The sequence below is a fragment of the Xenopus laevis genome, chromosome 1S, assembly GCF_017654675.1.
Source record: "Xenopus laevis strain J_2021 chromosome 1S, Xenopus_laevis_v10.1, whole genome shotgun sequence".
NCBI classification, from domain to species: domain Eukaryota; kingdom Metazoa; phylum Chordata; class Amphibia; order Anura; family Pipidae; genus Xenopus; species Xenopus laevis.
In genome coordinates, this window is record NC_054372.1 from 57,068,909 (window position 1) to 57,140,997 (window position 72,089).

At 39.4% G+C, this 72,089-nt stretch overlaps 2 protein-coding genes across 7 annotated transcripts; one reads left to right on the forward strand and one right to left on the reverse strand.

Moving 5' to 3' along the window:
• Nucleotides 1-1,960: 1,960 nt before the first annotated feature.
• ap1ar.S (adaptor related protein complex 1 associated regulatory protein S homeolog) lies at nt 1,961-18,712 on the forward strand. 5 transcript variants are annotated; one of them, NM_001097691.1, is given in 11 exon segments: nt 2,052-2,232; nt 7,039-7,087; nt 8,139-8,165; nt 8,861-8,886; nt 10,304-10,400; nt 11,796-11,894; nt 16,068-16,129; nt 16,484-16,554; nt 17,403-17,528; nt 18,169-18,417; nt 18,452-18,712. In NM_001097691.1, coding segments are annotated over 10 exon segments (873 nt in total). In that variant the 5' UTR covers nt 2,052-2,158; the 3' UTR covers nt 18,411-18,417; nt 18,452-18,712.
• A 4,352-nt stretch (nt 18,713-23,064) lies between these two features.
• tifa.S (TRAF-interacting protein with forkhead-associated domain S homeolog) lies at nt 23,065-33,854 on the reverse strand. Of its 2 annotated transcripts, XM_018239204.2 has the most exons (2): nt 33,485-33,854; nt 23,065-24,733 (listed from the first exon to the last, which is right to left on the reverse strand). In XM_018239204.2, the coding sequence occupies exon 2, from the start codon at nt 24,729-24,731 to the stop codon at nt 24,195-24,197; it is 537 nt and encodes a 178-aa protein (XP_018094693.1). In that variant the 5' UTR covers nt 24,732-24,733; nt 33,485-33,854; the 3' UTR covers nt 23,065-24,194. The 2 variants fall into 2 exon arrangements, with proteins under 2 accessions (XP_018094693.1, NP_001089151.1); NM_001095682.1 differs by lacking the exon at nt 33,485-33,854 and having other exon boundaries at nt 24,195-24,731.
• Between the last annotated feature and the right edge of the window lie 38,235 nt (nt 33,855-72,089).

The following is a 72,089-nucleotide window of genomic DNA, read 5'->3' on the forward strand; positions in this document are numbered from 1 at the left end:
GCAACGGATGGCCAAGGACTCGCCAGTCCCCCCAGAAACGCACACAAGCACAAAGGCTCGGTCCTGGAGCTTCAGCGCAGGAGATGTTTACCACGCTAGTACTTGTTGGGGGAGTGCAGGAAGAAAAAAGATGGCGGCGCGGGGGAAGGGAGGTTAATTTATTCATTAGGAAGTTCCTGTTCCGTCTGCGACAGGAGGGATTAACCCTACAGTGCCCACTGCCATGTGTAAGTAACAGTAACATCACCCCAACAGTTTTCCCCATCACATCCCATCGATTCCATAAAAGAAGAGAGGAAACTCCACAACCTACTGGAAGAAAAGGGACTGACAGTAGAAATAGCTATACAATCTGTAAGTGACTGTCATAGCCTGAAACAGGACTATCCCCATAAACCATACCTACCAACTGTCCCGTTTTTCGCGGAACAGTCCCGCATTTGACAGCTCATGCATTTGCACTGAAATTTCCCAACTTTCTCTTTCTTCTCCTGCACTAAACAGCCAGAAAAAGATACAAAGTTTCTAACTGTAGAAACTCTCCTTCCCGCGCTGTCTTTGGATGCCTCGCACGGCCGCCTCAGAGAGGATGGAGGGCTGTAGCCAAAGAGCAGCTAGTGAATGAAGAGAAAGCCTTGCAGATCTTGGGGAGATCTGCATATCAGGGCTGACTGTCAAATTAGGGGCAGCATGTGTCCATTCTATTTCACAGTTATTATCTACAATGGCCCCAGCCATATTGGGCTTCCCAGGGCAAAGGGTGTTGGAAGGGCCACGGGCTGGATATTGCAGATCTAGTTAATGGGTGTAGTATATATAACTGCTTGTATGTTGGGCTACACTGAAACAATCTTTGTTGGAAACTCTATCTTTGGACAGGAACAGCCAGCAAGTGACTGCAGTGCAAAGAAAGAGAAGCAGAACTGCTGTAGAGCCTGGTGAAGTTTGCTGGCACTGATGTTTGGCATTGTATGTACTATACAGTATATAGGAGCCAGGGGTTTCAATTGTGGAAAAAACACCTGCTGGTAAAACACCTGCCAGGGCTGGGGCCGGTATTACAAATTTACCGGCAATGTAGCTGCCGGTAATTTATAATACCATTTCCAAAAGCCCTTGCCCGCTGGCAAAAACGTACATTTTCTTTGGCTTCTGGCGATGTGGCCCGCCCCTTTTGCATTACTACCCCCCGTCGCTCCGCCCTTTTTGTGTCACAGTCTGCCCCTTTAGTTCCCCTTCTGCCTCCACCACTGGCCGGAAATTTTTTTTTAAGGCTGTACTCACACAGACGCATGTAAGCGCCAAACGCAAGTTGAGACACAGCATGTTGCATTTTACCTGCGTTCGGCGCTTACATGCGTCTGTGTGAGTACAGCCCTACTGGCAATAATTCAGTGCGTTTACTCCTGCGCTCCCCTGTGGCTGAACGGAAGACAGTGCAACGCAGGGGAGCGCAGGTAAAAACGCTTGAGTGTAAGGGCCATTAGATAAGCAGGTCTCTTGGGAGAACTGACTCACATCTTAAAGGGCAATTCGCCTTCATTAGCAAAACTGTAGTAACATAAAAACCACAGAAATGTGTTCAAACTTTCACAACCTGCCAAATTTTGTAAAATGGAAATGGTAATTAGGGGGTGTGGTCACAAAAATGGGCGTGGTCAAAAATGTACATCTGTTTCAAAAATATTGGGAGGTATGCCATAAACTAACCTAACGACACTCATTACATCCCCCTGAGTTGGCAATACTATACGTATTTAACCTCGCAATAAAGCTCTTTGACTTGATTTAAATGGTGCTGAGGTATATTGCAGTAAAACGGCGTTTTCCCACTTGTTAAATGTTGCAAGTCATGACTACATTGCTCATTGCCTTTAAAATCATACGGCACTAGGTCCTATGCTCCAATTGGAAAGGGTGGGGGAGGGTATACGACGCCAATGTACTGGCGGTCGCCTTATGATGACGTCAGTATGCGTTGGCTTCCACGTTTGATAATGGCAATGAGGATCTTTCTACTGCCATTCTTGCTGTCACCTGATAGGGGTTTACAGAAATGAAGGCCAAAGGTGCAAGCGCGTTCTTTGGGGACTGAGCCAGGGCGCGCCCCTTATGTCCTGTGGGCCGGTGCATTTTGCGCGCTTCGGTTCAGTATGCGATGGGGATCTGCTGGACTCGGTGCTGCAGCATCTTCAGAAGAGAGAGTAGCCGGATACAGAGAGCTGGCGGCGGGTAAGAGGACAGGGCGACGGGGCATTGTGGAGAACTGTGGTGCAGAAACGTTGTATGTGCAGAGGAGGTGGATATACATAATATAGTGATGGTCTGGCCTGTGATACAAGTGACACGTTTCGGTGGTCTGTCCGGTGACTGTCGCGTGTTCTTTTGTCCCTGGAATGTCGGGAACCACCCCTGTGCCAATACAGGTGCCACTTAGGCATTCTTTGCCGGAGAGGCACCTCATGTAATACAGGAGCTTTCGCTTATTGTGAATTCCAGTCTCCATGTTATAATAGTGTGAGCTGCCTAGTACAGAGCCTCCACTATCCCCATGTTTCAACTACAGACTTACAATAGTCTGACTCTGTTTGTTTCACCTGAGTGCTAAAGACTGGAAACACTGCAGTCAGGCATGATTGTGTGGGATCTGACCCAGCCAGCACAGCTTATAAAGTGCAGAAATATAATTCATTTAATGTAAAATGATCACATTTTCTCATAATTCGTTTAGTATATGCTGCATTGTAGGATACTTTATTATTTCGACAGACACCATCAGGACAGCTAGTGATACAAGGAAGGAGCTTTGCTTTACTGTCACTCACAATTGGCCCATAGTTCTCTTTTTACTTTGGTCGGCCTTCTCAGATGTCAAAACTCGCTGTACTTGCAGATTGAACCAGAAAATTAAGATAAGGATGAGTTGACAACATTGTTGTGCTTGAAAAATTCCAGACCCTCCCAAGCCTGAACACTGGCCAAACCTGCCCAACTTGCTCACCCCTACTTTATTTCATTCAAATGTGACATACATGTGGTTTGGTTACTGTTCCTTTAAAAGAGAAACAAACCCTTAATTAAAAAAAAAAAAAACCCTACCCCCGAACCTAGCTTCCCCCCCCTGGGCAAATGACCGTATGTCTTTACTTACCCCTCCGTGCAGATTCAGTCCAGCAGAGTTCATGGGCGGCATTTTCAGCCGCTTCGTTAATCTTCGGAATGAGACCGGCGCTTCGGCAATTTTCATACATTTCGACGCATGCACAGCTGTCACGAAGCAGAACATTCCAGTCTCATTCCGTAGATTACAGAACAGAAGAAGATGGCTGCCGTGAACTACGCTGGACAGAATCTGCACGGAGGGGTAAGTAAATAGTTGGGGGCATTTGCCGGGGGGGGGAGGGGGGGGTCTATGTAGAGAGGGTAGGTAGGGTTTTTTTTATTAAGGGTCTGTTTCTCCTTTAAGGCAGTGATCCCCAACCAATGGCTCTTGAGCAACATGTTGCTCTCCAACCCTTTGGATGTTGCTCCCAGTGGCCTCTAAGCAGGTTCTTATTTTTGATTTGGAGGCAAGTTTTAGTTGTATAAACACCTAGTATACTGCCAAACAGAGTCTGCTGTAGGCTGCAAGTCCACATAGGGGCTACCAAATATCCATTCACAGCCCTTAAAGGAACAGTAACGTAAAAAAATAAGTGTTTTAAAAGTAATGAAAATATAATGCAGTGTTGCCCGGCACTGGTAAAACTGCTGTGTTTGCTTAAGAAACACTACTATTGTTTATATAAATAAGCTGCTGTGTAGCAATGGGGGCAGCTATTCAAAGGAGAAAAAGCTCACGTTACACAGCAAATAGCAGATAAGCTCTGTCTGTCTAATGGTGTTATCTGTTATCCATTAGTTAACCTGTGCCATATAGACGTTTTTCAATTTCCGCGATTGCTCCACAGCAGCTTGTTTATATGAACTATAGTAGTGTTTCTGAAGCAAACACATCAGTTTTACCAGTGCAGGGCAACACTACATGATATTTTCATCACTTTAAAACACTTCCATTTTTTGGTGTTACTGTTCCTTTAATTGGTACCTACCAGGAACATTATTCATGCTTTTGTGTTGCTCCCGAACTCCTTTTAAAGGTAAAAAAACATTGGGGATCCCTGACTTAAGGTATGAAGATCTAAATTATGCAAAAGTCTGTTATCCAGAAAACCCAGGTTTTGAACATTCTGAATAACAGGTTCCATACCTGTATTAGGCTTCATCTACAGTGCATGTTTATTTTCATAAAGCACAAGTAAAAAGGAATGTGAATCCACAACAGAACCAGTTGTACCACAAATTTATACACCCATAGGACCAGCAGGACCAGTGTACATTTTTGAGAACCGTAAATCTGTAATTACATGCAACTTGGTTCATGGTATCTGTCCACCCTGAACCTCATTTACCATTTTCTTTTTTTTAATGTCTGCTATTTGGATAAAGTGGGCCAAAACAACAGCTACCATGACAGATATGTAGTCAGAGCTGGACCACCTCACCCATATAGCTCTTCTAATTTATTTAATTCTTCTTTTAGTTTGTAAAACAGGTACCTAAAACAGCTTGTCATGAAACTCTAGCTATCATGTCTGAAAGACGTCTTGACATTGGAATACAGCTGATATTATTTCCTTCAGTCTGTTTCTAGGTATTAAAAGAAACTGGCAAGCATTTCAGTTATTAGATGTTATTTACTATGCAAAAGAACACATTTTTGTAGATCTAATTAGTTGAAAATGCTAAATTGTCACTATCCTTTCTCAACTTAAAGGCAACAGAGAAGTAAACACTTTCTAGTAAGCGTAGGGCCCCTGCACAGGTCCCCTTCACAAATGCACCGGCCAGATCCCAACTAAACGGTACTTTCCTTCGTACCCAATCAGAAACGACAGAGCTGTACAGTACAGGTATGGGATATGTTATCGAATAAACTCCGAATTACTGAAAGGCTGTTTCCCATAGACTCCCATTTTGTCCAAATTATCCACATTTATATATATATATATATATATATATATATATATATATATATATATATATATATATATATATATATATATATATATATATATATATATATATATATATATATATATATATATAAAAATTATTTGTAGTAATAAAATAGCACCTTGTACTTGACCCAAACTAAGATATAATTAATCCTTACAGGAAACAAAACCAGACTATTGAGATTATTTAATGTTTACATTATTTTCTAGTAGACTTAAAATATGAAGATCCAAATTACAGAAAGATTCGTTATCTGAAAAAAGCCAGGCCAGAGCATTGTGGATAACAGGTTCCATACCAGTATGTCAGTCTACCCACTTCATTGCTATTTTTAATCTGACCTTAATTTATATACTTTAAAGGAGAATGAAAGGCTAAAATTAAGTAAGTTTTATTAGAAAGGTCTATATAAATACACCAGTAAACCCTCAAAGTAATGTTGCTCTGGGTCTTCTGTTAAAAGAAACCCCACATTTCTTTCCTTCTATTGTGTACACATGGGCTTCTGTATCAGACTTCCTGTTTTCAGCTTAAACCTCCAGGACAGGGCTTGAGCATGCTCAGTTCGCTCCTCTCCCTCCTCCTTCCCTGCTGTAATCTGAGCCCAGAGCTATGAGTGAGCAGAGAAACTCAGGCAGGAATTGATGTCACACCAAGAAAATATGGCAGCTGCTATCCTAAACAAATAGAGAGCTTCTAGAGCCGTTTACTTTGGTATGGTAATGCATTCTACAGAATAAATAGTGTTATTGCTTGCACTATTGTGGCTAATCTACTGGCAATAAACTGCTTTGCTACCTTTCCTTCTCCTTTAAGTCAACACTACCTATGTGGAAAGTTCCAGTTTGTCATTTCCCTCACTCCAGACCCTTAAAACAATTGCATGATAATGGAATTCTCTCCTCTGATAAACATTACAGCATCAATTCAAAATAGGTGTGTGTATTAACACTAATTTATATCTGAGCTAAAATAACCATGGGCTGCTTAAAAGAGAAGGAAAGTCTTCTTCCACTTCGGGTTGCCAAAAGTTAGGCACCCCCAAGTGATTGTATTAATTTACCTGAAACCCCCGGGCTGGTGCTCCTATCAGCCGAAAACTTCACCGGTACGGGGTCATTTCAGTGAGCACCACAGAGCGATCCTCTCCCGGCTTCTTCTTTCTTCTCGTGGCAGTGCATGCGCAGTAGAGCAAAAAGCTGAACTTTAACTAAAAAGTTGGCTAATGCGTTCTACTGTGCATGCGTCTTCCGCGGGAATTTTGAAGAAAGAAGAAGCCGGAAGATGATTGCTCCGTGGTGCTCGCTGGAAAAACCCCGGGGTGGTGCCGTTTTCTGCTGATAGGAGCATCGGCCCGGGGGTTTCAGGTAAGTAAATACAATCACTTGTGGGTGCCTAACTTTACATAAACCCAATAAAAGTGTTTTGCCACCAATATGGATTAATGCAGCTTAGTTGCCATCATGTACTAGGTACTGTTTTATTATTACAGAGAAACGGGAATTTTTTTAAAAAAAAATAGAATTTTTTCTATCCATTATTATTATTTGTATGGAAGGTAACTATTGACTGATTCTATGTGTGGGGGCATTGCCAACTGTATGGATCAGTTCTTGAAATGTTTTATCCAACTATTATCATTGACACCAAAGAGAAATATTTTGATTTGTCCCATCCTATTGCTCTGTCCAGACCACAAGCATTATTAGTTCATGTGTTAACAGCATTAATGTGGACTCTAAATAGAACAGATTTTTTTTTTTTTTTTTTTTTTTTTTTTAAATGCACATTTTATTGCAATATACAATTTGTAATTTTAACTAGATTAATGGAAATATATGTATTGAGTTCTGCATGTAACGACAAATAGTTTATTTATTAGCAGAACTGGATTGCTAAGGAAAGTGTTGGTCTATAAAAAGTAGTTTTAGTTGGTCTGGGGATTCTAAAACATTGTAAACATAATTTTTCTTCTTACAGATCAAAGTATTTTAAAACTACAACCAGAGGAGAGCATTTTACAATTGAGGTTGGTATCTATATGGTGATATATTATGAAAGGGCAACAAAGCCTCACTACCTATTTATAACCACGAAACCACTGCCTTTCCTGAAATGCATCCATGGAGAGCTTCTGATATATATTCCCTGTGCCCCATATCCCTTTAGCAAATACAGAGCAGCAGGGTTTGAGGCCACCATGTTTGGGTACATCACATTCAGTGCCTAGGTACCCTGTCTGCTAACCAGGAGCATGTGTACTGGAGGCCAGGAATCAGAGCTGTGGGCAAAAGGTTAAAATACTGGGAACCCTCATTTTTGTTTTTTTTTTGCCACTTAAGCATGACCTTTTGTCAGTTTATCTATGCCAGCCATGCCTGGCTTAGTTGGTGCGATTTAAACAGAAAGATCAACAGAAATACGTTTCTTAGATGATAAAGGGGCCTTTTGTGTTTTAATACAGGTATGTTATTCAGAATGCTCTGGACCTGGGAGTTTCCAGATAACAAATTCTGTAATTTGGATCTTTATCCATTAAGTCTACTAGAAAATCATTTGAACATTAAATAAACCCAATAGGCTGGTTTTGCTTCCAATACCTATTCATTATATCATAGTTGGGTCAAGTACAAGTTACTGTTTTTTATTACAGAGAAAAAGGAAATCATTTTTAAAAATTTGCATTATTTGGATAAATCTATGGGAGACAGCCTTTTCATAAGTCAGAGATTTCTGGATAATGGGTTTCCAGATAACATATCCCATACCTGTATTTTTAAAAACTTTAATTTACAGAAAATAGTACGGTATATCAGTAAGATTCAGATTATTTGGGTTCAAGCCAACACACTAATGGGGAAATTTAATCCAAGTCACAAAGTTTGGACCAGATTGAGTAACTCATAGCAGCCATCCAGCAAGCAGCATTTACTGGTCACCTGTCTTTTATTACATTATCCTATAAGAACTTACTCTGTGGAGATTGTATATATGGGAAACACTAGCTGTAAATGCAAATCTTCAAATGTAATTTAAATGTGAAAATGTTCCATTAATTAAAATGTTTTCCCCTCTTGCAGTTTGAAAACCTTGTTGAAAGTGATGAGGTGAGTGTTTTGAGTTTATTGGCAGAATACATCTTTTTCTGTGCAGTACACAATATGTAGAGTTGTTTAGTGATTTAATTTCCTTTTTCAGTGAGACTATGCTTCTTATCAATAAGGTTGATAATGCAGGTCCCTTCATTAGAGTCTCTTTGTCACAGCCATAATAAAAAACAAAATAGAGCTTGTGCTGAAAACAGATTTTTCCTATTTTCATAAAAAGCATATATCTAGTTTATTTTAAAGAAATAACAGAGCATTATTTGGTGCTTGCACTGAAATAATGAACTCTGTACAAACAACCCCTCCCTTCACCCTTGTAAGTATTGTGACAAGATATTGTTTAGAATCTTCTTTTGGTTATTACATATAACAGGAGATCATTAGAATGTATTTCAGGGGATATCGTTGGCCCTCGTGTTTTTAATAATCTGTATTCCATATTCTTGCCAAATATAAGCAAATTACCATGGCAATGGTGACTGACAATACTGTGTGAAATTATGTAACCCTGGGGCAACTCTTATGCACTCTAAAATATTTAAAAGGTTTCCTGCTGTGTTCAGCTGTCTGCAATGATTTTGCAGCTTGATGATATGAATTTTAGCTGAGGCACATGCTGGGTAATGCTGGCTGCACTTAAATGTTTCATTTCGGTACATGAGGCCATTAATACATTTATTTACATTTATTAACAGGGAGAAAGTCCTGGCAGTAGTATAAGGTAAGTCACCTTTTGTAGACTTTATTTTTTCTTTCTCTCTAATCCAACAAGGTTCTTATAATGTGTATTTTCATAATATTTTAACTTTGACATGATGTACTGTGCCATATTTCTTGTGCTTAATAATGTCATTCGAATTGTTCACCTACACTTTTACCAAAGTGTTCTTTAAGGTGGGCTTCTAAAAATATCTGGAGAGCAAAGAACCGTTCTCTCTAAATCCGCCCATAAAGCCTAGTTTGGCAAGATGAAGTAGAGAAATCATCACTAAAGAAATAGTACCAGTTATCCAGAATGCTCCGGACCTGGGGCTTTCTGGATAGCGGATCTTTCCATAATTTGGATCTTCATACCTTAAGTGTACTAGAAAATCATGTAAACATTAAATAAAACCCAATAGGCTGGTTTTGTTTCCAATAAGAATTAATTATATCTTAGTTTGGATCAAGTACAATATACTGTTTTATTATTACAGTGAAAAAGGAAATCAATTTAAAAAAAAAAAATATTATTTTGATAAAATGGAGTCTGTGAGATACATAATTCTGAGCTTTCTGGATAACTGGGTTTCCGGATAATGGACCTATACCAGTGAAGTAGTTTAATTTGCTTATTTCTGCCATAATAATAAAAAAAAAACTGACACACTCACTCAACTGCTATTTATGAGTATACAATTGTCATTTAAATAAATATTAAAAAGTACCTGACGTGGAAATAATGTAATTACAATGTATCTAAATCTGAGATATTTTAGTGCAAAATAAGTGTGTGTGTTTAGAGAAAGAGAAAGCTTAATCCGTTCTCAAATGAGTTATTTCAGTATTGTTACCAAACACAAGGTTATGTGCGTAATAACCTTGGAATTTAGCCCAAAGGACACACACATGTTCTTTCAGGGATGTTTAAAAAGTTTGGCACTGATTTCAATTAATTGTAATTGCAGGCACCATATAAAACAGTGTTGCCTTAAAGTGTTATCAGAAAGAAAAAGATAGTTCTGCTTTTGCAATGTTTAGGAAAGACCTAAGAAACTTTCTCATGTCTTCACTAAGCAGAACAACAGCAGAACAGAACACATTATTTATTTTTTATAATCGTTTTTATTGCTTTTCAAAACAAAATACAAATAAAAAAAAGAAAGGTTGGTTAAGAAACATGTCACAGTACTTGACATTCAGTGCTGTACATATGCATATCCGTACACATGACCAGGTACACAATTGCGCATTACACCACATACAATATAACAATGATACGGAGACAAATCTTACAGGTACAATGTCTCAGGTAGGATCAGGTCCATATAGTATTTTATTAGCCCTATAACAGCCTTCCATGGTTTAAACTGCAGCCTTTGGAATAAATAAGAATAATCATTATTTAGCACCTTTCTAAAACTATATTATATTATCAGACCCTTGAGTGAGGAAGAATTGTGTGATCTAAAGGAAAAACAGTATGATTCTATTACGGAACGCCAGAGAGCTGATGATATCAAGATACAAAATGAGGTAATAACTGTAAAGTCTTTTTATTTAAGTGGGCTATGTGTTAAAGTTTAAAGATTTCCCCTATAATTTAAAATATGCTTAAACTGCTTCTGTAATTTTCTTTTTACTGGAATTTAACTTTTTTTTACTTTCAGTTCAGCTACTTAACCATTCTGCCTCCAAGTTCAGCTCAGATCAGCTCGTGCATGCAGCACACCGATCTTTAATTCTAAGCAAATGCAACCTTTTACTTATATTGCCACAGGTCCTGTCTGGAGACTTGTCACCATAAAGGTGGGCATACACTTGCCAACTTGGCATTAGGAATGGATGCAGAGTGCCATGCATATTACGGCAGAACAGCAGGCAGTAAAGGGAAACTGCAATAAACGTATCCAAGCTCGGGCATGGAGGGTACCTTTACATGTTGCCTGCTGTTGATTTCAATAGCAAGCAACTCATTCTGCAGTGTGTACCTCTGGTTTCTTTTATTGAGTCAGCTGTCAAGAGCCAGAAGTGCAGAAAATTGAAACGGCTGGACAGTTACAGCTTTCAGTATAAATTACATTTACAAATTACTTCAAAACCTGAACAACAGTAGTTAATGTATTTTGGAAAATTACTTAGGATCATTTTCTCAGTCTCATTAGTGCAAGGTTGGTTTCACTGCTACTCTCCAGGTCCTACCTACTCAGAAGCCATGTTTCAATATCTTGCACTGATGAGATCTAACAAGATCACAACAGACTCTCTGCAAGTTTGGATATGGCTCTGAATTATTCGGCTGTATCTGTTATATAAAACCAGCAGTTTTGGATGAATAGTTGGCCACAGGGACAGAAAGGAGTGGTTTGCATGTCTCTGCTCATAATGCCTTATGTAAGAGTTAAACTTAAATATTTTGGTATTAAGGCAGTGCTAAGTATATGGCATGAGGCAAGTAAATACATTCTGTTTTCAGAAAGCTTTATGCTGAATGTCTTGCATTGTGAAGTGCTTTTTGGCTTATTTTAGCCCGTCTCATCCTAACCAGGTTCAGTTTCTCTGCCTCATAGGAATGGAAATTTCCTTCTTGACTACAAAATTGCATTTGTACCAGTCCCTGGATCAACTTATACTAAGACTTAATTCATTTTCTCACCTGTTAAAAAAGCCATCCAAATGCAATTATTATATGTCGGTAGAGCTGTATCAATCTAGTCTTCTTTGCTCAAGGTATTCTTGGACCACAAATCAGATCTGCATTCCTTCAAATGAAAATGCTTGCTGTTAAAGCAATTGCCATGTCTTGTGTGTTTTCATTTCATGTTTGTGTTAATTTTTTTCCTTTTTATTTAACCCTGTTTCCATTCTTATTCCAAGATCAGCTAGAGAGGTTCTGATTTTGTTAACCATTATTGTTTTGTTTATATGCAGTTAGCCTTACAAGAGAAGAAGTTAAAACTAGAAGAGGAGTCTTTATATGCTGCACAACGGGAAGCAGCGAGGGCAGCCAAGCAAACAAAGATTTTGGAGGTGAGGGAATGAGGACTCGATTGAAAAACCCTATTGTAGCAATAGGACTATAAATATTATAGGTTGATCTAGCTTTTGGGGATATTTAGCTCCTGAGTCTTAAATTTGACACTTTTGTATTAAAAGTAGGGATGCACTGAATCCCAGATTTATTTTGAAGTGTCCTAGCCTTTTTTTTTTTTATGGATTCTGACAAATCCTAGCTGTGGTTGAATTAAGAAAAAGTGGCTTTGGAGCATACCAAAAGTAAGAAACACCTCTGAAATTGTTTTCATTGGCTGTCAGTCTATTTAAAGATGCCATTTGACGATCGAGAAGACCAATATTAAAGGGATCCTGTCATCGATAGCATGTTTTTTTCAAAACACATCTGTTAATAGTGCTACTCCAGCAGAATTCTGCACTGAAATCCATTACTCAAAAGAGCAAACAGATTTTTTTATATTCAATTTTGAAATCTGACATGGGGCTAGACATTTTGTCAATTTCCCAGCTGTCTCTAGTCATGTGACTTGTGCCTGCACTTTAGGAGAGAAATGCTTTCTGGCAGGCTGCTGTTTTTCCGTCTCAATGTAATTGAAGGAGTCTCAGTGGGACATGGGTTTTTACTGTTGAGTGCTGTTCTTAGATCTACCAGGCAGCTGTTATCTTGTGTTAGGGAGCTGCTATCTGGTTACCTTCCCATTGTTCTTTTGTTTGGCTGCTGGGGGGAAAAATGGAGGGGGGTGATATCACTCCAACTTGCAGTAAAGAGTGATTGAAGTTTATCAGAGCAAAAGTCACATGACTTGGGGCAGCTGGAAAATTGACAATATGTCTAGCCCCATGTCAGATTTCAAAATTGAATATAAAAAAATCTGCTTGCTCTTTTGAGAAATGGGTTCAGTGCAGAAATCTGCTGGAGCAGCACTATTAACTGATTCATTTAAAAAAAAAATGACAGTATCCCTTTAAAGTTCTTGCCAATTCTTGCTTCCAAACAACAATTGTGAGGATTCTACTTGGTCTGTGTAATCTATACAATTGTGGAGCAGTTGTCAGGAAATATTCCATGCTTATTCATGCTGGCTTACATTGAAATATGTATTTTGTTTACATTATTAGTAGTAGGAACAACATTTTCAAAATATTTCCCAAAATCTAGTTTGCAGCGGAGTCTATTTTTACAAGTTATCAAGACAAGTAGTTTAGTTAACATCATTCCATTAGGGCCATCCCTTATCACAATGAAGAACAATCCGATCTGCACTCATAGAAGAGTTACAGTATATAAAATGTTTTTATCCATCTGTCTGTTTTGGCTGTCACAGTTTTAAGATTAACTTACTGTAGTAGTACCATGAAATCTGCAATTATACTTAGAACATTTTTGAAGAAGAAATACATAGGAAATACATGAATAATTATTAATAATATAGGTTGGACTGGCTATTTTTGGGGGGAATATTTCAAATAGATCTGCAATCTGAGGACCAGTGAAGAGTAGTGTGAAGTGTTTCTTTCATCCAACAATGTTTGGCTGTCTGTCAAGATTACCTTACTGTATTAATTCCACTTAGACCCCTTTTAAAAAACCATGGGAGTATCATCGAAATTGCAGGGACTGAGGTTATCAAATGTTATCTGTGAGTAAATTTTAAAAAAACTCGAACGAGGTTTCAGTAAGCCCCAAAGAATATAAATAGGCAAAGCAACTGGTTTAAACGTACCATTGACCAAGAATAGATTTCCCCTGCAGAACAAATGACACAATCAAGTTTGCAATAAAACTACCTTAATGCTTAATGTTCAACAAGTTGATTAATGGGAAGGGTTTGTGACTATAAAGTACGTTCTGCTTTTGTTTTGAATGATCGGAACAGAAGACCACTTCAGGTAAACTAATACCTAATAAAAGTGTTATAAAATTTAGAGTAACTGTCCCTCTGACACAAAGGTTTTCAAGCTTTTTTTCAGTAAAGCTCGTCTGTGGTGCATGAGATTTTGGCAGCAACAAATCAAAAACCTACATTACTTTTTGTTTATATCCAGAAGTGCATTCAGTTCCAAGACTACTTCTTTCCATAGAAAGGGAAGAAGCACACAATCTGTTGGTGAAGTCTATGGCCTTACAACATACAAGGCTAACTCAGGGATTTTCAGGGGAAAACACCTACTTCAGGCTTGTGCTGTGCGTTCAGCTAATGCTGTATAACCATAGCCTACACTAATAGATTCTGTGTTTTTCCCCTTTCCATGAATTTAAATTGTTTTATGATGGTGTGTGCATAACAAATGTAGCCACACTTTTAAAGTAACGTGCACAATATCAAAGGATGAAGGGGCTTCATTTCATAATGAAGTAGCCAATCTGCATACTGGTATGCCTCTTAAGAGGAAAACTACCCACTCCCCCAAAGAAACTGTTTCTATTAACTACCCCCCTGATGGGTAGGAATACCAAAATGGCTCCAACTGCACATGTGTGAATAAGCTCAGTGTCCGCAGTCCTTTAACGAAGGAGGCGGAAGCAGGAGGGAGGTGAAAGGGGGGCAGTGGATTGGGACTTTCTCTTTGGGGGGAGGTTTAGTTCTCCTTTAAAGGACCAGTAACATAAAAAAAAAATTTAAAAATTTATTCGAATACATGAAAAAAAAACACCAGCAAAAATTAAGCTTTAAAATCGCAAACTCTTTATTAAGAAATAACTTACCGAAACTCCAGTTGTGCTCCTCTTGAGAAAAGGCGCCAGGTGACGAGCCATCGTGCGACACTCTATTCCTCCTCCCTGGCTATCTCCTATAAGGTAGGCAGGAAGGAGAAATCAAGCGGCGCACAATGGATCACCAGATCGCTTTCTGAAGAGGTGCGCAAGTGGAGTTTCGGTAAGTTATTTCTTAATAAAGACTTTGTGATTTTTTTTTTTTTTTTAGACTTTGTGATTTTCAAGTTTAAACTGTCTTGAGGGGTTTTTTTGTTCGATATATACTGAAAATTTTTTTTAAATGTTTTTTGAATGTTACTGGTCCTTTAAAGGCATTGATCAGTGTAAAAATAAACATTGGATAAATAGATAGGCTGTGCAAAATAAAAAATATTTCTAATATACTTAGTTAGCCAAAAATGTAATGTATAAAGGCTGGAGCCCCAAAATTTAGTAGCCAGATCACTCAGATTTGTTTATTTTAACAGTCATTTAAATTGTTATCTGAGCAATTTAGTTTACTTGTTGGGTCTCTAGTATGACTAGCTTTACAAAAGGGTTAAATGCAGTAAAAAAAAAAGGATAACTAGGAAGTCACATCCCAACCCCAAACTGTTTGCCATCTAACTGAAAGCAACAAAACCTTTCATGGCATTAAGGAATTAATGTATGTGCAAATGCTACACAGTTAGTTGCTACAGTAACTAATGAAAGAAATCCTGTTGAAAGTGGGATTTGTTTTTAGGGAGCCTTTGAAATGTACAATGCTTGGCAACATGCTGACCGCGTATTTTGCAGGAGTCTATAGAAGTAGAGAGAAGTCATTGTGAGTGTATTGTGTATTTATGAAGGCTAATTAAACTGTTGCTGTTGGAAATAACATTATGGATTTGTGTTCATCTTTGAAGCTATGGGAAGTCAGCTTGTGCATTCCTCTTTTAGAGTGGTGTCAGACGGGGAGATAAGTCACCCAGCAACAAATCTTCTCTACTGCGGGCGACTAATCTCCTCAAATGCCTTCCTGCCCACAATAGGAATCGCCAGCGGGATGGCATATGAATCGCTTTTTCAGAAGTCGTCTCACGAGGAAACTTCGGCGACTTTGGAATGCTGAAGCGATACGTATGCCATCCTGCCGGCGATTCGTATTCTTGCCAGCAGGAAGGCATTTGGAGAGATAAGTCACCCGCAGTAGAGAAGATTTGTTGCTGAGCGACTAATCTCCCTGTCTGCCACCACCCTTAAAGGGAATCTAAACTAAAAAAGTCAAAAATCAATGTCAACTTGCCCAGAGGATATAGAGGTAAATAAGTGAGAGTACTGAGACCGTCCAATAGCATTATGCAGCCCCGCTATTATTATTGTGTGTTTGGATTGAGTGATTTACACATTAACATTTGTTGGATGATCCCCAAAGAATCAATGTTTGTATCTAATCTATTTTAGTCATCTGTCTTTACTGCAGTATTTATCTTTTATTTTGTCTTTAGCAACACCGGTTGCAGTGGATAAAGCAAAGAGCACTAGCAGCTAATAATGGAGAAGATCCAAGGTATGGGTATGTGGCACTGCTGAGTAGTTCATTTAGCAGAATCTGAAAGCCCAACTTAATGTCAGCCTTTCCCAATTCCCTCATAAACACAGGTACTGTCCGTTCTGCTTTTGTGATGCAGTGCAAAGTGCAGCTGTAGGCCTAATGCAAAAAATCTTTATCATTTTAGAGACATCCACTAACCCTATGTCAGATTAATTATAATCCAATTGGGGCATATTTGAGATTATATTTCATGTTACCAATTACTGTGAATAACAATAAGGTTTAAAGAAAACATTCAGAAGTGGATTATTATAACCCTAATATAGGATTAGCTGATCTATCTCCGCTAACGTAATGTTTTCCTTACAGCTCTGTACCAGAAGATTTTGAAACCTACTTGCAGAATTTGAAGTTACAATATGGAGCTGTTAGGAGCAGCAGTAAGTCCACCATAGTTGCATATCTGTATAGTCTGTTGCTTCTGTATCTTTATTTAGTTTGTTTAAACATTTTTAGTGACCAAACCTGTATAAGAATTGTGTGTTTATAAACAAAATAGGTATTGACCAGTATGATTCCTGTAGTTGTCCAAAATTACTTTTTATAATCACAAATGCAAAGAAGCATTTTGATTCCAGAATGTTATTATTGTATTGTTGCTGATTTTAGTAATTACTGTAAGGGCATATTTGTTTTGCTGTGTAAAAAAACAGTGTAGTAAAATGGCATTCATTTTTATAAGCATTTTTTCTTAGAGTGACTTACGCCAGAAGCAGTGTAAAATAACAGTGACAAATCTATCGCTCGCATACCATAAAATTACTATTTCACTAATATTCACTAAATATTTCACCAATTTTTCACTTTCGGTGCTTACTTTTATGTTGATCGGTGGCCGCTCCATTTTTTGGAGATGTAATAAAGATGGCTGCCACAACTGCGCAAGATAAAATCGTGTGCGCTACTGCTCAGAGGATTCAAAGCGTATTCCTGAAGTTCTTTTGTGCACATGCGCTGCCTCCTAATACCGTATTGTGTGCATGCTCCTGGTCTTGGTGAAGGAGCATTGCATGATGGAATTTTTTTTAATTCAAGTCAGTGCTTCCAGTTGCACAGTTAAATATCAATATACTTTTGCAAAGAAGAACCAGCAACCACAGGATATTATCAAATCAAAAAGCTTGTATTAGGTATAGCCATATATATATATAAAAGTGTAAATATTTGTTCTGAAATGTAAAATGAAATCATATATACATTTACCAATTATGTGTTTCACATCATTCAGGATTGTCTTCTGAAGCAAACGTATTGACACCCAACACAGAAAGTAGCTGTGATTTAACTACAAAAACAAAGTCAACAAGTGGGAATGATAACACATCTCTTGACCTTGAGTGGGAAGATGAAGAAGGTAGGTGGTACTACTGCTTGTGAGTGTATTCATTGTATAATAGACTACGCGTCCTGTATACTGCACATATCCGTTTTGTTCTCTGCTTCTGACTCTTGAAATAATGTAGCAGAATTCAATTTTCCTCTAGGACCTTTAATCAGCTGGTTCCTGCTACACTGTTTCAGCAGTCAAGCATGTGCAAAGTATGAAAACAGCAAACTACAAAGGTTGCTTTAAAAAAAAAAAAAAAAATGCTTTGTTAAATTTATAGTGGATAATATGCCTACTCAGCAATGTTCTCTCTATGGCGTGTGCTCAAATTTTGAGGCCAGCTCATACAACTAATTGTTGTGCGCACAAAGAATTTTGTGTGAAAACATTTACAATTAATTATATTAATTCTGACCTTAGCACACAGTTTTTAAAAACTGCACACATGTTTCAAATTTTCACACAAAAGTTTCAAATTTGCACATAAAAGAACTTTTTGGTGTGCATGTCAGAGAAGGAATTAGAGGGAACATTTATACTCCGCGCTACGCAATATGTTGGCGCTATATAAATACATGATAATAATACTCATTTTATAGGGCTTCCTATTGCTATATGGGACTTAGAGTTTTCCTACTGCATATTGATTTTCCTCATATTTATTAAGGAATGAACAGGATGATTCCTATGAAAGAGCGCTCAAAGACAGAAGAGGACATCTTACAAGCAGCCTTAAAATATAGTGGCAAAAAGCCTGGAAGTCATGGAGCCTCTGCTTCTGATGACTCAACTGGGCTAGAGTGGGAAAATGACTTTGTGAGTGCCGAAATGGATGATAATGGGAACTCTGAGTATGCAGGGTTTGTAAATCCAGTCACAGAACTGTCTGCTCAGCAACAGAATAGGTAAAGACACTTATATATATATATATATATATATACACACACACACACACATACTGATGACCAAACAGATGAAGATTCTTCTCCTTCCTTATGGATTGAAATGAATGTACACTTTTTCTTGGAGCCTTTGTTTTTTTTTTAATGCTAAAAAGGGGGAACAGTAAAAAAGTGTTAACTGGAATATTTTAAAAAGAACAAGTGCAATTTTCACTGTTTTTACTTTCCTTTTATTGTCACGGGTCCATGTAGTTAGTATTTGCTGCATTTGTCTAGGATCACTAATAAATTATCTGCACTAAGTGAAAACTTGATATTTTGTTAAACAGTTTGCACTTTAATTCCAAGGGATTGCATTGTACGGGAGTGGGTTGTGCTCATTGTTGCTGCTCATATAGAATTAAAAAAAAATATATATGGTTACAAAATAACCTTCGGTTACACTGTAAGTGAATGTTGAAATGATAATTAAAGGGATTGTTCACCTTTGAGTTTACTTTTAGTACGATTTATAGAGTGATATTCTGAGATAATTTGCAGTTTTCATTTTTTTAGTATGTGTGGTTTTTGAATTATTTAAATTTCTATTCAGCAGCTCTCCAGTTCCAGCAATCTTTTTGCTAGGGCCAAATTACCCTAGCAGCCATGCATTGATTTGAATAAGAGACTGGTATATGAATAGGCTGGGGCCTGAGTAGAAAAATGAGTAATATAAGATCGCAATAACAATAAATGTGTAGCAGTGCAGATTATTTGTTTTTGAGATGGGGTCAGTGAAAGCTGGAAAGAGTCAGAAGAAGAAGGCAAATGATTAAAAAATTTTTTTTAAAATAAATAAATAATGAAGACCAATTTAAAAGTTGCTTAGAATTGGCCATTCTATAACATACTAAAATTTAACTTAAAGGTGAACCACCCCTTTAATTCTATCTGCAGTGGGATGGGGATTCCAAAAGTTACTCTCCTTGGGGATCATGGAATTGATGTTTAGTGATAGCAAGCTGCTCCCCTCCCCCCTGTTGAAGATCCCTTCTCCTCCAATAATGTAGAACTTTCTATGGTATGAAACCAGATCTAACCAATTGTAATTAGCTCTCATGGTTTAGTCTTTCTTGTTCTCGAGTCTGTGCTTTACTATGTTGTGCATATTGGAAAGGAGAAATGCAAACACTTGTGTCATAAACAAATAATCATCTGCCAATGTGCTTTAATTATGCAAACATCGTGTACCTATAGATATGTTACAAGGACCAGCAGAATGGCATTTAATAAAGACTTTGCTGTGTTAAGGCTACAGTCACACTAGAGTGATGCAAGCCAAGAATCCGCCCTAATGCTTGAATCTGTGCTATTCTGTGTCTGCACTCCGCAAAATGGATGCAGATTTTGATTCCAGAAATTCATGCTTGCATGTTTCAGCATCAAAATCCACTCTGTGTGCCGACACAGAAGAGCATGGATTTGAGTGTAGGGGCTAAATCAGCTGAGTATGTGCCATAGCTTTAATGCAAACAAACCCTTCGTTAATACGTTGGAATTGTATCTGTGTATAAGGGTAGGACTACACAGACTATTTCCTCGCTATCTGACGCGCTGTGAAAAAACGCAGGCGTCCCGTCGGATTTGACAGAAATAAGGTAAGTAATAGCATTATCGGATGGTGTTGCAGCGTTGATCCGACGCGACATGACTGTTGGATACAGACGCTGCACACTGTGTCGTGTCGGATCAACGCTGCGACTTCATCCGACATTTCCATTACTTGCCTAATTTCTGTCGCATCCGACGCGACACCTGTGTTTTTGCACAGTGCGTCGGATCAGGTGGAAATTGGCAGTGTAGTCCTACCCAAAGGAGGGAATTCACAAACCTGATGTCATTATTTCAGTGCAAGAACTTACAGCAACTCTTTTTCTTGGAACAACTCCAGTAAGTTAAGTTCAAATGATTGCTTTGCTGTTACTGCTCTGTTGTTAAATGGACACCTGCTTTTGAATTTCCTCCAACTTGTGGGGGTTTTACCATGTCTAATTTACCTGTTGTTTAACTTGCAGAATCAAACTCCTGACCCCAGTAGCATTGACTCTACAATAATTAGTCAATAATTTTGAAGGGCAGAGAAAATCTTTGCCTATATCCAACTATAAAGGGGCTGTTGTATTCCGTGTTGTCTGGGTATTCATATGGGACACTACCAAACACTTCCAGTAGGTGGATTTTGCACAGAGTACATTCTGTTCACACAAGCTGTGACCTTATATAGTTACTTATTTACTGGAAAAAAAAACTGTCCGCTGCCAATGGAAAATTATCACATTGTTCTATGCACTGCATTCTTCCCACAATTTTTAGAACACAAATATAAAATACTGATAGAGATAACCTAGCTCTTTTCACACAAAATGTCTTGTTGTATCAGGACCATTTTCTCCAATAAATGGAATTAAAATTTTCACTCTCCATAGCAGTTTATATTTTTCCTTAACTGTTCAATATCTCCAAATTGCAGAAAAACTGTTTGGAAACTCTTAAAGTTGCATGTCGCTTTAAGCAACAGCAAAGGGAAGTGGTGTTATGGTAAAATAAATGAAGTCCTTCGTGACTACCATTCATCCTTTTGTGGATTTTAACTTACCTTTTGATATACAGTATAACCCTAGTGCAGGGCCAGCAGGGGGTGACAGGGGGTAACGGTCATCCTGGGCCCAAAGGATTTCTGTTTTCGGGGGGCCCGGCTGTTCTGCAGAAGAGGCTGCACCAGATGAACAATGAAGCTATAGCCGGAGAAGAACGAAGACCAATTGCTGAGGAGGACACCTGCCAAACTTTAAAGGTAAGTTTCACTCAACACCATTGTTCTTATTTTATCTTAAAACCATGGCCACCAATTAACTCAACAGGTTCTGGCACTGGCCACCAATGTAATTTATTAGGTATCTCTTGGCCCTGACCACCATTTTCTTTTTAACTTGTAGGGGGCCCTGGCACCAATGTTTTTTTGAATTTGAAGGGGGCCCTTGCCACCAATTTTTTTCTTAACTGTAGGGGGGCACTGATCACCAATGGTCCTTATTCAAATTGGTTATTTGACCACATCTGTGTGGCCTTTATAATATGGGGGGGGGGCAGAAAATTGTGTAGGGCCCTGTAGTTTCTGATGGCAGCCCTGCGTGTTTTTGTTTTGTTTTTTTTAGCACACACCAGTTCTGTTGTTGGGTTGGCAGACATCTGAGAAATTAGTTATCTAGGATACACTTTTTTTTCTTTTTCTTACAAGTAAAAAGGTGCTATGTTAGAGAGAAGTCATTTTCAAAATATGTTTGGAATGAGCAAACAAAGGGTGCACCAGCGGCAACAAAATAAACGAAACTGTTGGGTTTGACATCAGCACCCTCCTCCAACTACCATTTGGCAACAGGATGTACCACTTAAAGGAATAGTAACATAAAAAATGAAAGTGTTTTAAAGTAACAAAAATATAATGTAGTGTTGCCCTACGCTTGTTAAATGGTGTGTTTGCTTCAGAAACACTTCTATAGTTTATATAAATAAGCTGCTGTGTAGCAATAGGGGCAGCCATTCAAAGGAGAAAAAGCTCTGTAGAACATAATGGTGTTATCTGTTATGTATCCTGTGCCATATAGCCTTTTTTCAATTTCCAAAAATTTCAATGGAGCAGGCAATCTTCCACCAAAAAATAATAAAAAAAAAAAGAGTAGAAAAATGTTGTGTCCTCAGCCTTACACGTTTCCTGTTTACAAACACTTAGTCATAGGCCTGGTACCAATACCTATATGAAAAACCAGCTGTGCTCCTGGTGTGGGTACATACAGTATATGAAGGTTGTCCAGTGCTTCCAGTTTTAATTGCAGAAAGAACATGGAGTAAAATGTACACATTTGATGTGATTCCAGTTTTGGAGAGCAATATTGTCTATAATAATACAACCCTGATATTGCTGAACTACAGCTTCCAGCATGATTTATTTTCTAAAGAATGCTTGTTTTTTTAGTTTAGGATCTATAGATTGAACAGCAGTGTTTAGATTACCTTTACTTCTGAACCAGTACTCCTCTCTATGTCCTATACTCCCAGTAATAAATATGTGGATCTAAATTCAAATATTACGTCTGCTAAAAATCTAAATGTTGAATAAACCCAATAGGATTGTTTCGCCTCCAATACTGGTTTGTGCAGCATATTTACCAGTTATTACAAGCTACTGTTTTTCTACGACAGGAAAAAAATATTAAAAAAAAAAAAAAATAGAATTATATGCTTAAAGGACTCTGTGAGAGGGGGCCTTCCAGTAACTCTCGGAGTGTCTTTTTTCCGGATAAGGGATCGCATGCATGTACACGAAGCTATGGTTTTTTTTTTTTAAAAAAAAAGTGGAGTAGCAACATGGGGTAACAGGTACGTGATGACAAGCACTGGTGCCTGCCTCACAACTTAGCATTAATGAAAAGTTGGTAGCAAATGGGCCACTGAAGGAAGGGGTAACTGGAAACTACTAGGATACAATATGAAAAGGGAGAATTGTGGCCACAATATAGTTATGGGAAAAGTGCATATTAAGAGGTACATCATGATGCAAGGTAAAGCAATAACTAAGGATGGTAGACTCCCAAATACAACATACGCTGTAAGAAACAGTCATGTTAATTTGCACAGCAATCTTTATATGTTTACTTATTCAACATGTAATACAAATATCTTCCTGCAGACTATATACACACACAGATACACACTGTTTTGTTCAGAAGAAAAGATGTTTTGCTAACAGAAACGTTCCCTTACTCCATATAAATCATTCCTTCAGGTTATAGTGATTCTGTACAATGCTAGCAGAAGAGTATTGGTGATTACTGGGCATGTATGCTGCATGGAAAATGATTTGACATGAGTGTAAAAAGTTTTTATATACATATTTAAAAAAAACCCAAAAAAAAACTGTATGGCAGAAAATTTTCCCAGGAGCGTTATGACACAATGTCCCATACATTTATAAAAACTGCATTTGGAGCTAATACACAAATACCACATATTAATTATAGTAGGCAGTAGTTCCAGATGCCTTTTCAGTTACTTGAATGTAAGCTCAATCTGACTCCAGCAGCTCATAACAATGAGATTCTTGGTGTCTGCAGTGTTACATGTGATTATCCCAAGTTGTGTTACAAATAGAGGACCTATAGAGGAAATAGCCCCTGCAACTCCTGGGGGGTCCCTTGGGGTTCCAACTGATAAATATCATTATACATTTACAAAATAACTTTGTACTTAAAGGGGCTGTTCACCTTTGAGTTAACTTTTAGTATGATATAGAGAGTGATATTCATTTTTTAATATTTGTGGTTTTTGAGTTATTTAGCTTTTTATTCAGCAGCTCTCCAGTTTGCAGTGTCAGCAATCTGGTTGCTAGGGTCCAAATTACCCTAGCAACCATGCATTGAATGAGAATATGGAATATTAATAGGGGAGGGTCGGAACAGAAAGGTTAGTAATAAAAACTAGCAATAACAATAAATGTTTAGCTTTACAGAGTTTTTGTTTTAGAGGAGGTCAGTGAACCCCTTTTGAAATCTAGAAAGAGTCGGGAGAAGAAGGCAAATAATTAAAAAAAACTATAAAAATAAAAAAATGAAGACCAATTGAAAAGTTGCTTAGAATTGGCCATTCTATCACATACTAAAAGTTAACCTGAAGGTGAACCACCCCTTTACAATAAATTTGCCCAGGAGATTTTATACTTTTACCACTGTCTGTTATATAATTTTAAGTTAGAAATTTAACATTCATTTTCGTCAATTTCAACAGCATTTAGGGTTCCACATTCTGGAATTGGCTGCATAGTTGGTATGAAACTGTCCTGAACAAGGGAGACATGGGATTTTTCACAGCATATTTCAAACTTCTCATCGGAGTCCCCTTCATCTATTTCTGCTAATATCTGGAAATCTCCAAAGCGGATCATACACTTTTTTGGCAGCTCAATCTTGTTGAGATAATCTAATTCCAGGTTGTCCACATAAAGTTTATTCTTTTTGCTCAAGTTTTTTATCTCAAAGGTGCTAGTGGAGCAGTTGAAATGCTTGAACAATTGCAAGTTGAACTGAATGCGGGAGACTCTGTTACTAAGCAAAGGATAGCGGCAAACATTGTAGTCGCGCCCAAAGGCCACTACCGCATCCGCCTTTATTTCTTCTTTTCGGCTAAAATTGATGCCTCTGAAGAGTTTTTGATCTTGGTGATTTGGATGATACAGAGTGAGGGTTAAACAACTTATAGTCTGCTCTGTGTCCACATCAATTAATTCTTTATCCATTTCTAAATGGGGGAAAAAAAAGCAAACACAATTAGATATTCAATGCAATAAAATCATGTGTCTGTGACATGCTTGAAGATAAGCATTCAAGATGGCATTCGCGTCGCTTCGGTTTTCTGAAGTGGTCAAGGAAACTTTGGGCAGTTTCGGAAAACAAAGTGACACGAATGCCATCCCACCAGCTACGGCATTCCAGGGAGAATAGTCGCCCGCAGTCCTGAAGATTTATTGATTGGCGATTAATCTCCCCGTGTGCCACCACCCTTACGCATCATATGCTTCCGTAGTAGCCCAAACTTGCCTCGCAACGTTCCAGTATTTGTATTGTCCATTACTACAACACATCTGAACACATGTGAAATAATAACACAAAAATGAAAGTGTTTTAAAGAAATGGAAATAAAATGTACTGTTGTGCTGCACTGGTACAACTGGTGTATTTGCTTCAGAAACTCAACTTCAGTTTATATATACAAAAGCTGACAAATTAGAAAAGGCAAAGGATACTCGGCTGATACCAGATAAGCTCTGTAGTATGCAATTGGATGCTTCAGAACTTGTCTGCTATCTACTGTATATACTGTGCTTGAATGGCTGGCCCCATGGCTACAAAGCAGCTTGTTTATATAGACTATAGTTGTGTTTCTGAAGCAAATACACCAGTTGTACCAGTGCATGGCAACACTACATTATATTAAACAACTTTCATTTTCTGGTGTTACTGTTCTTTTAAAGGAGAACCAAACCCCCCAACTAATGAAAACCCCTACAGCCCCCCCACACAGGTGTTGATATCTATAAATGCCCCTAAGTCTTTAATTACCCCTCGATGCAGAGTTAGTGGAGCTCATGGGGGCCATCTTCCCGAAGTGTCTTAAGATGGTGCCCGTGAGCTCCGCTGCCTTGACTCTGCAACAATGGGAAATTAAAGACTATGAGGCATTTACAGGTATTTACTCCTGTGTGGGGGGGGGGCTATGGAGGGTAGGGGGTTTTATTAGTTGGGGGTTTGGTTCTCCTTTAAGCATCAAAATCAGATTTAGGACTGAGAAACAATGCTGTGATATTAGTGAAGAATTCTGGAAATTCCCCAGCCCCTTCATTCAGGAAAACCAGACCAGTTCCTTTGAATTCATTGCGAAATCATTTGGCACCTCTGGGATATTCACACACAGCACTTCTTGTATTATTATCTCTAACAGACTTGTGTCATATTCCAAAGCATGATACAATGAAAGGGCAAATATATATATATTAATGGGATCCTGTCACCATACATACAAATCTCAAATCCCGTTTTATTGTGTTAGTTGAGCAAATTGAACTTTACTTGCACAATATAAACTATTTAAATCTTGTTTCTTTCATTCTTTTGAAGTCCACAATTACAGCATACGGGCCGGTGCCATTTTGTGGAAACTGTTATAAAGGCAAACTTTGCATCATCCAAAATGTCATGTATGCACCAGAAGGGTGGACTTGATGCCCATGGAACCTGGCGTATATAGACCCGCAGGGGTATGGGAAAGTGACAGCTGACCAAGGGTTAACTGCTTGTGCTGGGCAGAAGCAGGAGAGGGCTAGTGCAGTAGTTCATCCAGAGGCAAGTAGCAATATGGTTGTCAGGCAAGTTAAAAAGTTAGACTAGCACCAGGAAAAGCCCATGAATCGAAGGGTATGCAAAGAGGTGATTGGAGTAATACCAATCATTCAGCATTGGATCATGAAGAGTTTATTTATGATTGAAATAAATGAATTATTCATTAAAAAGAAAATGAGCAAAAGGTAATATTGTCAAAAATTCAAAAGTATTGGGCATTCTTTGTGCTTTGTGTAGAGGCAGAGCTTATGGTAATAAGGGGCCTGTTGGGTATTGGTCATCAGGGGCTGGCTTTTGGCGAGTTAACAAGTTGCATTGTGTTCGGTTTGCATAATGTTGTTGAGCAGTTATCCTAATAAATCAGCAGTGGCCTTTTATCCCCAACAAGAAGTTGTGCCAATTTCTTCAATATCTATACAAAGTGCTGTCTATGCTTCCCATGCACAGGCTATATAGTTACACACAGTTATACACAGTGAGGATGTTAGTGACACGTAGAAGTACAGAAATGAAAGTGGAAATAATTGCTGTGCTTGAGGCATGGAGACGGCGCAGGCAATTTATGATTGGGAGCAGAGATATAAATGTATAAGCAGTGCAGTGGTTAGCACCAATATTCTAGGTTTGATTCCAATCTCTCTGGTTTCCTGAGGGTATTCTGGTTTCCAAAATGTATTTATATAAATATCACAGTAGCTTCAAGCCGAGTGGAGTCGCTGGGTGGAAGATAGTCCTAAAGAATGAAATATGTGATCACCCTTTAACACACACACACAAAAAAAAAACAACAAGCAGTGTCGCTCCATGTCATAGTTGTTGGCCCGGTTCTAATTTTTATTGTGGATAGAACAAAAGTTTTCAGTGTGACTCGCATGCTATGTACTGAACTGTAACCCCCTCTCCAAATCATCTACTGAAGAACCTGTCCTATGTAAACACAAAGTGAAACAGAAAATCTGTCTGCACCACTCCTTTTCTGGTACAGATACAGTAACTAACTACCTGCCCTTCAATGCCTTGGTTTCTTTGCACTGTACCCAATAAGCAGCAACAATGTGTTTTAGGGCTGGAAAAACTAAATGCTGCTCAAAAATTTCTTATACCTTATCCTATCTATTTGGAATTTGTAGAAATGATCTTATCAAACAGACTAAAGGCTCCATTTTGTCTTAATGTGGCTAAAATATGCCAAAAATACCCTTCCATAAGCAATACTAAAAATTGCCTCTCCTAAAACACACTTAGCGTCTTAGCAAAGCCAATTATACCTATTGGGGAGGCAAAACCATTTTGAGCTAAGCCTTCCCAAACCTGCCTGACCGAAAAAAAATCCAATGTTTTCGAGCAAAGAAAGTGCCTCAGGGACTATATATACATCAATGAAAAAAAGTTTGCAATGACAAAAGACCTTCAAGTTGGTGAAGGGGGTTAATGTAAGGCTCTTTTCTTATTAATTATTGTTTGGGGCCATAAAGCTGCAGTGAACCAAACATATAGCCCTCCTTTACCCTAAACCTCCTAGCAAAAATATACTGAAATAGTAATAATAATTATTATTAATAATAATAAATATACATAAATCCACTTTATAATTGTAATGTTAGGAGTGACTTGCCAACTGCTCCTAATTTTACAGGTTTATCCGGACTTCATGCAATGCTCATTATCCATTTTCGTCAAAAATCGTACTGGCATGTATGGGGTTAATTCAGTGCTCTGAAATTATTTTGCCCGTGAACTTACTGTCATGTCTGGGGTTAATGCATTGCTAATTTACCATTATCTTACTGATGTGTAAGTTGTGTGCATGCAGTGACAGGTGAATTACACTTTTTTTCAATGCCACAGAATCAAAATGGTGGGGGAGGGGGGCAAATCAGCTATTTCAGCAATGATGGAAAAATGCAGGTGGAGATATCACAGTGTGTGTGACCTTAGCCTCTCCAGACATATAGTCCTCCTCCTGCCTCAGATTATGGATCAACTGAAATCATATGTTACGTACCAATCATTTGTGTTTCTGCCCGCTAACTTTAATAGCACACTGAAAGACTTTTAATATGATAAAGGGCTCATGTACACAACAAGCATTTGGTCTTTGGCTCCCCTGTTCTGGATATTTCACGTAGGAGAATGCAGGAGGTGTTCCAACTGTGTTCAGTGCTTGCCTGTGCCAAGTACAGGGATGGGACCTGGGGCCTTCCGGATAATGGGTCTTTACATAATTTGGATCTTTATACCTTAAGTCTACTAGTAAATCATGTAAAAATGAAAATTTAAAATGAGGGAAATGCATTATTCTATATATATATATATATCTATATATCTATATATATCTATATATCTATATATATCTATATCTATATCTATATATATATATATATAGTGGGACCACAAAAATGGTGTAGAATCATGGAAAACTTAAAATGCTCGGGACCTGGGTGTTTTCCGGATAACGGGGCTTTCCATAATTTGGATCTTCATTCACTGAATCTACTAGAAAATCATGTAAACCCAATAGTTTGGTTTTGCTTCCAATAAGGATCTTTGTTTGGATGACGTACAAGGTACAGTTTTATTATTACAAAGAAGGGAATCATTTTTTAACATTTGGATTATTTGGATAAAATGGAGTCTATGGGAGACAGCCCTGTAATCTGGAGCTTTCTGGATAATGGGTTTCCGGATAACGGATCCTGTACCAACCAATAAGAAATACAGCACTGAGTTACTTTCTGGTTTCCCCAGGGCTGGAACACATGAAAGTTCCACAGTAGCACACTTGTGTGCAAGTAAATGGGTAAGAACCAAAAACAGTGGCTCCCCATGATCCTATGTAATAATATTAAGTTTAGTATAGTATTTAAAGTACAGTATAGTATTTATAATAAAACATATGACTGGTTCTATACCAATTTCTGTGTCACAAAGCTGAATTCCAACTCCTGCCTGGTTGCTAAGCTACTGTGTGCATGACCATAAAATATTCTTTAAAAAGAAAAAAATCCCTAGATAAAACTGGTTAAGTGACATGAGCACATCCTTTTTTTATCCTTTATTTATTTTACAGAAAAAGTATCAGTTTAAAAACTAATAACCCTAAGGGTAGGACTACACAGACTTTTGTGGCGCAATCTGAAGCACTGTGACAAAACGCATGCGACAAATCTCATGCGACGGAAATAAGGTCAGAATGAAGTCGGATGAAGTTGCAGCGTAGATCCGACGGGCCACGACTGTCGGATGCAGACGCTGCACCTGCATCCGACAGTCATGTCGCGTCGGATCAATGCTGTGACTTCATACGACATTTCCATTACTTACCTTATTTCCGTCGCATGAGATTTGTCGCATTCGTTTTGTTGCAGCATGTCGGATCGCGCCAAAAACGTCCGTGTAGTCTGTACCCAAATCAAACATAAAACTGCCACTAATAAGTCACACATACAACATCAGCAATGTGGCAGCATTTAAGTGCTCAAAACTAAATCATATTATAATGATTTCTATGCAATAGTCACTCATAATCTGGTGCACAGTTTTTAGTGACTCATGAAAATCACATGTTTTCACAGTGTGTTTTTAGCTGATTGGTGGCTTTTTTTTGCATGAAAATGCATACTAACAGGTGTCTGCACTGAGAAGGCAGTACATTTAAATGGGTAGTTTAACTTTACATGAAATATGATGCAAACACTGATAATCTTAGACAATTAGAATTTTTTTAAAAAGTGATTTAATTCTTTTTTCCCCAACAGTTCTCCAGTTTGGCATTTCAGCAGCTGTCTGGTTACTACAGTCTAATTTACTCAACAAGTTAGTGACTGGAATATACAATCATATGAAAATGTTTGGAAACCCCTCCCAGCCTGTATTATAATTTACTCCACTTTCAACAAAAAAGATAACAGATAAAAGTATGTCTTTCATTTCCCAGGAACAAAGTACTGGGGTGTTTTCTGAACAAAGATTTTTAGTGAAGTAGTATTTAGTTGTATGAAATTAAATCAAATGTGAAAAACTGTCTGTGTAAAAATTCGAGTACCCTTGTAATTTTGCTAATTTGAATGCATGTAACTGTTCAATACCGATTACTGGCAAAACCAAATTGGTTGGATTAGCTCATTGAGCCTTGAACTTCATAGGCAGGTGTCATAAGAAAAGGTATTTAAAGTGGCCAATTGCAAGTTGATGGGATCCTCAAAGCAACTCTCAAAAGATCTGAAAACAAAGATTGTTCAGTATCATGGTTTAGGGGAAGGCTAAAAAAAGCTATCGCAGAGATTTAAACTGTCAGTTTCAACTGTAAGGAATGTAATCAGGAAATGGAAGGCCACAGGCACAGTTGCTGTAAAACCCAGGTCTGGCAGGCCAAGAAAAATACAGGAGGACTGTGAGAATGGTTACAGACAACCCAAAGTTCACCTCTAAAGACCTGCAAGAACATCTTGCTGCAGATGATGTATCTGTACATCGTTCTACAATTCAGCGCAATTTGCACAAACAACATCTGTATGGCAGGGTGATGAGAAAGAAGCCCTTTCTGCACTCACGCCACAGAGTCGCTTGTTGTATGCAAAAGTTCAATTAGACAAGTCACAGTCATTTTGTATGGACGAATGGTCAAAAATACCTCCATCCAGAATCCAGACACTCATCAAAGCTATAGGAGGCGTCTAGAGGCTGTTACATTTGCAAAAGGAGGCTCAACTAAGTATTGATGTAATATCTCTGTTGAGGTGCCCAAATTTATGCACCTGTCTAATTTTGTTATGATGCATATTGCATATTTTCTGTTAATCCAATAAACTTTATGTCACTGCTGAAATACTACTGTTTCCATAAGGCATGTTATATATTAAAAGGAAGTTGCTATTTTGAAAGCTCAGCCAATGATAAACAAAAGTTCCCAAACTTTTTCAACTGACTGTAAATGGGAGAGAGCAAGATATGCAAGTATAAATATAAGAATACAATTGTACAATTTTAAGAGGTGCCTTGAGTGCACAGCCACCCCGACCTGCCCCCCGCTTCCAGGGAGGGGAGATTTCCATGTGACCATAGAGGAAGCAGACACCCCCCCCCCCCCCCCCCGTGACAGTGAGATTTACTTCCTCTATAGTTAAACCACTGAAATTGTAACCTCACAGGGCAAGGTCAATTGAACACTTACTAAGAACAGTGCATTCTGTAACAAACAAAATATTCCAGCAGGAGACTATGTTTCTGGAGTATGGGAAGAAGCAGAGTTCCCAAAGTAAACAAATGCAGACACAGTATATGGAGCTCAGGGCTGTTAGGCAATAGAACTGTAAAAAGATCCCTAGTGATGCTACAGAGAGTTAAGGTGCCCATACACTGACAGATCCGCTCGTTTGGCAATGTCGCCAAACGAGCGGATCTCCCTCCGATATGCCCACCTTGAGGTGGGCAATATCGGGCAGATCCTAACGATGCCAGATCGCGGGACTGCATCAACGAATAGATGCGGCCGCGATCCGACAGGATTTTCTGTCCCATCCGATCGAGATCTGGCCGACTTTCGGCCAGATCTCGATCAGTGAAGCCCGTCGGGGGGGGCCCCATACACGGGCCAATAAGCTGCCGACACGGTCTGTCGGCAGCTTTTATCGGCCCGTGTATGGCCACCTTAAATATGGCTCACGATAACAACAGCATAATATCCAACCTCTGAATGATGGAAGAGCCCAGAAGCTGTGGATAGTCACCTGATGGGATAATTTCAGGGTATTTTTTTACCAGCAGAGATCCAAAGATAATAAATACACACTGCTTTTGTGTGGCTATGTTGCAATAATGCAGCTTTTTCCATGAGCCCAATAGTTGTCATCTCTATGAAAGGGAAAAAAAGGACAACTCTAGCCAAGTAAATCCCCTGTATATACTGTAGGAATTTGGGTTCAAGCCCTCTTTAAGCTGAATCATCATATGATCGGACTTTCCCATATCCCGACCTGCCACTAACCATTCCGATCAAATAAAGTACAAAAGAATAATCAGCCGATGTTCTGTCCCTGACAGCAATCGTACGAAAGTTATGTCCGACAAAAGCTACGGACAGTCTCCCTCTGAAAATCGCCAGATCGGTAATACATGCAGAGATATTACCTGCAGCCGACAGAAATCTTTTAACCTGTCCGATCAACCAATCTCCACCGGACGAAAAATGTCGGGACTGTCCACACACGGTCCGTAAATCATACGAATCCTCGATTCGTATGATCAGATCTTTGCGTCTATGGCCAACTTAACTTGTGACCTTAAGGGCAGAGACACACTGCGATCCCGCTGGCTAGAATGTAAATCGCCAGCGGGATGGCACTCGGATCGATTCGCTTTCCGAATGTCGCCGGTTTCCTTGTGAGGCAACTTCAGGCGACTTCGGAAAAAGAAGCGCCTCGAGTAACTTACATTCTAGCCGGCAGGAAGGCAGTTCGGGGAGCTTAAGTCGCCCCGAAATAGCAGCGTTGGTCTCTGCCCTAAAGTAAAACAAAGTAACAACTAGAGCATTGACAATAGAATCACCCTGCTAAAATTCCAGGTCTATTCAACATAGCAAGCGATTGGATGCAGCTCTTGGGGGACAGATTAATCCCAAACTCCCATTTGAGCACCAGCAAGAGGGGCACATCCCATAGTCTCAGAAGCTCTACAGAAACTGAATCAAGGTTGTTATAATAATAGAGGGAGCAGACCCTGTGGCTGCTGCATAACCTCTACTGCAGGGAATCCATGACATCTGTCATCTTCCCAGGGTAATTGGGGGCTTTAAAAACATTTGATTGTGGGTCACTCCATGAAGAACAGTTTCCATAAATGAGATTGTAATCATATTTTTGGGGGAGAGGGAGGATGTATTCACCATGGGGATATTTAGTCATTTGGCCTCCAGCACAAACACGCATGCGAGTGGCTCATTTTGGATACGGAGACTATATGTAGCCCCAAATAACACGTGACAGGCTGAGCTCCCAGCAGCCAGTGTGGAAGATGTTGTAGTTGTAGTTCAGCGGCAAAAACGTTTCACCACACTGTTACTATTGCTCGTGCATTTCCTATGCAAATCCAGCAGCGTTCCTTCTAATCAGTATGGGAATGGCATGCAATATAACGCGCTCGATAACAACCTTACCTTGTATTTGCAGCTTCTAGCAGTCAGCTGATAGCACGGGTTTATTTGCTGACACAAAGCAAGGCGCAATGTTATCAGCCAGCTCTGAGACACTGCTGTATTGACACTGTACGACTGCCTCTTCACTCCCTCGCTCCGCCCACCATCGCCCACACCCTGCTCTTCTCCAGCTCTTGTCCTCCCCTCATCTCTTTTAGCGAATTGCTGTATCGTATTAACTCTACTATTTGTAGCCGGTTGGCAATTTTCTGTTTGCGTCTTTCACATTGCTTGTGTAGAATTATTGCGCATGTGTAGAAATCGGAAGCTCACAGCGCGTATGTTTATGTAGTCAGTAGGAATTTCCCAGCCTCACAGTCCGCTTGTGTTACTTAATGTTAGATGTGCGGAGGGCGGGGCGGGAAGGGGGTTGCCTGAACTTTTTTTTTAGCGAGACTCAAAACTGCAGAATGGTCAGCTGAGTGGAACTGGGATTGGGCGGTTGCTAAACAATCTCTTTATAGTTCCAGTGAATTACACTATCACATGGTTGTGTTTTGTCTTCAACACTAAATTGACTCTCTTGGGGTCTCTTGGCCATTGTGGCATGAAATAATAGCAACACTGAGACGTATATTGCTGGGACCACTGACCAGGTCTGGACTGAGAATTAAAATAGGCCCTGGCATTTCAGGTACACAGAGGCACAAACAGCTCACACCAGCAGACTAAATACTGATTTTCTATGACACCTTATAGCAGCCCCTCTGGCATTTGCCAGAACCCACAGATTGCCAGTCCGGGCTCGCCACTGACTGAGTGGGCTAGTCATGAGACACTGCACTTGGAGCTTGGGCACTGTTTATAAAACACTTTAATTTTACTCTACTTTAAAGGAGAACTAAACCCCTTCGGCGCTAAAATCCTTCCCCCCTCCCCTGTGTTGCCCTCCTCCCCCTGGCCTACCTCCCCCCCAGGCAAATGCCCCTAAATTGCTACTTACCCCTCGGTGCAGGTCCTGTCCACAGAGTTCACATGCACCATCTTATCCTGTGCGGTCTTCTTCCTGGATTGCCCGGTGTTTGCCGGCGCATGCGCAGTAGGAGCATTTGCCCGGGGGGGGGAGGTAGGCCAGGAGGGAGGGGGCAACACATGGGAGGGATTTTAGGGGTTGACTTCTCTTTTAAAGGTGCTGGCAGACGAGGCTACTGAGGGAGATTAGCGAGAAATCACCTTTCCTTCGGGCAACTAATCTCTCCTTAATGCCTTCCCGCCGGCTAGAATGTAAATCGATTCGCTCTCTGAAGTCTCACAAAGTTGCCTCACCAGGAAACTTCGGCTGCCGATTTACATTCTAGGCATTTAGGGTAGATTAGTCACCCCAAGCCTCATCTACTACCACCTTAATGCCAGTGTTTCACAGTTTACCACAGATTAGAGTTTACCACAGAAAAACTTACCCAATTTGACTAAAATATTTATGGTTCTGAGATGAGGAGATATCGTAATAGTTGGTTTACACAATACAAAGCAAAAATAACATATAACGGGTAATTTGTGGCAATGACTTACTGGGCTAGTTCAGGCATTTTGATTTCCATGTTGTTAAGTAGCCCAAGAACATGGGGCCACATCTCTCAATTAGTCACCAACTGACTTGCATTTAATCGTCATGCTTACCATGTGCGCCCTGGCTCTTCTCCCATTCTCCACCCCTGATCCTACTCCCTGCTTCTGTGACCTCACCACCCTCATGTATTTATGTTAGTATACATATACTTAAATAACATGGATAAGCAAACTAATACATGTCCTAACAACGGGACATATTTATATCTCAAATAATAAAATAAAGCTTGCCAGAGGAAATGCCATGGTTCTTTATGAACTTTTTTGGGGCATTTTTACCAAATGGGGAATTTTTATTTCTACCCTGTGGTAAATATGTATACAGGTATGGGATCTGTTATCTGAAAGCCATTATCCTGAAAGCTCTGAATGACGGAAAGTCCATCTCCAGTAGACTCCTTTTTATCAAAATAATCCAATTTTTTTAAAGTTGTTTCCTTTGTCTCTGTAATAATAAACAGTACCTGTAATTTATACTTGATCCCAACTAAAATATAATTAACCCTTATTGGGAGCAGAACCAGCCTATTGGACTTATTTAATGCTTACCTGATTTTCTACCAGACACTTCCAGGGCAACACATACAGTACATGAAAAGGTAGGAAATAGGTATAGCATATTGAATATATTTGTGTGTGTATAGTTACAGGTTGTTGTATGAAATGTATGATGTATGAAATATATTTTAAGGACATAGTATGGGGGACACAATCGATTCAGTGCAATGCACTTTTAGATTCAGGGATAAACAGTTTTGAGGACATGAGATAATGGGATGTTATGAGGCACCAGAAGAAGTGTTGAAGGAGCCCACAGGCCTTGTATTCAGCAATGACTCCTTAGTACTAAAACGTTTTTAGGAGTCATTTGACATTACATTTACAGTGAAAAAAAGAATATAAAGTTCTTTGAACATGTTCATAAGTTTTCCAAAAGCTGAGGGTTTGGGGGTAAATAAATCTAACCTGAAAAACTGGTTGCTCTGCCAATTTTGCACAGCTGTCTGGTTTTAACAAAGAAAAGTGCTGACACTTCTCTTGGACACTGGTTTTCTGTAGGACTAAAAGACAAGTCAAGAGGCAAATCTCTTACTTATGCAGAACCTTCCTTTATTAAATTCTGTTCCATATTTGCTAAGAAAAAGGAGTTATTTGCATGTCTCCACCCATAATGCCTCATGTGAGAGTTAACCTCTCATTTGTGGTAATAAGGCAGTGTTATGTATATGGCACGAGGCAAGTAAATACTTTCTGTTTTCAAAAGGCTCTATGTTGCATGTCTTGCACATGAAGGCCTATTTGGCTCCTTTTAGCCTGTCTCACCCGAACCAGGCTAGGTTCTCTGCTTCGCATTCTCCATTCAGATGCTTTCTCTTTTCTGAGGTACACACCCAAAGGAATGGCTGAGACAAACTACACTGCACAGCAGCTACACAAGCAAACACTTGTAGGCATATTCCCTTACATCTTGAATTTAAAATTACTACTTTAATCCTGGATGATTGGCTGTCTTACTTTCTCTCTCCTTGTGGGTTTTGGAGCTGGAAGCTCATGTTTTACTTTAAAAACGCATCATGCAAGTCCCATTGCGGCTCCTCCTGTTACATTGAGTAGGATAAACAATATCTTATCTGAAAGCAGTTCCATTGTGAAGTGCTAGCTCTTTCTGAAAGCACATGAGCAAGAAAAATGACCTGAGATGGCTGCCTACACACCAACATTACAGCTAGAAGAAATACACTTGTTGATTCCGGAATAACATTTTATATGTTAGAGTGAATTATTTGCAATTTAATTTAGAAATAAATACTACACCATAAAAATCATGACAGCATCCCTTTAATACCTTTTGACCTAACTAAGTTAGGGCTTATATCATCTAGTCATATAAGTAAGCTGCATATTTATTTCAAATCCTAAATGCATAACCTTGCGTTTATCAAAATTGATTTCATCTGTCAGCATGCTGCTTGGACTGTTTTTGTCCCTGTTTTGACCTTCCCTGAATTAATGAAATTGTCCTACATAGATTTTTATCAGCAAACAAAGATAAATTAAATTGCTTTCGACACCCACCCCCAAATTATTAATTATTAAATTATTAAATATAAATGGGCTTCACCAGAATCTGCCAGCTCACTACTTAGACATCTACCTCCATTAGATAATGTTCCACTGGCAGTTACTTTTTGTACACAATTTTGTAACCAGTTTTATATCTGTTTACATACAATATCAACAAAACAACAGACCTTAGTTAAAAAAGCAAACATTATGCGGCAGTGTTTTACAAGTTTTGGTAAAGTTCATATAGATCACACCTTATAAATTTAGAAGGGAAGAAAGAAACCTTGTGAGTTAAGAAACCAATTTATATTAAAAACTTGGATAATTTCTTCCTTTAGACCAGGGATCCCCAACCTTTAGAACCCGTGAGCAACATTCAGAAGTAAAAGGAGTTGGGGAGCAACACAAGCATGAGCAATGTTCCTGGGATGCCAAATAAAGGCTGTGATTGGCCATTTAGTAGTCCCTATGTGGCTAGGCAACCTACATTGAGGCTCTGTTTGGCAGCACACTTGGTTTTTATACAACTAAAACTTTCCTCCAAGCCAGAAATTCGAAATAAGCACCCGCATTGAGGCCACTGGGAGCAACATCCAAGGGGTTGGAAAGCAACATGTTGCTCACGGGCTACTGGTTGGGGATCACTGCTTTAGACCATCAATACCACACCAAATCCAGGTTATAATAGGCCGCCACTTGATCAACTTTCTACTTTTATAAATGATGCAATTAATTTGGCAATTAAATAATGAAATGATTGTTTCTGTGATTAATTACAAAAAATCAATACACCCAACCAATAAATTATTTTAACGGCTTAATTAATTCTTATCACTTGTGTATTATTGTATAGTGTTTATCAAATGATTAAATTATCTGTCTCACTCCATGAAAACCTTGTATTCCATTAGTACATTTACATAAATAATTAAAAAGGAAAGAATTACTTTATTACTGTGAATAACTTATAAAGTACCAGTGCTTTTCAATTCATAGACTGTTCTATCATTGCAAATAACTTGTAAAGTGCCAATATGAATCAATTCATTATTCCAAATTTCTCTCTCCATATCCCACCGTAATCAATTGTACAAGTTAATTGTTTAAAGTGACCAGTGCCAATAATCCAAAAATTAATCTGTTAAAAATGGGTCTCTTAATTAATTATCCCAATTTATTCCTTGATTACAGACAGGAAAATGAATAGTTTGGTGGAGTCGCTCCCATAGAATATAGCTCAATTTTGTCTTGTCCCTAGGAGCACCACAAAGTGAAGAGAAGGAAGAGACTGAAGGGCTTTTGTATTTTACCTTTCCTATCTTGTTTGGAAAACTGCAAAGCCATCAGCCTTTAGAAAGAAAAGAGATTTATGTAATAGTCAAGGAAAGTTTACACGCTAAAATATTACTTCCGCAATCTCGATTCACCGGAGAGTGAAAAACAGTTTAAAACAGTGAGTCAAGTCTTGCTCTGATGCACGTTTCGACACAGCTTTTTCAAAAGACAATTGCCTTTTGAAAAAGCTGTGGCGAAATGCACGTCAGAATTAATTAAGCCGTAAAGAGAATTGATTTGTTGGGTGTATTGATTTTAAGGATGCACCGAATCCACTATTTTGGATTCGGGCAAATCCCTGAATCCTTTGTGAAAGATTTGGCCGAATGCCGAACCGAATCCGAATACTAATTTTCATATGCAAATTAGGGGCGGGAAAGGAAAAAGTGTGAACATTTTTTTCACTTCCTTGTTTTGTGATGAAAAGTCACGTGATTTCCCTACATCCCATAATTTACATATGCAAATTAGAATTCGGTTCGGCCAGACACAAGGATTCATCCGAATCCTGCTGAAAAAGGCAGAATCCTGGCCGAATCACAAACCGAATCCTGCATCCTTAATCTCTAATTGATTTTATGCAATTAATCACTGAAATACTCATTTCATTATTTAATTGCCAAATTGTATAATTTCTAAAACTAGAAAGTTGATCAAGAGGAGGCTGATTATAACCCAGATTTGGTGTGGTATTGATGATCTAAACGAGGAAATTATGCAAGTTTTTAATACAAATTGGTTTCTTAAGTGGGTTTTAGTAACTCAGAGTAACACAGTCACAAACAAGGTTTCTTTCTTCTCTTCTTAATTGTTATTTGTGTAATAATCCTTGTTTTGTGTCTGTTTGTGTCTGAAAGTCAGAAAATAATTAAGTAAGAAGAGTTAGTAAATACTGCCCCAGGGCCCCCCTCCGACCACAACCCTGCCGCGCCGGCGTTTGTACGCATGCGAGCGCCGATGTGGTTGTGCACTTGCGCATGCACAGAGTCTGCACAACCTTTTTTTTTGCCGCGACCTCCGACAAAGGGCGTCGCGGCATTCAGGGGCAGATGTGGGTACGGACCTGGGCCAGCGGGGCCCACAAGAGCCGGGGGCCCACTGGGTTTTTTCCCGTTGTCCCTCTGGCCCACTCCAACACTGAGTAAATTGATCTTTCAATATAGATCACACCTATAGCAACTTAATTGTCCAACTTCCTTCTTATTACACCATATTAAACAAATGTATTTCTTATCATCCACCCATCATCAGCAATACAAGAAACAATCTCTTGAACAGAGCAAGCATGCACAGGCTTTAAGAACATCTAACTGCACATGTACTAACATTGTAGAATAATTTTACGACCCAAGAGTAAAAGGGGTGCTTTGGCATAAGACAGGATTTCACAGAAAGAAGATTTCTTGATGTAGATATTCTGAGGCGATTTGCAGTTGGTCTTAGTTTTTAAATTTTTCAGGTATTAGTTCAGCAGGTCTCCACTTTTGAATTTCAGCAGCTATCTGGTTGCTATAGTCCAAATTACCCTACAAATTAAGCAGTGGTCTAAATAAGAGACTGAAATATGAATAGGAGAGGCCTGAATAGAAAGATAAGTATGAAAATGTAGCAATACCTATACAATTGTAGCCTCACAGATCAATAGTTTTTTGGCTTCCAAGGTCAGTGACCCCAATTTGGAACTTGGAAAAATATCATTCAAAAACTATTAAAAAAAAATGGAACAGGGGAAACGTTGGTAAGATTTGCTCATTGTAAAACATACTAAAAGTAAACTTTAAGGTGAATGGAATCTCTCATCCCACATTGTTTTACTATTGAAATTATTAAAATGTTGGGGGGGAAATAGCAATGCTACCTCTGTGCTGTGCCTTTTGTGTATATCCTAAAGTGTAAGCCATAGACACACAGACATTCTGGTGTACACAGAGAATTTTGTGTGAAAACACGTAATTTCTTACCTTTTAAAACCAACACTGTTCTGCAGACACAGCTTTTTTTTTAAAATTGCACACATAAGAATGATCTTGCTCACATGGCAGAAAGGAAACATGGTTTCAAGTGTAGCAATCAGTTCCTCATTTTCTATTTTTGCCTTCTTGGTTGCTGCTTCAAAACACTTTTTCTAGTATTTATAAATGCCTGTCCCACTGACTTGTCCCACAGTTTGGTCAGGGCAATGACACCCAGCCACAGGCAACAAAATACCTAAACACCTAAAATTCCTTGTGATTGCCTACAAAGTGATTTACTTTATGCCTTGTGAGGCAATTTTGCAGGATTAAACAATAGGAGTAATTTATCATTAACGATTTACATTGAGATTTAACTTGTGTTGCCACAGGAAATTTGAAGAAAGAAGAAGAAGGAAGTCAATCACTCCATGGTGCTCGCTGGAAGAACCCCCACACTGGTGCATTTTTCTGCTGACAGAAGCAAATAAGTATATACAATACTGCTTTATTGATACAGAGAAAAAGGAAATTATTTTTTAAAAATCTTGATTATTTGAGTCTTAGGAAGACATCCTATTTGGAACTTTCTGGATAATGAGTTTCCAGATAATGGATACATGTACTGTATACAGTAGCTACAGTCCTGTTCCAAGTTTCTGTTCTAATAGATTCCCTTGCCATTGGCTTTCTGATTGACAACTCTTTCTCATGCAGAACCTTTTATTTAGTTTTAGTGTTCTAGAAAGGATTTGCATTGATACTTTTCACTGCTTAATCAGGATTCAGATTGAACTTCTCTAAAAATGTTCCTTATATGTATTCCAAGTGTCGTGCCAAGTTGGCCGGGCACCCTTGGTAACCCTGGCGACTACATTGCCCCTCCTTGTGCACGTGCACGAACAATTGTGTGCGTCGTTAATGCAAGTGTTCATGCGCGAAAGAGCGCACACATGGGCTATACCTGCCCCGGGTGGGGGACACTGGGTACGCATGACAGGGGGCCTGGTTGTGCTGCACTTTTCGAAAGAGCTGGACCGCCCTTGACAGCACCGAAGTCGTGCCGCCCTTCCGAAGTCCCAAACAGCCGAAGTCCCAAAGCGTTGATAAGACCAGAAGTCATGAAAACTGCCAAAATTGATGTCCTGAAGCGGCGAAAAGACCTGAAGTCACGAAAACAGCCGAAATTGAAGTCCTGAAGCAGCGAAATGACCCGAAGTCACGAAAGGAGGCGAAGTTGAAGTACTGAAGCCACAAATTATACTGAACACCAATGTGTATTTTTTTTATTTATTTTTTTAATCCCCTGGCCACAAATGTATTATTTTAATACTCTATAGGCCCCTACCACCAATGTTTTTTAAAAAATATTTTCAGGTTTTCAGAAAATAGTGAGAACATTTCAGGTTTTGATAAATAACCCCCTAAGTGTGATGTGTGGGCAAATTAAAGAGCCATTATACCTGCTTGATCAAAATAAGTTTAATGAATAGAGCTTGTGCTCAGGCCTAGACAGGGATTCAAAATAGGCACTGGCATTAGGCCCGGATTTGTGGAAAGGCCACCAAGGCCCTGGCCTAGGGTGCCAGGATTTTAGGGGCGGCATGACATCCAACCACATCCACATTGGTTTGGAAGATCATGGGCTGCTCATGAGATACAATACTTTTTACATTACCCATGCTCCAATCCCCAGTGCTCCCGACCTGATGATGAAAATTTATGCATGTCCACAAATGAAGGGTAGGGCACAGGGGTGACAAACAGCAGCAGGCCTAGGGGCACCCACTGTGTAAATCCGACCCTGCCTGGCATTTCAAGTACAAGTACCTAGAGGGCCAAACATCCCCCACCAACCTACTATATAGTGACTGTCTATGGCAAATTACAGTAGCCCCTCTGGCAGTATGCCAGTATGGGCCTGCTTGTGCTAAATATACATTTTGCATATTACTTTAATCATAAAAATCTATGTTTTTTGTTATTTCTCAAACTAAATAGGGCTAATAAAGAAACTGAATTGATTTTAATTAATTTTTTTGTTCTTGTGAGGCAAGAGCCCATCTCAACAACCCCCTATCCTAAGGTTTGGGTCGTCTTCCAGTCCGGTTGTTAGAGTCATGCGAGTCACATGCTCACTGGAGAGGAGGTGGTACTTGCACTCAGGGCCGCCATCAGGGGGGGACAGGGGGTAGAGGTGTAGGGGGCCCGGCCACGACACTTACTTGATTAGCCGCGCCCCCCTGCTTTCTGAGAGCTGCCGACTTCGGGAAGACAGGGGGAAGTACCTTTTGTCCATTACTTTCCCTTATTGGTCACAGAGTTGTCCCAGTTGAACTGCTCAGGGATTGGATAGCTGAGGTTTGAACTTCCCCTCCAGCTCATCCAATCACCATGCATGTCCTTTACCGGGACTTGATTACAATGTAATTATCCTACCGCACACCTGTTCACCAATCCTGCAAGCTGGTGGTGCGTTCCTTCCGTTGACCCGGCCGGGTCCCTTAGCAACCAATGTGTAAAAGAAACGGATCCGCACACACACCGATTAGTGCAGTTGGGGATTATCCCCTTTTATTCAGCCACCAAACATCAACGTTTCGGGGGGGAACACCCACCCTTCATCAGGATGATGAAGGGTGGGTGTTCCCCCCCGAAACGTTGATGTTTGGTGGCTGAATAAAAGGGGATAATCCCCAACTGCACTAATCGGTGTGTGTGCGGATCCGTTTCTTTTACACATTCTTTACCGGGACTTGTAATTCTGTGACCAATAAGGGAAGAAAATGTTATCACTGGAAGAAGATGCAGCCAACTGTGCTCCCCTCCTCCCTTCTGTAGTTGGCAGCTCACTTACAGTAGGTGGGCCAAGCTAATGAAGTAAGTACAGCATGGCAAGGCCCCCCTAAAAGTAACCCATTGTGGACCCTGTTGTGTGGTGGGGCACCAATTTTTTTTAAAACTTCTGGGGGAGTCAAGTTTTTTACATGGACGTTTAAGGGGGGCCCTGGCCACTAATTTTCTTATAACGTGGTGGAACCTTCTCCACCAATTTTTTTTCTAACCATGTGAGGTCCTAGCCACCAATATTTTTTAATGGGGGGCCCTGACCACAAATGTTTTTTATGGGGGCCCTGACCACAAATGTTTGTTTTTTTAGGGGGCCCTGACCACCAATATTTTTTTATTAACATGTGAGAACCCTAGCCACCAATGTTTGCGGTGGGCGCAGCTCAGGAGGCCCAGGAAATTTTGTCGTATGGGGCCCTGCAATTTCTGATGGCGGTCCTGCTTGCACTCACTGCAAATCACTGCAACCGAGAGACAGCCCATAAATAGACGGTAGGCACACTGTAAGGATTTATGCTTTAGGGTTATGCTATGCAAAGCAGTTCTAGGACTGATATGTCCCTATTTGGTCCTTTGCAACTTAGAAGTGTCATTTTCCAATACTTCATAATCCTGTTTCTTTGAACAATATTGATTTTTTTATGGTTATGGTAAGAATCATATTCAGGATGTACCTGATACATATCATATATTCTGAATATGTTCTTTCTCTAAGCTGTAGGTCTGGGGCATGTGCAACTGGACTCCATGTTTCTACATAGGCTAATATTCAACCAACATATGTTGTTCCCATTAGAGCTGCAAAAGTCAGTAATCTATTTTCTTTTGGGTTAATAAAAAGGAAGCTGAGTTTCGCAAATATCAGAAACCACAGGCATATACAAGAGAATACATGGAACAAACTCTTGCTTTTCTTCACCGAAATCAGGGGTGTGTGCCTGCACCCAATATGACACAGTGATTCTGGGTGCAGGCAGGAGAGGAGGCTAATACCCGTGTAGGGGCTGATTTTCAGCTTGCGTACTTAAGCAGGACAATTTCAGTCCCCTTGTGGCATTAGCCTAAAGCATTTTTAGATGTCAGGACCTACTAAGCAGTGTAAAACTGTAACAAAAGAATGAATTTTGAGTGGACAGTGAAGGGGAAAAAATGGACAAGAGGAAAGTGCTTGGGAGTACTTGGCAGTAGAGAGAACTGAGATGTGGGGAGCTGATAGCAGATGTCATCTCAACCTTTTTTTGGGAGTCATCCTAATTAAGCCTCAGACCTGCTGTAACAGGAACGTCATTCTTTGTAACCACTGTAGAATATGAGGATAGACAGTACAGTCATATTGGAAATAATGGGTAGGAAGGCATATTATAAAGATATGGCAATATCTGACTGCAGTATTATCCCAGCCTATTTGGCATTACTAACCAATAGGATTGCTTTGATTTAGTGTGGAGCTAATTTATTGACTTGGTACAAACCTGGTTGGAGCTAATACCTTGCCTACAATAGTTCCCAAACTGAAAGACTGACCCCTAGTGGCACCTATAACAGTGGATTGGAAACAGCTTGAGGGCAATGTTGTCTGAAATGTGTGACTGGTTTGCTGTCTTCAATATCCTTGGCATCATTTAAGAGTTACTGCTACAGCCAGGCTTTCATACATTTGTAACCTTGTTATGCGTTATAGGGATTCCTGAAATATTCAAGCTTAAAGGGGATACTGAACACAAAAATACAAAATAAATTGAAGTTACATTGATACTGCAGAATATTCTCAATAATGAAAACAGACAACCTCTTTATAGCACCATGGTAACATGGTAATCATACCAAATCTAGTGCCTAATCCAGTGATTTAGTTCAAATAACTTGTAACATTATAGAGTAATTTCTTATAGGTAACATTAAAGTGTCATTGGTCTCGGATTAATCTAAACAGTTTTTAACCATTTTTTAAAGGGGTGGTTCACCTTTAAGTTAACTTTTAGTATGTTATAGAATGGCTAATTCTAAGCAACTTTTCAATTGGCCTTTTTTTTTTATATAGTTTCTGAATTATTTGCCTTCTTCTTCTTCTGACTTTGTCCAGCTTTCAAATGGGGGTCACTGACCCTATTTAAAAAGCAAATGCCCTGTAAGGCTACAATGTTTTGTTATTGCTACTTTTTATTACTCATCTTTCTATTCCGTACCTTTCCTATTCATATTCCAGCCTCGTATTATTATCAATGCACAGTTGCTAGGGCAATTTGGTTGCTGAAATTGCAAACTGGAGAGCTGCTAAATAAAAAGCTGGCACTGATTCCAGCAGCCAAAAACTCTGTGTGGCTACAATTTCTTTGTTATTGTTAGTTTTTATTACTTGTCTTTATATTCAGTCCCTATCCTATTCATATGCCAGCCTCAAATTCATACCACTTCCTGGTTGCTAAGGTAATTTATATCCTGTTAACCAGAAAATTGCTGAACTTACATACTGGAAAGCTGCTAAACAAAAAAGGGAAATAATTAAAAAAAAAAACAGAAACAGAAATAATAAAAAAATGAAAACCAATTGCAAAATGTCTGAGAATATTACTCTCTACATCATACTAAAGTTAACTCAAAGATAAACAACCGTTTTAAAAAATTGAAAAATGAAAATAGCAAAAATCAGGGATGCAGCGAATCCAGGATTCAGTTCGGGATTTGGCCAGGATTCTGCCTTTTTCAGCAGGATTCAGATTCGGGCGAATCCTTCTGCCCGCCTGAACCGAATCAGAACCCTAATTTGCATATGCAAATTATGGGCGGGGAGGGAAATTGTGTGGCTTTTTGTCACAAAACAAGGAAGTAAAAAAGGTTTTCACTTTCCCAACCCTAATTTGAATATGCAAATCTGGATTCAGTTCAGTATTCGGCCAAATCTTTCGTGAAGGATTCGGGGGTTCGGCCGAATCCAAAATAGATCAAGTACAATGTACTGTTTTAGTATTACAGAGAAAAAGGAAATCACTTTTAAAGATATTAATTATTTGATTATAATTGAGTCTATGGGAGATGGCCTTTCTGTAATTTGGAGTTTTCTGGATAACTGGCTTCTAGATTACGGATCCCATACCTGTATTAGCATAAATGGAAATAAACTGGTGGTATTTGGCAAATGTAAAGTAACAAGCACTGACTGATGTTGCAACAAATATAAGTGTACCTGACCCATTTTAATGCCTACTTATATTTTATGCAAATTTCTGTGCTGCTTAAAAGTGCAAATTATGCAAACAACCTGGCATTCACTGGGTTAAACAGAGTCAAAGAGTTTCATATATACATAATAATAATAATAACATTTTGAACTGCTGTGAATACAGAACACTGTGTAACAAACATTCCCTAAAGTCTTATCTGCTTAAGGAAGTATATTCAATGTATCTTAAGTGATCAGACATTAACTTCTAAATCAGTTGTTTTCATTTTCCCCTGTGTTTCAAACGTACCCGTAGATTGTACACTCTTGTGAGTAGGGCCCTCTGACTAACTCATTGTTTGTTAAACTATTACAAGACCCTAGTTTATTATAAATGAATGTAAGGTGCTGCGTAACTTGCTGGCGCTATATAAATAAAACAAAAATGACAATGATGAGAAAAAAGCAGTTGATAAATCATGTGCTAAGATTTAACCTGATAAAAATAATCACTGCCAGCCAGAAGGTGGCAGTGCTGGACCTACAAATTCAAATGCCTCAACTCAAAAGCTCGGACAGCTTAAAATGTTCCCCATAAGTTCGCTGTTATTGAAGGTAATTGACCAAAAAGAACTAATGACAACCATGTGCCATTATATCAAACTTGACTGTAGTTTTCATTTGTTCTTTTTTTATTCATACAGCTCAGTGTTTTTGGCCCATTTATATTTTTATCAGATATATATATGTATATATATAATATCAAAACAGGGGGGTTGTGGGAGCACTCTAAAGGCTTTATAGTATATATATATAAGTATAATAAATGCTATTGCATATGTACCCAAAACAGGGGTTATTTTGTTACAAAGTTATGATCATAAAATTGATAAGCCACCATACCACGTCAAGGTAAACCCCGAATGGCGGTCCCTAACTTGTTTTATATTTTATGTGCATTTTAGCATTACCTGTAATCAATGTCCGTTGAACGCTGTTTTTTCACTGAGGGCTAAATCCTCCCCAGCCAGCAATCAGGCTTTTAAAGGAGAGATATTCCCAAAACAAATATATATATATATATATATATATATATATATATATATATATATATATATATATGCTCTTTTGCTGTGTGGCCCATAGCAGTAATCCCTTTTCCAGCATGGGACTTACACCAAGGTACATATAAAGTATATAATACCATTATAAGTATGGGACCTTCATACCTTAAAGGAGAATTTAACCCTAAACTTAAAAAACCCTACAGCCCCCTACCCTACATAGACCCCCCCCCTCCTCCGTCAGCCTAAGTGTTACCCTGGGCAAATGCTCCTAACATTTTACTTACCCCTCCGTGCAGATGCAGGCATCGGAGTTCACGGGCGTCATCTTCAGCCACTTCGGTAGTCTTCATAACGAGACCTGCGATTCACCAATTTTCGAGAGTTTCAGCACATGCGCAGTTGTTGTACAACAGAGAATTGCGCTGACATGACGGTCTCATTCCGAAGAATTCCGAAGAGAAGAAGATGACGCCCATGAACTCCGATGCCTGCATCTGCACTGAGGGGTAAGTAAAACATTTGGTGCATTTGCCCGGGGCAACACTTAGGCTGGAGGGAGGGGGGTCTATGTAGGATAGGGATTTTCAAGTTTAGGGTTGAATTCTCCTTTAAGTCTACTAGAAAATCATGTAAACATTAAATAAGCCCAATAGGCTGGTTTTGCTTTCAATAAGGATTAATTATATCTTAGTTTGGATCAAGTACAAGCTACTGTTTTATTATTACAGAGTAAAAGGAAATCATTTTTTAAAATTTGGATTATTTAATTATAATTGAGCCTATGGGAGAAGGCCTTTCTGTAATTTGGAGCTTTCTGGATAATGGGTTTCTGGATAACAGATCCCACACCTGTATAAGTATAATACCATTTTCTGATAAATATGTTTCTTGAAGTGATCACCACTGGTTCCAGCCTCTGCTACAGTATGTTTACAGTACCTACTATTATAGTTGTATATTCACATTAACAGTGATTTATTTATAATATGTAGCAATTGTTTATTTAAAACAGTGTTTCTTGAATTGTTTTGATGGACTGCATATTCCTTCCTGGAATCATCTTGGAGTCGGCATAAATTAACCATTTAAGTACTGGTTCCTTTGTACCTATACATGCCTGGTGTTAACAGTATATACAGACTATAAGTGAGGGATACATTTTAATTTCACCTGGTTTCCATATTCTCTTTTGATTTTTGAAAGAGCAAACTTAACAGGCATCACAAAATCTCATCTATGATATATTGCCCAGACCTGGTTCTTATTTCTCTGATTTTGTCTGTGAGCTTATGAGCTGTCTGTGTTTGGATATCATACATCACAAGTGTCTGTATTGAGAGATGAGGGTAAGACAATGCATATTCATGAAGCCCTTGGATCTATTAGCATTGACAAAGACCTAGCTGTTCCACTCCACCATCTGACTGATACAGAGTGCAGAGCTGCATGACCAGATTAGTGCACACACACAGCTAGATAATTCCTTAAGTCGTTAGGCCTCGCCTTCCTAACAATTTGCTCCAATTGTCATTTGTGACAAGTCTGTCATTAGCTGATGGCTTCTTTTAGTTATTTTGAGATAAAGATAATTTCCTTAACTTGCATTTTATTTGAAAACAAGCTGTTGTGGATACATAATAAGTGTTTAACATTTTATAGTTTAAGGTCACAAGATGTGCCTTTGATCTATTATATATGTCAGCTTATGTATGTATATCTCATATATATTTATATGAGCGTGACCAGCTTAGGTATTACAGTACATTGCTCTAATTTCCAAATATATAATAGTGACTTTAATTTCATATCCGATGACTACAGGTTTAAATTGGTGATTGGATAACCTTTATGACAATGAGCAGGAATAAGAGATGCCATGGCTGTGCATTCTGTAGACAGATAAACATATAGAGGGCCCAATGAGATTTATTGAGTTTATTACCTGCAAAAGATTCGAAATTCAAAGTCATTTTTTAGATACTTTGACCATCGAATAGGATACTACGACTTCGAATTCGATTTGAAGTAAAATACTTTGAATATTCGACCATTTGATAATCGAAGTACTCTTTAAAAAAAACGTTGACTTCAATACTTCGCCAAATTAAACCTGCTGAAGTGCTATGTTAACCTATGGGGACCTTCTACAGCATTTTCTACGTTTTTTGAAGTTGAAGTAAAATCATTCGATCGTACGTTAAAATCATTCAATTGTTCGATCCGAAGATTTTAATCGGTCGATCGAACAATTTTACTTCGACCGCAGAATACACAAATTTGATGAAAAAAATTTGAATTCGATATTCGAATTCGAAGTATTTTAATTCGATGGTCGAATTTCAAAGTATTTTTTACTTCGAATTTCGACCCTTGATAAATCTGCCCCTAAAATTCAGAAGACTTCTAGAGGAATGAAAATCTATGGTTACCATTTTATAGGTTCAGAATGTTTAATTATAAATAAAATTTGAACACATTTTTTTATTCCCCATACATAGTAACATTTGATATTCAATTAAATATATTTTATTATATAATTCCTTTAGAGATTTTATAATATAACTCGATTTTATTTTAAAGGGAATAAATACCCCCTATATTTTTAAATTAGTTAATTTATTTGTTATGTATATTTATATAATAGTGCACAAATGTTATCTTCCAGTGTAAAATTATTCATTTTCATTTCATATTTTATACATAACAACAGAAAGATTGCCAGGTAAAGGGTGGATACTCTCTGAAAAACCCACAAGTAAATATAAGTTTCATAGAAGAAAGAGTCTTTTAATTCCTTCCATAAAAAAACAAATACAGTACTTAATTTGGAACATAAAGAAAATATTCTAAAATGTCTGGCCTATAATCATACAAGACCCTAATGTTAAAGGATTCTGAGACCATGATGTTCCTTCCAGCCTTCTCTCCCACCCTTCCTAAATTAGTAATCCAAGTAGGCTTGTTTTGTACTGTTTTACCCATTTGCCAGTTATATATATAATATTCTTAGGAATTGCCTCCCGTGTATTGCTGTGTATCAGCACAACTTTATATGTCAAAGGTGCGAACATAGAATGCTTGAAGAAATGTCACACAGGGTAGTCTAACAATAGCCAATAAAGAAGGATGTCCCCTTTCTATTTCTATTAGAGCAGGCAAATTCCTATGGCAGGCAAATATATGACATTTAAAAGACTCAAATTCTATGTTTTATATAAAATAACATAAACACTTTTATCCAAAATTAGATTATACAACAGATTAAACAGAATACTACTACAACTAGACATACATATGGGGGTTATTTAGTGAAACTTGATTTTTTTTCTCACATTTTACCAGAAGCAAACTGGACCTACCTCCCATCCAATAATTAAACTCAAAAAGGTGGATTGAAAAATAGCTAAAAAAAATTAAAAGCCTTATGAATATCCCAAATTTTTCGAGTTTATAGCCTTTAAACCCTTGAATAACTCAAATTTATCAAGTGTTTGAATCAAACACCTCAAAGGCAAAACACATCTTCAGATAGTTAAATGGACCTCTGGCATTGACTTTTACATAAATTCAACAGGTTTTAGCTGGAGTATTTTTCGGATTTGAAAAAAACTTGAATTTGTAGAGAAAACAAGATTCAACTGTCAATAAATAGACTGCATAATGTTTACATATAATTCCATGAAAAGGTTTATAACAAATTCTATTCTGCAGGGATATTGAAATCATCAGTCCTCCCCAATTTTCACCTATCACTCCACTTTCACACAGCTTTATATTCAAAGGAAAACGATTGCGAAAATTAAAATTGCATAAAAGCTTCATTATACTGAAATAACAAGCTTTCTAAATACAATCAATTCAAAATTCTGCATAATTTCTGAAATAATCAAGTTTATTTCCACTACACCCCTCTCAGCATCTGTTTCTCTTCATTATGTCTGAATGCAGGAGTTGGGTGTCAGATACTCATTGACATTTACCGTAGATCCAATATATCTTATAGGTGGGCTCCTTTTGCCTATAAGATGTATTAGAGCTTAGTCTATTAAAATCACCAGACATCATGTCTCTCTACATGCAGAATTTGTGCAAAAGGCAGTTATTTTTTTAGATTTTGTTTGTACTGGAATCAGTTATTTGCGTGAGCTCTAATACACCTGCTAGGAAAGGAAGCCCCCCTATAAAATATATTGGATTTAACTGTCAATGCCTGACACCCAACTGCTGCACGAAGACAGAATGAAGAGAAACAGACGCTGAGAGAGGAACATAAACTTGATTATATCAGAAGCAATGCAGAATATTTAATTCATTCTATTTAGAAAGTTTCTTATTTGAGTATGATGAAGCTTTTATAAAATGTTCATTTTCGTGATAGTTCCCTTTTAAACATTTAACCATAGCTGTTAGTAGCTGAGGTTAAACTGTTTATCAGATTGTTATATAAAGTAAAATAAATGGTTTCTTTGATTTCTAAGATCCAGAAATATTTGTTTTAATGCAGACATATATGATTCCACAGAATGAATGATTCCCCATCACTATTAAAAATTATTTTAGGAATGCACTGAATAAAAAGTCTGGATTAGGTCAAATGCTAGTTTTTTTAAGGATTCTTATTTATGGGAAATTTCTTGTTCTTGAATCTTTTTGTTCGCAAGATAATGAATTATTTGTCTTTAAATTTTAATATGTAAATTAGGGTTTCTTTTTACATATATTTTCTGTTCTTTTGGGTCAGATTACAGTAACAAACTATTGATGCGATGAATCCCTAAAGTATTCCACATCTATTTTATTCACAGCTAAAGAACATATTTCCTTCTTAAAGGCCAATTTATCAAATTTCAAATTTGTGTAATTTTAGCAGTAATTTACAAAATAAACATCTTTACAAACGTCTTGCTTAAAAAATTTAATTAAGTAAAATTGTGAATACTATAATACTGCAAATTTGTACTCTTTCATTTTTAATGGGTCGAAAAATGTAAAACGGTGCACAAAAAATACATTCAAATCGCCATAGACAGGTTTGAAATGAACTTGGCAACTGTTAGATGCTGAAGTTTTACAACAAATCTTTAAAAAAAATTGTGATTAATGAATATTGTACTTTCAAGTTTTTGAAAGCATAATTCAAGTTCAGGAGTGTTAGAGCAAAAAATTCAAATCACAGCAAAAATTTGAATTTGAATATCGATAAATCATACCCTTAGTGATTGTCTGTCTACCCTAGTATTTCAGCTGTATCTCTACTTGGCCTTTGTATAGCCTAAAGCTGTTTTGTTTACCACAGCACAGTTACAAATAACTCACTGTAACACAAGTGGGATGCAGTTGTAAATAGTTTTATGGTGGAACTTAGGGCATAATTGAGTACAATGGTTCACGGCTTCAGCAGACTGGGACATTGACAAAAATGTCCACATTTTAAAACCAGAAGCTTATTTTTTGAATAACAACAGCAATGTATTTTAAAGGGATACTGTCATGGGAAAAAACATTTTTTTCAAAATGAATCAGTTAATAGCGTTGCTCCAGCAGAATTCTGCACTGAAATCCATTTCTCAAAAGAGCAAATAGATTTTTTTATATTCAATTTTGATATATGACATGGGGCTAGACATATTGTCAATTTCCCAGCTGCCCCAAGTCATGTGACTTGTGCTCTGATAAACTTCAATCACTCTTTACTGCTGTACTGCAAGTTGGAGTGATATCACCCCCTCCCTTTTCCCCCCAGCAGCCAAACAAAAGAACAATGGGAAGGTAACCAGATAACAGCTCTGTAACACAAGATAACAGCTGCCTGGTAGATCTAAGAACAACACTCAATAGTAAAAACCCATGTCTCACTGAGACACTTTCAGTTACATTGAGAAGGAAAAACAGCAGCCTGCCAGAAAGCATTTCTCTCCTAAAGTGCAGGCACAAGTCACATGACATGGGGCAGCTGGGAAATTGACAAAATGTTTAGCCCCATGTCCAGGGGTGATCCTGGCCCCTCCACCGCCTGAGGCAGCAGCAGTTGCTGCTGCCCCCCTCCCCCAGAAATTCGCTCTTAAAGTACCAGGAGCAGCATTTTTGCTGCCCCTGGTACCTAGCGGAGCGCTGCCGCCTGAGGTGACAGCCTCAACTTGCCTCATTGGAGAAGCACCCCTGCCCATGTCAGATTTCAAAATTGAATATAAAAAAATCTGTTTGCTCTTTTGAGAAATGGATTTCAGTTTAGAATTCTGCTGGAGTAGCACTATTAACTGATGCGTTTTGAAAAAAATATGTTTTCCGATGACAGTATCCCTTTAACAAGGACAAGGAAAATCAAAACCATGGGTAGTGGCTACTCATCTACCTCTTGCATAAGAGACATACCATCAAAGGTTAATGATTGGAGTAGCTAAGGGTTTGCCTTACAAAGTTGCATCCCAACAGTTTTAGGTTCCTTGTCCTTTAAATGTATTAGCAGAATGCATATGGAGGCTATGCCAACTAATCTAATCTATTAGTTGTTACTGAACAATTTTTGTCTATGAAACTTGAATCTTAAGGCCCCCGTACACGGGCTGATAAAATATATTTCCACTAAATATATATATATTGGCCCATGTATGGGGCCATCCGACCGGCTTCCCCGATCGATATGGCCAGATTTCATTGGGGCAGGTTAAAAAATCCCATTGGATCACGACCGCATCTATGCGGTCCCCTTATCGGATCCATTATGATGGACCCAAGCGGATTTATACGTCTATGGCCACCTTTAGTTTCAGTTCTAGTGAACCAGGCAATCACTTCTTGTACTTACTGTGTACTGTGCCTGTTGTGGCTTCATTAAATGAGACATAAAATGAGTCATTTACAATGAAAAGCAAAGTTGCAGAACTTTTGGTGCAGTCATTGAAAATATTTTTGCCCGTTAATTAAAGGTACTTGAATCCAAAGCAGCTCCTTGCTCTTCCATATTTGCACTTGGCCCTGCTGCCTTCATCCTGAATTGTGTCTGTTGGCACAGGTGAATTTTGAAGCTGGTGATAGCTCCACTGGTTACACAGTAGACACAATGCACTTGTGCCTGAATCAACAGCATTTTCAAAGCAAGCACCAGAAAAAACCAGCATCCACTTTATTAAATTAGTTATGTACAGGGCCGGACTGGGCCTGCTCTCTGCACTCCCTCTCCTTACCTCCCTCCCTGAACCCGATCGTGCTAAGTAGGACTGAAGAGTTTTATCAATGTTATCAGCTAATCTGCCTGTGACACATAAGCACTGCGGAGAAGAGGGTTTTATAATTCATCTCTCCTAAATTTACAGAAAAGAGAAGGTAGAGAATGTTAATAAAACCATGCTTCTATTTAACAAAATCTTAACTTATTTTTAAACTAAAGATGGAGGATATTTAATTACAAGCTCAGTGGGTGGGGTTTGTTATATTAATATAGATGTATTTGCTCCTTTATTCTCATTATACGTAATGTTTCATGCCAAAAACTAGCACCAAAGAGTGTGTTCATTTGAGGGCTTGCTATTTAAAGTTTTTTGTGTCCCCTATATTAATGTATTTTACTTTGCTCATTCTTATAAGTAGGGTTGACATTAATTCTGAAACTATAATTTCTGAAACATATCATTTGAGCTTAAAGAAAAAAGTATGATTATTTCAGTTCTTAGCAGTGATTTATTTGCTAACTCTCATTTGAAAATACATTTTAAAAAATCTTAAGTGCCTGCCTTCCAAACCACAAATGTTCTATTATCATTATAACAAGTTCTTGCTCAGGCTGGCCAGCCTTCCTGCTTATTCATCCCCCATTTTTGTTGTTTAATTGGCTGAGACCACCAGAATTCAGAGGACACAGATGTCACTGATAGTTTGCCTAGGGAGCACATTCATGCCCATCTGTTGCAGTCTAGAAAACTGTTCGTATATCCACAAGGCCTTCATTTAATTCTTGTCAGAAAGTAATGTAAATCCAGTTGACCCCTAGAAGTCGCTGCAGAGATTTATGCCAATGAGCCCCCCTGCAAATTGCACACACTAAAGTTGTAAAGGAAGAAAAGGCAAACCTTTCATGTTCGTGCATATTAACAAGAGAAGCCATCCTTAAGAGACTCTTTTTGATTGAGATCTCTCATTATTTTACTGCAGCCTGCACTGCTACATCTGTAGTGAAACAAAATATGGGGCAAGAACAGGTCAATGACATAAACCCATTCTCCATTCTCACAGGCTCATTTGTGAATGTTAATAGAATAACAAACTTACATTGCAAGTTGCAAGATTTATAAAAGATGCAGTTATTCTGATGCAGTTATTACACATCATAAGTTGTTTCTTTTACACATATGAAAACAGCAGGCTGCACCAGATTTACTCCAGCTTTGCCTCAACGAGCATCATTTTTGAAGTTGCATTTTATTAGCATTAATCCATTTTTAGTATATAGATAAGAATACATAATTATCATTTATAAACGATAAGGATGCACTGAATCCACTATTTTGGATTCAGCCGAACCCTGAATCCATTGTGAAATATTTGGCCAAATATAGAACTGAATCCAAATCCTAATTTGCATATGCAAATTAGGGGTGGGAATGGGAAAACATTTTTTACTTCATTGTTTTAGTCAAATCAGTAATGGTGCCACACTTACACTGAGTCGCCTTTTGAAGTGTAGGGTGCACAGCTGTGTTCCTCTCTGCCAAGGAATACATCCACAGTAAAACAATAAATCCAGCAGCACTCTGATACAGGCCCGGACTGGCAATCTGTGGGTTCTGGCAAATGCCAGAGGGGCTGCTATGAGGTGTCATAGAAAGTCAGTATTTAGTGGGCTGGTGGGGGCTATTTTGGGCCTCTGTGTGGGCTAATTGGGCCTCTGTGTACCTGTATGGGCTAATTGGGCCTCTGTGTACCTGAAATGCCAGGGCCTATTTTAATTCTCAGTCCGGACCTGCTCCGATATGTGATTCAATTGTTTATTCATGCCATTAGCAAATCGACGTTTCGGGCTATTCCAGCCCTTGATAAATTTAATCACATATCGGAGTGCTGCTGGATTTATTGTTTTACTTCATTGTTTTGTGACAAAAAGTCACATGATTTCCCTCCCGCCCCTAATTTGCATATGCAAATTAGGATTCGGATTCAGTTCGGCCTGGCAGAAGGATTTGGCCAAATCTGATACCTGCTGAAAAAGCCCAAATCCTGCCCGAATCCCCAACCGACGCCTAGATTCGGTGCATCATTAATTCACCTCACAGTAGAGTCTTGAATGGGTCCAAACGGGCTGTTCGCAGTGAAGAAGAAGAGCAAAAAGAGTACACACTGCTCCTACAGAAGTAGAAGCATTGCCCTTGGAGTTATCAGGTAAGTAATTATAATTGTTGGGGGGGTGCCTAACATTAGGCACCCCCAGTGATTTCAAGTTTTGTTCTTCTTAAATAAATGTCATCAAAAACTACTGTAGAGACATTTTGAATATAGGTACAGGCTTGTCAGTTGCTGATATTTTCTTTAAATCCATTTTGATTGCTTTAGGAGAAATTATAAACCCCAATAATTCAAGTTACTCTAACTGAAGGTCACATTTTTCAAGTTTTTCAAGTAAAATAAAGATAATGGGTTCATAAACAGAAGAGCTTATTCTTGTGAGCTTTGAGAATTAGAGAACACTTTTTTTTTAAATATATGATGATGAAAATATCCATAACTTCCCAAAACACATTGACAGAATTTTTTCTTGACAGTGCTCTTATTCAATTAGGCAAAATCAATTCAAGGAGCTTTGAATATTCTTGCTCAGGCATTATAGTTAAAGGTCTGATAAACTTTTTTAGCTCAGTACTTGTCTAGATAACTCCATTAATTGAGGTTAAGATCAGACATTTTTTTTGAAATACTTGAACATCTTCAAACACCCTCTTGCCCCTGAATCACCAATTGCTGGACCTATCTTTAACTGAAAGAAAAGACAAATAGTAACAAGAGAAGCATAAAGGTAACTGGATTGATAACTTTTAGGTAGAAGTCAGGGCCACTCCTATCATGAGGCAAGGTAAGAAACTTGCCTCAAGTGGCAGCGAGCGGCCGGTTATAAGGGGCGGCAAAAAAGTTGCACTGTGCGTATAGTGGATGAATGGGTATGGGAGGTGTATAGGACAGGGCGGGCTAACCCACAGTGGAGGCAAAAACTCAACTATTAACACTGTAGGTGTGAGATGTGGATCCTGTGAAAGAGGAACTTTGGAAACTTGAGGTTGTGGAGCTGTCATTCAGACTTTCTGAGGAAGCCTGGCATCTTACCATTTAATTGCTGAGCTTCAGTGCCAAACTGGGCATTGTAGAGCTTACCAAACAAAACAAAATATTAAGGTGGTTATTTATTAAAGTCCGAATGCCAAAATCCCGAAAAATTTGTGTTTTTTTACTATAAAATCCGAATTTTTTGTGGAAAAAAACCCCTCAAATTTTTCAGGATTTATTATGGAAAAACTATTATTATGGATGGAAAAAGTCAGAAACCAAAATCCGGCATCTCATACCTGCCGATGTTGCATATAAGTCAACGGGGGAAGTCCCGAAGATATCTTCATCTGTGCTTGGTTTTCATGCAATAATCCAAAGATTTTTTTGGTTTTCTGGCAAAAATCAGAAAAAGTTGTTATGAGTCGAAAATCCAAAAAATTTTCACCAAGTTTATGTGTTTTTTCCTGCACAGGTAATTTTGGGAAAATGTTTTGATAAATAAGGGGATAAAACCTGTGCGGATTTGAGAGTAGTTTTCAGAACATAATGAGATAAATTCGGATTTCGATAAATGGGCCTATTTGCTAAAAGATTTTTTTTTTTTTTTTTTATACAAACAAATTCGACCAAACTCCCATCCAAGATCCGGCTTAATTTACTAACAATTTGGATCAAAAAGTTCAAAATCAGGCAACAATTCGAATCATGTCGTCAAATTGTCATCCAGAAAACTCAACTTTATCGAATGGTTGTCCCGACAACTCAAATTTATCGGATTATCAAATGAAAACCAGCATCAAACAGCCCAAAACTATCAAGAATCATGAAGGCAAAAAATATCTTCCAATTGTTAAAGAGACCATCTGCCATTGACTTGATATCGACAGGTTTTAGCTGGAGTATTTTCTGATTTTTGCCAGCTTTACAGTATAATAAATATCGAAAAAAAAATTGTTTTTTCCCCTGTAAAAATTTGGATTTTAAAACTCCACCAGAAAAGTTTGAGGCATCATAAATAGGCCACAAAGGGTGCCCTCTCACAAACGTTAGAAATAGTAAGTGGTAAATGATATGGATATTATACAGATCAACAAGGAAAGGGCTGGTGGCACATTTCCTACTCTGAGGATCACAAATAGATGGGCCCACTGGCTGTCCTTTCCCTGGTGATTTATTAGGACAGTCTACACCTGCTGATGAAGGATGAACTGTGCCAATTACATAGAAAAATGGAACCAAGTACAGCAACAGTAACTAACAGACATTATAATACATTTTATATTAAGGGATTATTTACTTAAATCTGAAACTTTCTCACTATTCTGCCATTGACTTCTACATCACCTCAGCAGGTTTTAGAGGGAGTACTTTTTTATTTGGACTATTAGCAGCATCAGGGTTTAATAAATCTCGAAACATTCACGTTTTGTTTTCCTCTCTGAAAAAATTGTATTTTCCCCTTTAAAACATTGGACTTTAATAAATAACTCCTTACTGTGTACTACCCAGGCCCCTTTGGTGATTTGTTCAGACCACAATTGTGTTACCTACATTAACTTTCATTAAGTAGAACACCTCCAGCAGGTGCTAACCCCATACTTAAGTTCTCCCTACATTCATGAACAGTGAAACAGCGTAGTCAACTTCATATGAAGAAGTGGTACTCTGAACAAAATTTCTGTATAATCTCTTTTCTCCTGTCTTACAACTCCATGTGTGCCAAGACACCCTGCTGTAACTTTGCACGTTTTTCTAATAAAGCCCTCAGATGCTGTTGTGTTTTTCCATGTAGTTTTCCCCCATTAATTCTCCACGGGTTAAGCTTTGCTGATAATTGATGATTTTTTAGTTAATCATCTCTTTACTCCTTTTGTTCAGCAGATATCACCCTTAAAAGATCTTTTTTTATTCAGAATATGTGTCTTCTCCTAGGTCATTGATCACAGCACACCCAGGGATATTCAATTCACAGTCAAGTGGGAAACAGCCGTTATGAATAATCAAGAGATTGATACTGTGCTACAGGAGTGCAAGAAAATGGTTGATGCGTTTGCTTCAGAGGTGTCAGAGCCATCCAAGGAGGAGAAGAGGAGAAGAATGACTACTAACAGTGTGAAGGTGAGGACCTTATGTGCAAGCACAGAACTGCCAGCAGGTTGCTCTCCGCCTCTGCGAATCTGCTCCATGCATTTGATTCTGCTCTATTTTTCTTCTTTTGGCAGGCAAGACTGGGGAGACTGTTGGGTTTGTGGGACATGAATGGGATCAAGACTGCAGGCAAAGATGGAAATGTACTTTGTTGAAATGAATTGCTGTCACTTTTCATTTTCAGCTTCAGTAAACGCAGGCAGAGTAGCATTTATTTGTGGAAGCAAGACAATGGGCAAAAGTTTGATGGCAGGTGACATCTTTTTTTTTGTAATATCTGGAGTCATTGAGAATAAGTCTTGTCTGCATTTTGCTTGAAATGTAAGTTGCATTAGCCCACAGGTGGTTAAATATTAGAACAAATAAAATGTGTATGCTTGCTAATGAATTATGCACTTTGTTTATACTGATCATTGAGCCAAGTGATAAATAGAAAAATTGCTCCAATGAAATTTGTGATAACGTTCAGCTTTCTATAAATTCCCATTTAAAATCTTGAACTACTGGTATCATTTGTCATTATCATGATATCATCTCAATAGGCTGAAGAGTCCACTAATTCTTTTTTATGCAAGTGTAAAGGAAAGTTATCCCCTTCTTTGTAAGACCTGATTAGGCAGTGTTATGTTTCAAAAGGATCCATTGTGGGTCTTCAGAACGGTGTCTGTGATTAGAAGATTGTTAAACTTTTTAAGTAAAGCAGAGATCTTAAGTTACCTCTACAATAGGAAATAGACTATATTAAATTACATTTCTGTAGACCAGGGGTTTCAGTTATTTTCCATAATTTGCTTTATTGAATATGAAAATCTAATGAGCTCAGATCTTTTCTCAGATCCCTTTTTTGTTACAATGTCACATAATTTGCAGGGCAGGAAGCAGTGTGCAAAAAAACAGGTGCAACCCACCATGTTTTTTTACTCCAGGCCATGCATTCGGTAGTGATGTACTCATGGGGGGCAGGAGGCACCTACCAGGCTGCCAATCATGAATATATCGCTGTCAAATGCGTAGATCCCCAATTTCTACAACAACTTTTTTCTTTGATTAGCAGAGAAAGACAGATTAAGGGCTCTTACTCATGAGCGTTTTTACCTGCGCTCCCCTGCGTTCCGTTTTTCGGCGTTCAGCCGCAGGGGAGCGCAGGAATAGACACATTTCACTATTTCAAATGGGGCTGTACTCACACAGGCGCGTGTAGGCGCCGAACGCAGGAAAAATGCAGCATGTTGCGTCTCAACCTGCGTTCGGCGCCTACATGCGCCTGTGTGAGTACAGCCCCATTTGAAATAATGAAATGCGTCTATTCCTGCGCTCCCCTGCGGCTGAACGCCGAAAAACGGAATGCAGGGGATCGCATGTAAAAACGCTCATGAGTAAGAGCCCTAAAAGGAAGAAAGAGAGTCACAGAAGTATGCAGGTTATTGCAGGAAATGGAGCTAAGGTTGGTGGAGATTCAACTTAATTTTAAATTGCAAAATGTCATAGTTTGGTTCACAAATCTTTCATTTTGTTGTTTGCTGCCTGCACGGATACTCTAACTGCACAGTTCAAATATATCTGCTGACTAACTGTGACACACATAGGTGCCAGCTTGCAATGCAAATAAAGGCATCATAATAAGAAGTACTGACCTTCATCCTTATGATTTTTAGTCAGTAGTCAGTAGTTTGTTACCATAGCAGGGTACATCCTTGTGAAAGAGATGCCACAAGACTTTCTTTCAGACTAACAAAGATCATGACTAGGGATGTAGCGAACGTCGGAAAAAAAGTTCGCGAACATATTCGCGAACTTGCGCAAAAATGCGAGCGGTTCGCGAACGGTTTGCGAACCCCATAGACTTCAATGGGAAGGCGAACTTTAACATCTAGAAAAGACATTTCTGGCCAGAAAAATGATTTTAAAGTTGTTTAAAGGGTGCAACGACCTGGACAGTGGCATGCCAGAGGGGGATCAAGGGCAAAAATGTATCTGAAAAATCTGCCTGTGTGTGCTTGGAAGAGATAGTGTAGGGGGAGAGCTGTTAGTGATTTCAGGGACAGATGATAGTAAGTTTGCTGGCTAGTAATCTGCTTGATACTGCTCTGTATTGGAGGGACAGAAGTCTGCAGGGATTTGAGGGACATTTTAGCTTAGGTAGCTTTGCTGGCTAGTAATCTACTGTTCTCTTTAAACAACTGCCATACGTTGACCTTGTAGGCATTGTTTGCCCAGTTTTTTTGGACGCAGCCACTGAAGCACAGTTGCCATAAAAAATATGCCATATAAATGCTGAAAATAGTAATTTTTCGCCATACGTTGACCTTGTAGACATTGTTTGCCCAGTTTTTTTGGTTGCAGCCACTGAAGCACAGTTGCCAGAAAAAATATGCCATATAAATGCTGAAAATAGTCATTTTTTGCCATACGTTGACCTTGTAGGCATTGTTTGCCCAGTTTTTTGGTCGCAGCCACTGAAGCACAGTTGCCAGAAAAAATATGCCATATAAATGCTGAAAATAGTAATTTTTTGCCATATACGTTGAGTCAACGTATGGCAAAAAATGACTATTTTCAGCATTTATATGGCATATTTTTTCTGGCCTCTGTGCTTCAGTGGCTGCGGCCAAAAAAACTGGGCAAACAATGCCTACAAGGTCAACGTCGTTGACCTTGTAGGCATTGTTTGCCCAGTTTTTTTGGCCGCAGCCACTGAAGCACAGAGGCCAGAAAAAATATGCCATATAAATGCTGAAAATAGTAATTTTTTTGGTCGCAGCCACTGAAGCACAGTTGCCAGAAAAATTATGCCATATAAATGCTGAAAATATGCATTTTTTTGGTTGCAGCCACTGAAGCACAGAGGCCAGAAAAATTATGCCATATAAATGCTGAAAATATAAATTTTTTTGGTTGCAGCCACTGAAGCACAGAGGCCAGAAAAATTATGCCATATAAATGCTGAAAATATGCATTTTTTTGGTCGCAGCCACTGAAGCACAGTTGCCAGAAAAATTATGCCATATAAATGCTGAAAATATGCATTTTTTTGGTTGCAGCCACTGAAGCACAGAGGCCAGAAAAATTATGCCATATAAATGCTGAAAATATAAATTTTTTTGGTTGCAGCCACTGAAGCACAGAGGCCAGAAAAATTATGCCATATAAATGCAGAAAATATGCATTTTTTTGGTCGCAGCCACTGAAGCACAGTTGCCAGAAAAATTATGCCATATAAATGCTGAAAATATAAATTTTTTTGGTTGCAGCCACTGAAGCACAGAGGCCAGAAAAATTATGCCATATAAATGCTGAAAATATGCATTTTTTTGGACGCAGCCACTGAAGCACAGTTGCCAGAAAAAATATGCCATATAAATGCTGAAAATAGTCATTTTTTGCCATACGTTGACCTTGTAGACATTGTTTGCCCAGTTTTTTTGGTTGCAGCCACTGAAGCACAGAGGCCAGAAAAAATTAAACCAGTAGGGTTTGCACCCTAGTTTGTAACGGTGGCGGAGGGAGGAGGAGGACGCTAAAGGACAGCTGTGTGTGGAGTCATGAGGCTTGAAGAGAAGGACAGCTGCATAGAAGTCAGAACAAGTCTTCCGGCGTGCAGTAACCCTCCGAGATCCACCCCTCATTCATTTTAATAAAGGTCAGGTAATCGACACTTTTGTGACCTAGGCGAGTTCTCTTCTCAGTTACAATCCCTCCTGCTGCACTGAAGGTCCTTTCTGAGAGCACACTTGAGGCTGGGCAAGACAAGAGGTTCATGGCAAATTGTGACAGCTCTGGCCACAGATCAAGCCTGCGCACCCAGTAGTCCAGGGGTTCATCGCTCCTCAGAGTGTCGATATCTGCAGTTAATGCCAGGTAGTCCGCTACCTGCCGGTCGAGGCGTTCTTTGAGGGTGGATCCAGAAGGGTTGTGGCGCTGCCTTGGACAGAAAAACATTTGCATGTCTGACGTTACAGACTGGCCAAAGGGCTTTGTCCTTGCAGGTGTGCTCGTGGCAGGATTACTGGCACCTCTGCCCCTGGAATGTTGATGAGTTCCTGAAGTGACATCACCCTTAAAAGCATTGTACAACATGTTTTGCAGGCTGGTTTGTAAATGCCGCATCTTTTCGGACTTGTGGTATGTTGGTAACATTTCTGACACTTTATGCTTGTACCGAGGGTCTAGTAGCGTTGCGACCCAGTACAGGTCCTTCTCCTTAAGCCTCTTGATACGGGGGTCCTTCAACAGGCATGACAGCATGAAAGACCCCATTCTCACAAGGTTGGATGCAGAGCTATCCATCTCCGCTTCCTCATTATCAAGGACTGCATCATCCACGGTCTCCTCCCCCCAGCCACGTACAAGACCAGGGGTCCCCAAAAGGTCACCACTAGCCCCCTGGGAAGCCTGCTCCTGTTGGTCCTCCTCCTCCACAAAGCCACCTTCCTCCTCTGACTCCACTTCTGGCACCTCTCCCTGCGTTGCAGCAGGTGCCTGGGTTCGTTCTGGTGATTCCGACCAGAAATCGTGCGCTTCCAGCTCCTCGTCACGCTGGTCTACAGCCTCATCTGTCACTCGTCGCACGGCACGCTCCAGGAAGAAAGCGAAGGGTATTAGGTCGCTGATGGTGCCTTCGGTGCGACTGACCATATTTGTCACCTCTTCAAAAGGTCGCATGAGCCTGCAGGCATCGCGCATAAGCACCCAGTAACGGGGGAAAAAAATCCCCAGCTGTGCAGATCCAGTCCTACCACCCAGTTCAAAAAGGTACTCGTTGACGGCCCTTTGTTGTTGCAGCAGACGTTCCAACATAAGGAGCGTTGAATTCCAGCGAGTCTGGCTGTCAGAAATCAAACGCCTGACTGGCATGTTGTAGCGCTGCTGAATGTCAGCAAGGCGTGCCATGGCTGTGTAGGAACGTCTGAAAAGGGCCGACACCTTTCTGGACTGGGTGAGAACGTCCTGGAATCCTGGGTACTTGGAGACAAAACGTTGGACTATTAAATTTAACACATGTGCCATGCAGGGCACATGTGTTAAATTGCCTAGTCTCAACGCTGCCAACAGATTGCTTCCATTGTCACACACCACTTTTCCGATCTGCAGTTGGTGTGGGGTCAGCCACCGATCGGCCTGTGACTGCAGAGATGACAGGAGTACAGATCCGGTATGGTTTTTGCTTTCCAGGCACGTCATCCCCAAGACAGCGTGACAACGGCGTACCTGGCACGTCGAATAGCCTAGGGGGAGCTGGGGGTGCACAGGTGTGGAGGAGGAGAAGGAGGACCCAGCAGCAGAGTAAGAAGAAGAAGAAGACGAGGTAGAGAGCGATGGAGGAGTAGAGGTGGTGGCAGAACCGCGTGCAATCCGTGGCGGTGACACCAACTCCACTGTTGTTGTTGAGCTACCCATTCCCTGCTTCCCAGCCATTACCAAGTTCACCCAGTGGGCAGTGTAGGTGACATACCTGCCCTGACCATGCTTGGAGGACCATGCGTCAGTAGTCATATGGACCTTTGGCCCAACACTAAGTGACAGAGATGCGGTAACTTGGCTCTGCACATGTTGGTACAGGTGTGGTATTCCCTTTTTAGAAAAAAAATTGCGGCTGGGTACCTTCCACTGCGGTGTCCCAATTGCTACAAATTTGCGGAAGGCCTCAGAGTCCACCAGCTGGTATGGTAAAAGCTGGCGGGCTAAGAGTGCAGACAAGCCAGCTGTCAGACGCCGGGCAAGGGGGTGACAGTCAGACATTGGCTTCTTACGCTCAAACATGGCCTTCACAGAAACTTGGCTGGTGGCAGATGACTGGGAATGGGAACAGGTGGTCAAGGTGGAAGGCGGAGTGGAGGGTGGTTCAGACGGGTCAAGGAGAGCAGAGGTAGAGCAGTAAGATGCTGGACCAGAAGGAGTGTGGCTTTTAGTTTGCCTGTTGCCTTTGAGGTGTTGCTCCCAAAGTGCTTTGTGCTTGCCGCTCATGTGCCTTCGCATAGAAGTTGTACCTATGTGGCTGTTGGGCTTACCAAGGCTCAGTTTCTGACTGCACTCATTGCAAATTACAATGCTTTTGTCAGAGGCACACACATTAAAAAAATCCCACACTGCTGACTTTTTGGAAGTGTGCGATCTGGCGGTAACAGTAGAAGTTGGCGGCATTGGCGGCAATGGCGGGTGCGTTGGCCGGCTGAACACAGGTGCCGATACATGTTGTTGCCCTACTGATCCCTGCGGGCTGTCCTCCCTGCTTCTTCTAAGTCTTATTCTCCTACTGCCTCTCTGACTCTCCGTCTCTCCATCTGAACTACCCTCCTCTTGCTCTCTTCTACTAGGCACCCACAAAACATCAATCTCCTCATCATCATTCTCCTCAGATGCATCAATTTCTTCTGACACATCACAGAAGGAAGCAGCAGCGGGGACCTCCTCCTCATCACTCATTATGTCCATCTCTATCGTGTTCTCTGCCAGAATTAAATCTGGTGTAAGGTCCTCATCTCCTTCATCTTCTTCTGGCAATAATGGTTGCGCATTACTCAGTTCAAGAAACTCATGGGAAAATAACTCCTCTGACCCCAGTGAAGAAGGGGCACCGGTGGTGGAGGAAGTGTTACGTGGGGTGGCCATAGCAGTGGAGGATGAGGAGGATGTTGTGGTAAAGTTAGAAACGGTAGAGGATGGGGTGTGCTGTGTAAGCCAGTCAACTACCTCTTCAGCATTTTGGGAGTTCAGGGTCATTGGCTTTTTAAAACTGGGCAATTTGCTAGGGCCACAGGATTGCATAGCAGCACGGCCCCTAGCACGGCCTCTGCGTGGCGGCCTGCCTTTGCCTGGCATTATTTTTAAAAAAACAACAACAACAACAAAAACTCAGTTGGTTTTTCTGGAAACGATAATACACACAGCTAGATGGCGGGTTGAAGAAAACAGTGTGCAAATAATGCCTACAAGGTCAACGTATACACTACTACAGCGGTGGATACGGATTACGTAAAATATATGAATGCTGCTTGAAAAAAAGTAACTCAAGTGGTTTTTCTAGAGACGATAATATTATCAATATTTAGACAAAATGTGAACAAGCTCACACAGCTAGATGGCGGGTTGAAGAAAACAGTGTGCAAATAATGCCTACAAGGTCAACGTATACACTACTACAGCGGTGGATACGGATTACGTAAAATATATGAATGCTGCTTGAAAAAAGTAACTCAAGTGGTTTTTCTAGAGACGATAATATTATCAATATTTAGACAAAATGTGAACAAGCTCACACAGCTAGATGGCGGGTTGAAGAAAACAGTGTGCAAATAATGCCTACAAGGTCAACGTATACACTACTACAGCGGTGGATACGGATTACGTAAAATATATGAATGCTGCTTGAAAAAAAGTAACTCAAGTGGTTTTTCTAGAGACGATAATATTATCAATATTTAGACAAAATGTGAACAAGCTCACACAGCTAGATGGCGGGTTGAAGAAAACAGTGTGCAAATAATGCCTACAAGGTCAACGTATACACTACTACAGCGGTGGATACGGATTACGTAAAATATATTATGGCTGCTTGAAAAAAGTCACTCCGGTGTTTTTTCTGGAGACGGTAATATTATGGATATTTAGACAGAATGTGAACAAGGTCACACAGCTAGATGGCGGGTTGAAGAAAACAGTGTGCAAATAATGCCTACAAGGTCAACGTATACACTACTACAGCGGTGGATACGGATTACGTAAAATATATGAATGCTGCTTGAAAAAAGTCACTCCGGTGTTTTTTCTGGAGACGGTAATATTATGGATATTTAGACAGAATGTGAACAAGGTCACACAGCTAGATGGCGGGTTGAAGAAAACAGTGTGCAAATAATGCCTACAAGGTCAACGTATACACTACTACAGCGGTGGATACGGATTACGTAAAATATATTATGGCTGCTTGAAAAAAGTCACTCCGGTGTTTTTTCTGGAGACGGTAATATTATGGATATTTAGACAGAATGTGAACAAGGTCACACAGCTAGATGGCGGGTTGAAGAAAACAGTGTGCAAATAATGCCTACAAGGTCAACGTATACACTACTACAGCGGTGGATACGGATTACGTAAAATATATGAATGCTGCTTGAAAAAAGTCACTCCGGTGTTTTTTCTGGAGACGGTAATATTATGGATATTTAGACAGAATGTGAACAAGGTCACACAGCTAGATGGCGGGTTGAAGAAAACAGTGTGCAAATAATGCCTACAAGGTCAACGTATACACTACTACAGCGGTGGATACGGATTACGTAAAATATATTATGGCTGCTTGAAAAAAGTCACTCCGGTGTTTTTTCTGGAGACGGTAATATTATGGATATTTAGACAGAATGTGAACAAGGTCACACAGCTAGATGGCGGGTTGAAGAAAACAGTGTGCAAATAATGCCTACAGGGCAAATAATGCCTAAAAGGTCAACTTATACACTACTACAGCGGTAGTAAAATAAAAAAAAAGTAAAATAAAAAAAAAATGAATATTAAAAAAAAAAATTAAAGTTGGTGCTGCTGAACTACTAGGAGCAGCAGATTAGCACACCAGTCCCACTCCCCAACACTGCTAGACTAATAGCACTGGGCTCTTATAGTAGTAGTAGTAGTAGTAGTAAAACAACAAAAAAATAAATAAAAGCAGTCCTTACAAGGACTACTGTTATTGCAGCAGTCAGCAGATGAGATCAGAAGCAGGACAGCTGCCCACTGCAGCTACATACAGAGCACTGCAGTAGAAGGTAGATTACTAGCCAGCAAAGCTACCTAAGCTTAAATGTCCCTCAAACCCCTGCAGACTTCTGTCCCTCCAATAACAGAGCAGTATCAAAACGATTACTAGCCAGCAAACTTTCAACTGTCCCTGAAATCACTAACAGGCAGCAGCTCTCTCCCTACACTATCTCTTCAGCACACACAGGCAGAGTGAAAAAACGCTGCAGGGCTTCGGTTTTTATAGGGAAGGGGAGTGGTCCAGGGGAGAGCTTCCTGATTGGCTGCCATGTACCTGCTGGTCTGGGGTGAGAGGGCAAAAAAAAGCGCCAACAATGGCGAACCCAAAATGGCGAACGTCGCGCGACGTTCGCGAACTTCCGGCGAGCGCGAACACCCGATGTTCGCGCGAACAAGTTCGCCGGCGAACAGTTCGCGACATCTCTAATCATGACTTCTTCACAAACCATAGAGAAATGTTTAACAATGCCCTTAAAGCACAAGTGTTTCTTTGCATAAAAGGTTTATCTTTTTGTTATGATTGGTTCTCATTTCTCAGTAGATGGTTTATCTTTTTGTTATGATTTGTTCTCATTTCTCAGTTTGACTTTGTATTTACCCTAGGGCCAAATGATCAGATTATAACTATGGGAATGGACACTGATGGGACGAGGACGAAGGACGAGCAGATGCGGTCCTGGATTGTGAGGAAAATCAAACTTGTGTGATGAATATATTTGTGGGGGAGTCCTGTTGGAAGGCCCAGTACACAGGCAGATATTGCCAATTTAAGGCTGGGTATTGGCCAGAAATCCAATATAATATATATGTCAAGTATGTTTAAAATACTGATGCCAAGGACTCTCAGTCGGCCCTTATTATGATCCAATTGATGACTTACGTCCAAACAATTGGATCAGCCTGTTTTGGCATACTATGTGACTGGCAGAATCAAAGTCTCATTTGGCAACCTCATATATGCCCAGCTTTAGCTAATTTCCAAATGCAAGAACAATGCACAAAAATATTATAGGCACATTTGTTGGGCAAAAGAGTATAAAGTGCAAAAAACTGACAAAAGCAGCCATGTTTTCACACTTTGCACCCTGACCCAACAATTGCACTGACAGGTAAAGAATGGAATACAAGGGGCTACTCTTGCTCTATGAATACATTTCTACCTGTGCCCCTGCATAAATTTGCAAGTGCTACAAGACTTTCAGTTCAAGGGTATCTTGAACTAACACTTAGGGTAAGGTCACACTGGGCGATTCGGGGAGATTTAGTCGCCTGGCAAACGAATTGCCACATGTGCTTAGCGCCGGTGATTTTTTATTTTAGCCAGTGCAAGAGTGAGGGAAGGAATTCGGGGAGATTGGTCGCCGCAAAGATGAGGCGATTAGTCGCCAGGCGACTAAATCTCCCCGAATCGCCCAGTGTGACCTTACCCTAAAGGGTCATGCTTTAGTGCTCCAGCACTTGGATCAAAGTAAATGAGCCATTATGTGTTTTACCAACATTCGGCATCATTGCGTGCACCAGCAAATTAGTGTATGCTACAGAGCCTGCGATTTACCAAATGCAGCCTCAAATTAGCCTTGTCATTGGTAAATTGTGAGCAATTGGCTGGCACAGTTTGTGCATAAATGGCTCAATTCCAGCAGTGTTTATGGCATCAATATTAATTGCAGGTAAAGTTGCTGTACCGTGTTAGCCAGTAAAAAATGTTACAGAGCAACCCTTTTGAAATAAAAAAAATGGTATAAAGGTGATACCTTTATTGGCTAACTAATATAATCATAGCAAGCTTTCAGAACATTTTAGTTCCCTTGTTTTTTTTTTTCTTTTTTCAAGCTGATTAACTCGTGAAAAGGGAACTAAAATGTTCTGAAAGCTTGCTATGATTATATTAGTTAGCCAATAAATTTATCACCTTTATACCACTTTTGTTTTTTATTTTTTTTTCTTCAAAAGGGCTGCCCTGTGGCATCAATAATGACGTTAACGTCTGATTCACTAGTCACAAGTGTAGGTGCTTGTTTCTTAAAAATGGCCCTGCACATGCTCTATACGGCTCCCTTTTAGTCCAATGTACTGTGCAAAGTACAATTGGGATAGCAGGCAAGATGGTACTTTCAAACTATAATTTATAAGGGAACAAGGAATCAGACAGACGTGTGCCTCAAATAAAGCACTTTATGTATGTAGTATGTACACAAATGAAATAAATAGTATGTGAAATCAAAAAAGTCACCCCAGTGTCCCATGACATGCTTCAAAGCAAACGGCCTTCACTCTCATGCCTTTTTATTTCATGGAACTCTTCAGCGACTTCTAATATCCTCTTATTTTTACAATAGGGGTTATATTATTCTCTTTATATATTAGCATATCTGCATTTGGTATATTTTTCTTTCAAATAAAGTCAAAAGGCTGTGGATGCAGGTGATTATAATCCAGTTACCTTCTTTAAATGTTAAAGTTAATCTCTAATCACTTTTTTAGTCATCTGATTTAGATACTAATGGCTTGGGTATTCCGCTTCAGGGCTCTGATTTAAGGCAAAACAGACAATTCCGCTCTCACTGGCAGGTGTTTGGTCCTAAGCAGCCATAACAGAAAGATGATGCTAAAGGATGCCTATAGTGTGCCATGGAGAGCTATCAGGCTTACCGGAGTCTGGAACCAATTAGCTGATGGAAGGCCGCTCTTACAGTACCCCACGAGGTGTATCCTCGATATGCACAGAGGAGAAACTTGTAGGGGAAGGTATGAGAGCCGCAATAATGATGAAATGAAGGACGACTCTCTCACCGTAGTGAAGAAGTAGAATGGTCAGGCAGGCCGAGTCAGGGATGGTAGAAATCAGCGTAGTCGGGGACAGGCAAGGTCAAAACCAGAATGTAGAAGAGTTCAGGCGTCGAAACAGGAAGGAGGTTCAATAGACGTGGTCAAACAAATCAAGATTATTCCAAAAGGTTTTAAGTATTTAGCCAAGACGATGTCTGAGCAAAGTCCTGAACTAAAAGGCAGGTTTAAATAGGCCTCAGCGTCCAATGGCGACGCCCTGCGTCACGCCGCTTGCGTCAGCGTCAACGTCACGACGCCGGCGTCAAATGCGGACGCTATGCGTCCTGACATTGCCCCCCCCCTTAGGTGCGGCCTCTGGACGCGACCATGGGCAGTTTTACCAGAGTTCCGAGACTGAAAAATCCTCACAAGTCTGGGAGCGTGAACATTAGCCGCTGGTTCCCACGAATTTTCTTCAGGACCAAATCCTTTCCACTTGATCAGATACTGTAGCTTGCCCCTCTGCGCCTTGAATTCACGATGGACTCTACTTCGAACTCCCCATGATCCTTCACAAGAACTGGATTTGGAGTAGAATTTCCCCGACCAGGAAATTGGTTTGAAACCATCGGTTTCAACAGAGCGGA

Bases quoted from the DNA above. Each gene is read 5' to 3' on its own strand.
- ap1ar.S (XM_041572111.1), top strand. From the start codon at position 2,159: ATGGGGATCTGCTGGACTCGGTGCTGCAGCATCTTCAGAAGAGAGAGT. The intron at 10,401-11,795 runs GTAATAACTGTA...GTTTATATGCAG, and splicing joins ATATCAAGATACAAAATGAG to TTAGCCTTACAAGAGAAGAA. The intron at 16,136-16,483 runs GTATGTGGCACT...TTTTCCTTACAG, and splicing joins GGAGAAGATCCAAGGTATGG to CTCTGTACCAGAAGATTTTG.
- tifa.S (XM_018239204.2), bottom strand. From the start codon at position 24,731: ATGGATAAAGAATTAATTGATGTGGACACAGAGCAGACTATAAGTTGT.